General features: G+C 42.5%; 2 protein-coding genes across 4 annotated transcripts; one reads left to right on the top strand and one right to left on the bottom strand.

Moving 5' to 3' along the window:
• Nucleotides 1-33603: 33603 nt before the first annotated feature.
• On the bottom strand, nt 33604-39308 carry ATP23 (ATP23 metallopeptidase and ATP synthase assembly factor homolog). Its single transcript, XM_035128540.2, has 6 exons — nt 39004-39308; nt 37163-37208; nt 36980-37061; nt 35668-35805; nt 34532-34615; nt 33604-34095 (listed from the first exon to the last, which is right to left on the bottom strand). The coding sequence occupies exons 1-6, from the start codon at nt 39218-39220 to the stop codon at nt 33892-33894; spliced, it is 771 nt and encodes a 256-aa protein (XP_034984431.1). The 5' UTR covers nt 39221-39308; the 3' UTR covers nt 33604-33891.
• A 129-nt stretch (nt 39309-39437) lies between these two features.
• Nucleotides 39438-59423, top strand: RPAP3 (RNA polymerase II associated protein 3). 3 transcript variants are annotated; one of them, XM_035128168.2, is made up of 17 exons: nt 39438-39640; nt 40731-40938; nt 41868-42008; nt 42894-43016; nt 43764-43891; nt 44366-44487; nt 45651-45721; nt 45809-45934; nt 46394-46521; nt 47588-47709; nt 48361-48431; nt 48556-48672; nt 49247-49476; nt 51740-51944; nt 53520-53617; nt 55005-55105; nt 56397-59422. In XM_035128168.2, exons 2-17 carry the CDS (start codon nt 40786-40788, stop codon nt 56480-56482), a joined length of 2022 nt encoding a protein of 673 aa, XP_034984059.1. In that variant the 5' UTR covers nt 39438-39640; nt 40731-40785; the 3' UTR covers nt 56483-59422. The 3 variants fall into 3 exon arrangements, with proteins under 3 accessions (XP_034984059.1, XP_060135612.1, XP_034984060.1); XM_035128169.2 differs by lacking the exon at nt 39438-39640 and adding an exon at nt 39753-39858 and having other exon boundaries at nt 56397-59423; XM_060279629.1 differs by lacking the exons at nt 55005-55105; nt 56397-59422 and having other exon boundaries at nt 53520-53621.
• Nucleotides 59424-72089: the final 12666 nt, after the last annotated feature.

Raw genomic sequence — 72089 nt, 5'->3', positions numbered from 1 at the left:
GATTTTGTTTTAAAGAAAACCAGGAGGAAGACCACCGAGGAAGTCACAAGTATAAGGTCAAGGTGATAAGAATTGGGGAGTTAAAACTCTCCCCTATTATGTGTATGTTTGTATTGTGTTAAGGTATCTATGAAAGAGCTGGGGGAAACCAATCCTCAGAACTCCTCCACTCCTGTCCTCTCAGTGGCAGGGGGGGGAAGAGGGGGGAGGGGGAGGGGGGAGGCTAAACCCAACCTACAATGGACCCCTTTGACTCTCAAAGCACACTGGTTTCACTGGTGGCAGAGGTGAATCAGTGGGTGGAGGGAGAACGAAGGGACAGTATTATATTGTATGTTTGTGTAGTCTGTGTAGTTTTGTTTGTAAAAATAATAAAAATCATTATAAAAAAAAGAGAGTTCACTGTTCCCTTATTGTTTTCACTAGAGATGTTACATCGCAACAGCATCCAGATGCACTAACAGGCATTGCTACTGTGCTCCTGCATTAGTGTACATACACCCAGTGCTTTTTGTCTGGGGTGACACAGGGCGACGCATACCCCTAAACATTTTGTGAATCTAAGTTTGGCCTCATTGAGGGGCAGTATTTCAATATGAGTAGGAAAATGAGAGTGCCCCTAAACAGTGCTTTTCCCCTGGGGGTATGCAGGGGCATGCATACCCCTAAACATTTTGTGAATCTTTGTACTTTTTGTCCATTTACTGTATTTCTTTCCCCTGATTTGAACTATAAAATGGTGGTTTTCTTGAGACAAAATGAGAGTACCCCACCCCTAAACATTTTTAAGAAAAAAAAAGCACTGTTCCTAAACATTTTTAAGGGGGGAAAAGCACTCCATACATCCATGCATACTATACCCACTAACTGTACTGTCTGCAAAGTTAGTTGTTTGTTTGTTTGTTTGTTTGTTTGTTTGTTTTGGAAAAATATTGGGCCCAGAGTAGGAAAGGAACCATGGATTCCAGCCTGGCAAATCAGGGATAAAAATTCTTGCCACACGGAAAAATTTAGATGCTAGTCACAAAACTGGGTGAACTAGGCCACATTTATTTAAATATTTAAACTTGAAACCAATCTGCATAGGGGAACCAGGGTGTGGGATCTAACCTGTGCTTTCTTTCAAGAAAAACAAGTGCCAGAACGCACCATGAAGTTGTCACAGTAAGTTTCTGGGTGACTTGGGGGCAGCCCTGAACACATGCTGGTTTGACAACAGCTGTGTTCACCGCCCATGGAGGTGCTGAAAACTATGGCAAACTGTCTCCCTAGCTGGTTATTTTTTTGGGGGTCACCCCTGGTCCTTGTGCAGATCAAATAAAGGCACTTCCACCTCCCCCCTCTCTTAGATTCAGCCAGATAGCTAGGGCAGCTCAGAAGGGCCCTTGTGCAAACGGGTGCATGTGCAACAGTAGAGGCCTAGCTGGAAAGCCGATCACCACTACATGGGAGATGGATTGAAGAAATGTGAATTGGCTCCACCCCATTGCTTGACCAACCGAGTCTAGGAGCTAGGTGGAGTCCAAGATCTTAAAAAAAACAAAGGTTTACTTGCACAAGGTTGTCAACTTCCATTTTGACTTGAAATGTTTGTTTTGGGCTTCTCAGAAGTACATAAAGGCAAGAAGCAGGTATGTAGAGGGAATGCCAATCTACAATGGCGCCCACCTGAGGTGTGCTGGAACTGTGCTCCAGCACACTCAGGATGAAAGAAAGCACTGGATCTAACTAATAACTAAACTGAAGGTAAGTCAGCCCTGGAAAGGGCAATGGGTATTGTTTGTTTGGTTTGTTGGTTTATTATACCCTGGGTTTTTCCCCTGACATGGAGGGGCTTACAGATGAAATTGGGGGAGGGTGATGAAAAACATTGTCTTCCCTTAAGTCCCACCCTTTGGGTGAGTAGGGAGGCCTTTCTAGTCCATCTGCTCCTGGGGTTCCCACAACTCCAGGCAGTTGCTCCCTATCCCACAGCCCTGAAGGCAAGTCTCAGGTGCCTAAAAGTGCTCCCCAAAACTCAACTACCTCGTAACTTCCTATACCTACCTGCCAGTGCTGCCAATCACCCTTTTAATAACCACACCCACCAACACATCAGTACAGAGCAGGCAAAATAACCTGCCAGCAAAGTCAATCTGCTAGCAAGCAAAAAAAGATCCTATTTGCCCCCCGCCCCCAAGACAACCAGCCACGACCTGTGCTGCCAAAAGATGGGTCCAATGAATGGTCAGTCCAGGAGAGGGGCATCACCCCCCCACCTTCTCTTTGGCACCGGTGTTTTTTGATACAGAGGTGTTTTTTAGTCATCCTTCATTAACTGACATACAGCTTTTCTCATTTTCTGAATATAATTTGGCAACTCAGCTGCAAGTGTAGAACAATATGCCTTTGCTCCCCACTCCCCAGTAAATAGCCAGTTGTACACACACAAAAACCTCTAAATTGAATGCTACATAGATTTCTTTTTCGTATCTTTTTACTATGGGTGATCGAGACTGTTAGCTCTGAAATTCCTCTTTAACGGTAATTATTCCCAGAAATGGGAACGCAGGTGGCGCTGTGGGTTAAACCACTGAGCCTAGGGCTTGCTGATCAGAAGGTCGGCGGTCCGAATCCCTGCGACAGGGTGAGCTCCCGTTGCTCGGTCCCAGCTCCTGCCAACCTAGCAGTTCGAAAGCACGTCAAAGTGCAAGTAGATAAATAGGGACCGCTACCTTCCCAATAAACGGCGTTTCCGTGTGCTGCTCTGGTTCACCAGAAGCGGCTTTGTTATGCTGGCCACATGACCTGGAAGCTGTACGCCGGCTCCCTCGGCCAATAATGCGAGATGAGTGCGCAACCCTAGAGTCGGTCACAACTGGACCTAATGGTCAGGGGTCCCTTCACCTTTACCTGTTCCCAGAAATGACTTTGGTCCTATGTACACTTACTTCAGAGTAAATCCATACAACACATAGAAACTTACTGCACAATAACAATGCTTAGTATCAGGCTACATGAGCTTTTTTTGTGTGTTTTTATATGATGATAGGATTTAGGCAGCAGCAAGCTGTTAATGTTTGCATGTTATTCGCTGTATAAAAAAACCTGAAATCAATTTAAATGTTCCTTTAATTTTGTGTATTTGAGCATTTTGACAATGCTGCAGAGAAAGTATTCTGCATTTATGAAAACATTTGGGAACAGTTGTTCTTTAGATTGCTTTCTTTGTGACATTGTACAGGAAGATTGAACAGGGAGTTTCTGAAATATGTATTTGTTTGTTGTAATTGCAGCTTAAATTAAACGAGGAGGGAGCCTGTGGCTCGAGAATGTTGGGGATTGCACAATACAAATAGTGCTTAGTCTTGTTCATATATGAAAATTCAGAGTTACTTCCTAATCCGAGAGCATAAATTTCCCGATTTACCCTATGCTAAAGATTTGAGTGTGGGCTTTTTACTTTCTTGTGGTTTTTGTCAGCTGTTATTTGGTGGAGGTGATAAGAATTTTGTTGTGTTGGTTATTTTCTTCTGGAACAGGCTATAATCAATATGTCATGGGACATATAATTGATGTAACTATATTACTATTTTTGTTTTAATTGCTCATTTAGGGTAAATTACATTTGGGGATATTTTTTAAGGTTATTCTAATGGAGTGTAGTAAATTTCTCTTATAAATTTGACTCATTGCAACCCCAATATAAATGTTGGTGTGTGACGTGGGCAGAGAGGGAGGGATAAAGATATTTGATAATAATAATAATAATAATAATAATAATAATAATAATAATAAACCATTGGTATAAAAAGTATTGGGATGTAGCCTTGGTTGAAAGTTGGCACATACATTAAATTTGGCTAGGGATCTAGCTTTGGATCGGAATGGTTTGATTTTGCAATGTACGTGGATAAGAAAACAAAGGATGTAAGGCAACTGTCTCAGTATGCTACTTTGTGGAAGTCATGGTTAATTTTTAGTAACATTAAGAATAATACTGACATTTGTTACCTTTCTGCTGTATTTTTTGTAGAGAACAATTCTTGTGTGATTCTCGCTCTGCATATTCGACTCTGTAACTGAGTTGTTTTATGTTTTAAGATATGTGCAGAATGTTATTTATGTTTTAAGTTATGTTTCTATGGAATGAACACACAAATCAGTCAACCCTGCACCCATAGCAGTAACCAGAGGAGGAATGACTGCTTGGAGGAGCTCAAAGAGAAGAAACACCATGGTGCGCCTATTGAGATTATTGATTTTATGCATATGGAAGCCACTGGATGCACAAAACTGACTCCTTTATTGAAATAGAAATTCTCCAGTCCAAAAACCTGGTTCAAAGGCTTTACTCACAGAACTTAACTTCAAACAACTTAGAAACAAATAAAAGTTACATTCACTTAGTTGCATTAATCTTAACACTGCTCCCAGCATGAGGCATAAAAATTTAGGTGATCACTGACACCAAACAACAACATCAATTCCCTGTTCATTCGTCATGTAGAATATTACGCCAACCATTTTCCTCAAGGCATCAGTAGATTTTGCCCCTGCCCCCACCAACACCACTAAAGGCCAAGTCTATAAAGGCCACTAAAGGCCAGACTTGGCCACTAAAGGCCAAGTCTGGGTTTGTAGAATATAAACCTGGTTTCGATTAAAATAAGGCAAACGCTAAACAGTAGGACAATTGCAGGTTGCAAGGTGCAGAACAGTTTTTCCAAAGCAGAAACGCTTCCAACAAATTCTTCTACTTTGAGGACTGTTCTTGTGTTTGCTTTATTTTCATTTTACAACCCTTGTCTCATTCAAGCTCAACACATCCAGAAAGTCACTCTTATGCCAGTAGATCCTGGCAAATTGGGAAAACCAAGAGAAAATTAGCTCCTGATCACACCATTGACACAGTTTCACTGAACCACAAAAAAATAATCTATGCAAATATATGGACATTTGAATATTATATGTGATAGATGCAATTCACAGAATTCAGCTATTTTTAGCACAGAATTTTGAATGCACAGCCCTATGATGTTTCCTCTAAAAATAATTATGTACTCTTTTTTCCAACCAGAACTGAACTGGCTGTCGAACAATGCTACCTACAGTGCTGATGCTGCCAATTTTGTACAATCATATATCAAATTTCATATCTGAAGACTGTGGGGAAAGAGGTCAAAAGTTGGCAGAGGTCTGTGGTAGAAGGTGTCAAATGCTACATCCAGAATGGGTGTTTGTTTAATATGGATAGAGAGATACTCTGTTTCAAATTAGATTTGACAATTTCTGAACCTGAAGGTCATTTCTTCTGCTGTTGACAGCTTTGTGGCAGAAAAATGTCAAGCAGATGCATTTTTTTTTCTTGTCAGTGCATCACTGCAAGGGATGCAGGTACTGTCCATAACATCAAACGGCCATGCAGCTATTGAAGTCACAAGTGTGAGTCAGGAATGGGCAATAGTGGTTTCAATATCCAACTGCAATGGATTCCTATGTACATTTTGAATATGGTACAGACTTTGCATCGGCATCTATGTCAGGAATGAGCCAGCACTCAGCAAAGGTTTACAGCAGGCTTCTGAAAGCTGCCAGGAGCAGAGAAGCTTAGAGGTCACCCCTAGGAATGCAGGTTGACAAGAGATTGGCCGGGAGTGAACTGGCACACTGCCACAGTTCGCCTGAAGAGCGATCAAGTGGGAAAGTGCAGAGTGACAGCTTGTCAGGGCAAGAGGAAGCTGGGGCTGAACCAATCAGCCCATGGTCTCATAGAGAGGGAGGGTTATTAGACAGGAAGCAGAGCAAGTGATGTAAACTACGTAAGTTCAATATCTTCTGTAGACACAGGAAGCAATCTTCAGAAGGGTCGTTTTGATTGCTGGTGTCTGAAGCTCCGTTACAGCTTCCCAGAGTTATCTGTTGTTTTTGCAATAAATCCTCCTGTTTAATTACCTACACTTACTGTGTTACCAAGCTGAGAACCTGGACTCCTGACATGGAAACACTTTCTATATTCCTGGTAGTTTTCTTACCAGATAAGGAATTACCCTTTTTGTGCTGTATTTATTTCACAAAAGAAGAGCTCTGCTGGATTAGACCAAAGGTCCCTCCATCTAGCATCCTGTTCCCTAAAGTGGTCAGTAGATACTCTAGGAAGTTCCCAAGAAGGGCAAGAAGGCAACAGCCTGTACCCGTCATTACTAATCTGCAGTTGGTATTCAGAAGCAATGCTGCCTTTGGTCTTGGAGGCAGTATATAGCCAATGACCATTGATATCTTCCATGAATTTGTCAAAGCTCCCATGAACTCATCTACATTTGTGGCCAGCTCCACATATTGAAGAAGCAAATTTCATAGTGTATATATGCTGTATAAAGAAATAATTATTTTGGCTGTCTTTAAGTGTCCCATGATTCAGCTTCATGGGACAACCTCAGGTTCTAGTCTTCTGAGAGAGGACATCCAACTAGATATCTTGAGAAGAGTCCACAAGCAGAACATGAAGGCAATAACCCTTCCCCGTCCTTTCTCTCCTGCAACTGGGATTCAGTGGCATACTGTCTCCAGTATGTTCAACCTGTGCTTGGGCTTTACTACTTCCCAGATAGATTTATTTTTATGCACGAAATAATGAACCATCATTACTATGTACAAGTATATTCATGATCATTTAATTATAATAATATTTAAATTGCAATCTCAATTATTTAATAAGAAAATAGTAAATTTGTTTAATTAATTAAATGATCCATTATTTAATTATCTAATAAGTGTAGCATTGAATTTCAAATGCTTATGTATTTTTGTTTGCCATCTTACATTTCATTCATTTTACATTAATCAGCAATAGCAATAAAACTATAATGAATTGTGTGCATACAGAAATACTTTGTTCTTTTATTAAAATAATTTCAGTGGTAGGTCATTATTATGATTACGTTTTTAGTATGGATCTAAATGGAGAAAGTGCCCCAGTTCTGCACTACCAGAAAGGATGTATATTGCACGGTCAGGCGGAAACCCCCCAAACCCCAGCCAGCCCCCAAGCAGAATAACGACACCAGACAACGTTCTATGGGATTAAAATTGGACACAACTTTATTAAGATTCAGATGTAGGGAGAGCTTGGCAGAGGCATTGGACGTTTATCCTCCCAGTCCCCCAGCCAGAGGGCTGGGTAATTTCCGGGTTATCCAGCATATATGGGGGTTGGGCTAGCTCTGGAGAACATATGTTCAAGTAGATAGCCCGTCCCCCTTTTCACCGCCGCTGGAGGGGGAGGGCAATGGCGGCCCCAGGGCGAAAGGTCAATGCCTCCTCCTAGACCCCTTTAAAGGGAATCCTGGTATTGCCACCTCAATGGGGGCGGGGGTAACCTCCCCCATGCCCCCCCTTTTGGTAAATGTCTAAAGGATTCCACCCAAGGCCTGCAACCGCCAAAGTTGTGATGAATTGCTACGGGAAAGGCGAAACCTGCCAATGCAGGGAAATTCCTTTCCGGCCCTTCAACAGTGCCCTTGTCATAGCAGTGCCTGTGTGCGTGTTCGCCTGCAGAAGAAAAGAGGTTAACCTGCAATGTAAGCATTAATTTTTGGGAGTGGAGGGTGGAAAGCTCTGGAGCCGTCGACTGCTTCCCAGTTATGTCTCTCCTTCTGCTGTGAGCACTGGATAGTTACCTCCTCCTACCTGGCCAATCCCACCCTGGCAACACCTCCCCTGGCCGGATTGGATGGCTGGCTGTGTGGGCGGAGACCACAGGTATCCAGCCCGGGAAGGTGGTGCCAGGCTCCGAACTGCTGGGGGCTGCCTGAGGCTCCCAGGGTGCTACGCGTGACCGCGCAAAATGCGCACCCCTTTTATATGGGGAACAGTCATTAAGAAACAATAACCAAGAGAGAATCACATAGGCACATTGTATTGCTACACCAGGGATAACCAATGTGGGACTACAAGTTCCATTGCCAATGCTAAGGGATGCCAAGTCCAGCACCCTCTAGAGAGCATCACATTGCCTAGCCATGCTCTTCATGGTGGAATTTATCAGAGTCCCCTGAAAGAGTAGGAACTTATCAACTAGAGAAAAGCACTCCTCATTCTTTGCTAGACAGACCATGTGACATGGCACAATACATGCAAATGCCCACATTGTCGGGGCTAAAGTCACACACAGGTCAGCAATAAAGGAAGCAGATATTTGCGTGTGTAGACCCTTTAACCTTCCCCAAATAAATATGTTTTCTGCATATTTGACAATGCAGTTGGACAACTTGTATTGCATATATGAATAATACAGTAAATAATGCAATAGGGTGTGATTCTTTGAGTATGATGCAACATGCTTCAAACAGCACACGTACAGAATCAATAAAATTTAATTTATCAGTTTAGTCAGTATTTATAAGCTGTCTTTCAGGAACGAAGCTCTCTCGAGGCAGCATACAAAAGGTTACTAGTGTCATATGCATTGAATGAATATTATGCTTAAAAATAATTGGTGTCCTCATTGATTTTCCCCATCCTCCTTTGATCCATATTGTCATTGATACCCACCCTCCCTGACTCCACCGCCTGCCTCAATCTGTGACACTTTTTTTTTGATGATGGCAATATTTTTTTAAATCTGAATGGTACAAGGTTAGGCTGTCTTGACCTTCTGCTCTCCAAAGCCCTTCACATGTTTTGCAATCTAAAACCAAAGGAACAGTTCACAATACATAACATTCCACTATCACAAGGTTAAGACAAATTTTATTGTGGTTGCATCAGTGGAATTACAGGTACTTCTCTAGATCAACAATATATTATTTACAGAGAAATCCACTGTCATGCTCTCTTGGGTCACTTTTGGGAAAGCTCATTAGTTAGTGGCTTCCTCTTTATTTTCCTCTTGTTTTTCATTACTTTTGCCCCTATGAGTAATGTTGTATGTTTATCAACAATAAATTTTATTTCCCTCATGTCAGCCTGTTTACAAAGCCGATACAAACCTCATAAAGCTTTCTTACCACTCAATGTACATTCATTACTCTTCCAATTTTTGTGTCACCAGCTCTCTGTTTAGCTAGTTTACAGTCAGTTCATGAAATTCATGTAAAATAGAAATAAATAAAAAAACCAGACCAAAAACATGCAGGTATCCCAGCAGATTGATATGGCCCTTTTCTCACTGAACAATGTTGCCTTTTAACATACCTGCTTGGAAATCCTGATGTAGGGTAGATAAATCATCAGAATGAACCATTTGTAAGGGCCTTCGTCACTTAGTGGCGTCCTTTGGATGCTGATGGACAAACGAGCCTAGCAAACTCTGTGTTGGTCACAACAGTGAAAAAGAAAGAAACCTAACTTGCATGGAGTAGAGCATGGGTAGGCAACCTAAGGCCTAGGGGCCGGATCCGACCCAATCGCCTTCTAAATCCGGCCCATGGACAGTCCAGGAATCAGCGTGGTTTTACATGAGTAGAATGTGTCCTTTTATTTAAAATGCATCTCTGGGTTATTTGTGGGGCCTGCCGGGTGTTTTTGCATAGGTAGAATGTGTACTGTTATTTGAAATGCATCTCTGGGTTATTTGTGGGGAATAGGAATTCATTCATTTATTTATTTTCAAAATATAGTCCCCCCCCCCCACAAGGTCTGAGGGACAGTGGACCCCTGGAGTAGAGTGATCCATAGAGAGAGGTAAGTTGAAGCATGGTCAAAGTCTGGGCAAATAATGGATAAAGCAAAGAATCAACATTTCTGTTTTGAGAGAAGGTTTGAGCTGTACATTAGGAGGTTTGAGCTGTACATTAGGGAAGAAGTACCTGTGGTCCTCTAGCTACTATTGAGCTACAGTTCCCATCATCCTTGAAAACTGGCCAAGCTGGCTGGGGCTGATGGGAGTGGAGTCCCACAAGATCTGGAAGGACACACCTACCCTATTCCAGCAGCACCTTCAGATATCAGAGCCTGTGACATTGCCCATTCTGGCCTATGAGATGTTGAGGCATCTCTTGTTGATGGGCCTTAAGTTAAAGAATTTTAACTTTTGCTTTAGACATCAGGCATTTGACTGCACCGTGTTCCCAATGATTCCAAATTGCACAGAAGTTTACACTTGGCAGAAAGAAGCAGAAAACTCAACTTGGTATTTAAAAATAAATAAATTTCAGAGAGATTATATTTACCGGTAATGATCACTTATAAACAGTATAATTCAAAATAAACAAGAAAGCATTAAATCCAGGGGGAGAACTGTTTCTTAAGAGGTGATATGACATGCTGAAAGGCATTGGGAGACGACAGCCCTATAACCATTGTTTAATAGGCTCATTTCTAATCCTATCAGCCTTTCAGCCTTTATTTTTGTTGATTCAGTGCATTGATAGTTCTTGTTTTCAGTAGATAATTACCTCTGGTTTATTTCTATCTCACCCTCCCTCCTCTCTCTTATTGATATTTTTCACTCACAACTATTTCTGAAATGCAAAGCTAGCTTTAATACTCCAAAGAAAGTACTAGAGGAGTCATAACTCACCCTTCATTAATAAACACATTATGGGCCTCTAACTCAGTTTTCTCTCCTCGTTATTAGTAATAGCTCAAGGGCAATGCAGTCAGAATGTAAGCAATCTATCTTCAGGTTCCCCCCTCCCGCACCCACCGCCCTGCTTTGATGGTGATGATGAGGCATACAAAGTCCCTCGTCTCGTTTGCATGTGAAAGGACGCTGCTGGCAGGTGGCTGGGTGAAGATCAGAAACCCGCCTCTTCTCATGTCAGCAAGGGCAAACGCTTCTCACCGACATGAATTGGCAATAAGAATCCTATTAAATGCAATTAAAGAACCCTTTAGTCTCTTTTTTTTCAATAACTTCCAGGACCCTCCTTTGTGAGCTACAACGTGGGTCAGTTATTTCTCATTGTCTCCGTTTGTCAATGTGGGGTAGAAATCTTCAAAGAATCTCGGAGCGATACACAGGCAAACACACATACCTTTGGATTTGGGCTTGTATTGATAGCGCTCCGCCTTCTTCTGTTTTGCAGAACGGAAAAACGCATTTCAATTATGCATGGAAGCTCAAGAAAATGCCATTTGCTACAAAAGTGCTTTATATTATTAAAGCCTTGTAGAATTATTACCGTACATCGTTTTATTATGTAGCTCATTTTAAATGGGGCAGAATATTTTAATGGCCCAAGAAAAGTAATAGTTTCTAGCTTAAAACTGGAGATACATCTGTAATTTTTCCCCATTAAATATGCATGCATGATTTTCAGGCCCATTTAACTAATGTGTGTTGGAAAGTCTTTATAATAGTAAACGCAACAAACCTCAGTCAAGATAGAAATATATAAAGTGTGATTAATGGCAGCTCCAGGTTTTTTTCTTTTCCTTTTCCTATTCTGCCGAAAATTTGAATTTTGAAGTATGAATCACTTGATGTAGGTAGGCTCAATATTACCATGCAGTTTTAACAAAGCTGCATCCATTAGAGACTAGGTACAGAATTGAAAATTATGCTGGAGAATTAAACTGTCAAAACATCATAAACTACTCACAATGTATTTACCAAAAGCGGAAAAAAGAAGAACGTAACAGCTCTTTGAATTGCCTGGAAAAGCAATCAGAAATTGGTTATCAGGCTGCTATGAAGCTGCATTTTAATGTATGCCATTCTCAGGTTGAAGGGATGGATTTGAGAAGCCATGTTCCCCAAAGGAAAGGAAAGTTTTCGTCCTTTAAGAACCAGCAACACAAAATTCCTTAGGGTGCAGTCAAGCCACATCTGCACTGTACATTCAAAGCAGTATCATACCACTTTAAACAGCCATGGCTTCCCCCAGTGAATCATGGGAACTGCAGTTTGTTCTTAGGAGACTCCTATTCCCCTCCCAGAGCCACAATCCTCAGTGTGGTTTAACAATCAATCCATTTTCCCAGGGAACTCTGAGAGCTACAGTTTTCCATACCAAAACAGGTGTTCTGCTGTCAATACATAATCACTCCAAATGGTCCAGATGGGTTGCAAATTTAGAAGCTGGGTTGCTTGAGACTCTTTGAATTCTGCATACGATGTATCTGTATGTATATGCCACTCATTTTAGGCCATATGAAGTGGTCCCTGATTCTTTTCTTTCTTTCTTTCTTTCTTTCTTTCTTGAAAAAAGGTTGACATAAATCTGTTCACATTAGAAGAGCACAGTTCACAGTAGAACAGGGATCCCTTTTGTTTTTTTGAATGGCTTGACAGCTTGCTATCACATTTAAACAGCTGATATTTAAATTTTATTTCAGGAGTTCTGACATGTTGCCATTTTTTTCTCAGGGCCGTCTCAAGCCGGTCAGGCGCCCTGGCACCGTGGCGTGGAGATCGCTCCGGCGGCCCCATCCTGGTGGGCGGGCACAGCGCGCAGCATGGCTTCTGCGCAGGTTCGCAGCGCAGCTCCCTCCTGCTGCCCTGGCGCCCTGCGCCACTGAGACTACCCCTAGAGCCAGGCCTGTTTTTTGTGCTGTTAGTAATCTGATCTTTATTTGTTGTTTATTTATTTGTTGTTTATTTGTTGTTTATTTGTTGGTTGTTTTTTCTGCCACACCACAAGAACTATGATAACTTTAGACTGGAAATAAATAATGAACCTAAAGGGATAAACTCAGGACAAACCTTTTTTTACGCTGTGGGAAATCATTTGTTTTATTTATGTTTTTCAAATTGGTAGTTTTTTGAAAATATTTGTTGGCTGAAATTTGTTAGGGCAATCGTGAAAATAAAAAGGGCCATCACTTTGGCTGCAATCCTTAGAGGCACTTGCTTTAAACCAGGAGTAGCCAACATGGCACCATCCAAATGTTTCAGACTATAACTCCTATCAGATCCAGCCAGCATGGCCAATGGTCTGAGATGGTGGGAATTGTGGTGTACAAGTCCATCATCTTGACTACCCCTTCCTTAAACAGTCATTGTTATTTTCTTACTAATGCCTCCAAGTTATGGTACTTAGGGCACAAACATTTGTTTTATTATTTATTTAGGAGTATTTTGTACCCCACCTATTAACCAAAGTGCTTGAGGTGGATTACAATGTGTTAAAAATACAGCAAAACAAGCAACAGTATTACCACAGGGCAAAGGCTATATAGGTTTATCCCCAATTGTCCAGTGTCCAGGGGCGTCTTAGCCATAGAGGCTACTGAAGCAAGGCTGCCGCGCTGCACCTTCTCGGGCTGCGAGTGCAGTTGTGGGGAAGCCGGCCATGAGCCTCCCATCGGCGTGGCAGCCAGGGCTCCCTGAACTGCAGCGCCGCACAGCCGCTTCTGCCGAGCAGGCGGAGGCAGAGCACAGTTGGCAGCGTCCCCGCCCATCGGGCCGCCCCCTCCAGCTGCCTGCCGTGCCTGGCCCTGCCCGGCGGAGCGCGAGTCTGGCGTCGCCGGCGTTGGTCCTGGAGAGGTGCTGCCCACCTGGAGGGAAACATGGGGGTGGGGGCGCCTGAGGGATCCCTGCACCATGGCGCCAGATAACCTTAAGACGCCCCTGCCAGTGTCTTAGCAACAACTTTGCAGCTGAATCTTCCCACCTAGAGCTGAAGTTGAAGAGGTATTAGTTCTGGGGTGGGGAGCTGGATCCAGACATTTTATCTTGTCCTCCTCCACCACCATAGGCCATGTTTGACAGGTGGGCAATAACTTGACATCACACCTATGTCACGTGATCAATTTCCAATGACCAGCTACATCTTGCATACCCTAGTTCACACCAGGTATGTCTTTATCTGCCCCACACCTGACATTATATATGACATCATAAGTATGACATCTCCATCACTATGTTAGTCCCTCACAGCCCAGGAATTCCTTACTTTCCTTAACATGATGGCAGCAAGTCCTGTTTTTCTGTGTAACTATAAGCTAGATGTTATCATATTACTATAAAAATATTCTGTCTGACACAACATGGAGCCAAGTCACATAGCTTCTGAGCTTCAGGTAGCTACTTTTTCCTCCAAGAGAGATGACTGGAGAATCGATGGTGTCAAGAGGTACTACGTTGTTGAGGAAGGATTTTATGCCTGAAATACATTGGGCTTTAGCAGCTTCTTGCAACAAACTGTCTCTTAGCGCCTAATAAGGCAATCTCTTCTATTGTTTCCTCAACTCAGTAGCTCCGTGCCACATTTTTCTTCTCACACCATTCAACAGCCTGCAGTAGCTTCCTGTTTGTGGTCTTCACCAATAGAGCAGTCATTATCAATCCAGCACTCATCATCAATCCCAAAAGAAAGGATGGGGGTTGTTTTTGGCAGGGACACAGCAAATAACTACAATGGATCCCATTTTTTTCAGCCAGGCAAGAATGGGTTAAAAAGAAGCAACTTTTCTAACGGCGGTTTCCAAATAATATTTGGGAGAATTGGGTGGTTGTTGTTTTTTTTAAAAAAAAAGTAGTTCAGTTAAATTGTCATGGGAAAGTCGAGCCTCTGAAAAAGTACATTGATCAAATAATGCAACATTTCTTCCAGACAAACTTTATGACTTATTGCAAGAGCAATAAATGTGTAGCAGAGTCTGTAGGATGGGTGGCTGAATGACATTGCAAGTTGGCGTAGCTGGTTCTGGTGGAGCAGCAAGTGTGCTGAAGAGGCCAGTTCGATGACTGGCAGCAGTGTTATTACCGTCCGAAATGGCACTGTGACAATGCACAGAACTGTTAACCTTGCATAGAAATAGGAGGACAGATGAAATGTCAGGAAAGTGACAAGGCTAAAAACAGGAAACAGCTCACTTACACATGCCATCATAAATGCTTTTTGGTTGCTAGACACATAGAGACAAGCCCTACATCAGGCTTCCTCAAACTCGGCCCTCCAGATGTTTTGAGACTACAATTCCCATCATCCCTGACCACTGGACCTGCTAGCTAGGGATCATGGGAGTTGTAGGCCAAAAACATCTGGAGGGCCGCAGTTTGAGGAAGCCTGCCCTACATGTCCAATTCACCGTGTATGAAGATCCTAAAAGGAACAGGCAGAAAAGAAAGACAGCATTGCTGGAGATACATCAACACTCCAAACTCCTGGGCAGCCAAATGGACAGATTACTGGCCCAGCTAGTCCCTGGATTACAGTCAAAGCATGTCAGGGGGGGCAGGCCCCTCTTCCTTTTTATTATCTGGCTCAAGGCTTCTCTTCCCTGGTAGGTACTTTCTGCATTGAGCCACCTCGAGCTTCAGAAACAGATTTCCCGGCACTGCCTGCATCAAAATTTGCAGCTGACATGCACAGGTATCAAGAAATGCCTGAAAATGGTCACCCTTTACAGTGCACCAGGTTGAGTTTGCTGTAAAGAAAAGCATTTCCAAAAGTTAGACTCCTCTCAACTTCACTTACCAATGACTATCTTGAAAGCAGCCAAGGGACATATCCAATGGAGTCATCCCCTTTCCAAAAATGACTTCTACTTCACAGCAGAACTTCCCCTCCATCTCCATTCCCCTTGCTCCCCACTCCCTCACCAAATCTGTTCTGGAGGGTTGCAGGGAAATCCAGAATGGAATTGGAAGCAGAGATCCTTGCACAGATATGTTTCTTGAAAATGAAGAACATGAGTTGCATTGAGACAGTGGTAAAGTTAGGTCATGTTAGATTTTGGATCTAATGGACTTATGTGTGTGTCTCATAACTATAATAATTGCCCTTTGAAGGCATCTATTGGCCAGTTCAAATTCAAATTCTTGGTGGGCTATCCCCGCAGCTGACTAGGTCCAGAACAACAAAAAGCTGCAAAGTGTATGGGGGTCTGATCTTGCGCCGGACCACAACCGTCATCCACCCAAAAAAGGTAAGCAATCTTTATGGTGATATACTGACAAAAAGAGAGCCCCAAAAGAATATGCTGCTGGTGTTTTTTAGTCTACCGAGCACAATTTTCCTCTTTTTCTCTCTTCCTTAGATGCCTGGAACTAAAATAAATAGAGCATTTAAAATTCAAAAATAATATTTAAGTATCTGTTTTTATTGATAAATATTCAAATTAGGTTGGTGCTGGTAATTCAAATTAGCTTCACAAAACTTGGCTCAATAGAGCTCAGAATAATTCATAACTCATGACTTAATAATTCACAATTATGTCTTCATGGGGAAATCCCAGTGGCTTGAGCACAAAGCACAAAGGTTGGAGCGACACACCACAAATCTGAGCTTTGAATATTCAGTTACTTTGACAATTCATGGTCCACTGTGGCTTTTCATATAATCTGGCACAATAATTTGCACAATGTTCCACTTCCCCCAACAATTTGTAATGAATGTCAACATTTGGTACTCACCATTATGTAATAATAACTGGGGGAGGGTGGGGGAGAATCCGATCCTCTTTGTATGGGCAAGTCCTGCTGCGGTGAGATAGATGAAGTGGTGTAATGTTGAAGTAAGCCTACTTGAAGTTCTTCTAATGTCGATTACATTATGAAGCCATTTGAGGTGAGAGGCAAATGGGAAAGAGTCCTCATCAGCTAACCCTGATAAAAGAAGAAGAAGCTGACACAGTTATTGAGCAGTATCGGTTCTGGAATATGTGTCTACGAGTCTGTGTGGGACTCTGGTATATATTTTGGCTAGTTCTTGCAAGACTCCAGTGTTTTGGAACAGCAGGATAGAGTTTTCTCCATTAATGCATCTCAATGCTCAGTAAGGTTGTTTGAAAGGCACCAGAATACTGGGAGCCAGATGACAGCCATGATGATGATGATGATGATGATGATGATGATGATGATGATGATACTGTAATAATAATAATAATACTAATAATTAATAATAATAATAATAATAATAATAATAATAATACCCCATCCATCTGGCTGTGTTTCCGCAGCCACTTTGGGCAGCTTCCAGCACATATAAAAACACAATAAAACATCAAACATTTTTTAAAGAAAACTTCCCAATACAGGGCAGCCTTCAAATGTCTTCTAAAAGTTGGGTAGTTCTTTATGTCCTTGACATCGGATGGGAGGGCGCCCCACAGGGAGGGCTTACATAGGAACAGCAACAGAAAAAAATCTAGCAATGCACACATGGTTCTGCCCCATGGAAACATAAATCATTGGATTGTGGCTTTTATCTGTTTGTACTCACAATAATTCCATGAACCCACGAATTCCCATTTTACAGCTGGGGAACGGAGACTGAAAAACAGTGTTGTAGGCCGTGCTTTTTTCCAGCAGGAACTCCCTGGAATTCAGGTCCGGCACCTCTCAGGTGGACGCCATTGCCATTATAAGAGAACAAGGGAGGTGTTCCTGGTGAGTTCCATCACCTCTTTTTCTAGCACTGGTTGTAGGCAGTATGCTTCTGAATATCAGCTGCCCGAAACCACGGGAGAGAGGAGTGCTGTTCTGCTCAAATTCTGCTTGTAGGCTTCCTATTGGCATCTGGTTGGCCACTATGAAAAAAGGGTGCAGAACTAGGACGGACCTAAGGTCAGTTCTAGCAGTCTCTTCCTATGTTCTTACAGCCATCATATGAGGTGACACAACATTTCCTTTTGCTTTCCAACAGATGATTCAGGCATTATTTTAGTCGTTTGTTCATGGCCACTGCTCTAGTAACATATGGAAATGAAGTCATGTGTGTATGTCTGCATTTAGCATGTTTTGTTTTTGTTTTAAAAATAATAGCCATAGGATGGAGGAGGAGCCATAGGATGGAGGAGGGTAATCAGTACCAGGACTGCGGTGCCCTAGGAAAGGTGGGTTGATTCTTTATGCCTCCTTTGGAGGGATTATTTTCACTGGAACCACAGCTTCGGAGGAAAGTGTACCTATGTGCCATGGATGGTCCTAAACCTAATCATCCTCACTTCACAAATGTACATTTAACATACAGTGGTACCACGGTTTATGAACACAATTGATTCCAGAAGTCTATTCATAAACTGAAGCGTTCATAAACTGAAGCGAATTTTCCCAGTGAAAGTAATGGAAAGTGGATTAATCTGTTCCAGACGGGTCCGCGGAATACTCAACCTGAAGCGGACTTAACCCGAAGCATGGGTGTAATTGGTTCCGGAAGTCTGTTCATAAACTGAAGCAAACTTTCCCATTGAAAGTAATGGAAAGTGAATTAATCTGTTCCAGATGGGTCCGCGGCGTTCATAAACCGAAAATTCGTAAACCGAGGTGTTCATAAACCAAGGTTCCTCTGTACCAACAGTATGAAGGAACATCTCCACCCCCATCATTCATCCCGAACGCTGAGGTCCAGCTCCGAGGGCCTTCTGGCTGTTCCCTCACTGCAAGAAGTGAGGTTACAGGGAACCAGGCAGAGGACCTTCTCAGTAGTGGCGCCCGCCCTGTGGAATGCCCTCCCCTCAGATGTCAAGAAAATAAACAACTACCTGACTTTTAGAAGACATCTGAAGGCAACCCTGTTTAGGGGGGAAAGTAATGTTTTATGTTTTATCGTGTTTTTAATATTCTGTTGGGAGCCACCCAGTGTGGCTTGGAAAACCCAGCCAGATGGGTGGGGTATAAATAAATGAGCCTGAGGAGTCTGGAGGTGGGGGACTGGCTGAAACTATCTATCACAGGCATCCCCAAACTCAGCCCTCCATCTGTTTTGGGACTACAACTCCCATAATCTCTGACCACTGCTCCTGTTAGCTAGGGATGATGGGAGTTGTAGTCCCAAAACAGCTGGAGGACCGAGTTTGGGGGTGCCTGCATTAAGGGTACTGAACATAACTGCAGAGCCATGGAATGAACTCACAGAAAAGTATCTCCCATGGTGCTACTGCAATTGAGGTGGTAATCCTATACACAATTATCTGGGGATAATGGTCCTTGTACTCAATCAAGGAAGCTTACTTCTGAGTAGACATCTATAGGATTGTACTGCACATCGCTACATTTTTTGAGAGATAAACCTGGGAAGGAACCTGAAAATATGAAGCCATCTCACATTTGCAATGCGTGACAGGGCAAAATGCACCGTAATGGAAGTCAGGTGTTTAAACTAATTTCTAATTTAGCCGCAAAGGAAGCAAAGATAAATGTTAGTCTCCTGAGCAAGTTTTTGCATGTGACACTACAGGATCCGTCAGTATGAAAGGGTTTGCCATACTTTGCAGAAAAGGTTAACTCTTCAAACAGTGTTGTACCAACATAAATGTTAATGAGTTTGTGTGTGGCAGCAGGTAAGCAAGAGATGGCAAAAGGAAGCTATTGTGATAGGCAGATAATTACAATGGAAGTCATGTCTTGGGTAATGAGTAGGATTCACATCACATATCTTTCCAGTCACAGTCCAATTTCTCCAGCTCTGTTTATGGTAATCTATGGGATTATTTGACAGCAAGGTGACATTTTGACTTTGGAACAAATTTCTTTCATAGACAGTGCAATTACTCATTGGTATTGTGGCATTCAATTAGGCACAGAACTGCTATGCAATTTAGATATTATTATATATTTTTTAAAAAGGGGGGGGAGAATATATAAATATTGGGTCTATTTTTCATTAACACACAGGGTCATTCGCTTCTTAATATTCTGGCCTTCTTATGCAAAGATCCATGATCTACCTAATGCAATCGTGCCAATATGCAAGATAAATTAAAATCCTTGCCATTTATTTTTTTTACCAACTGGACTATGGTAGGTAGTGCCCCCCAAAAGGTAAGAAAATAGTAGAGTGTGCTTCAAAGTCTTAGCCATGCTGAGAGTTAATTTCATAGTTCAGAAGAAGGATTTCTCTGTGCTTTTAAAGTATGCTAAGAATTAATAAATTATGTACGGCATTTCACGGACCGCACAAAAGGAACTCGCACGACCTGAAAATTGGCAGCCATGGCTGATGGCTCTGACCACAGTGGTATATTTTAGCTGGGGAGCTGACATATACATGCCTGAAAGGATTCGACCTGACAGGCACAAATCTTTTAAGTGGCCCAGCAGGTCGGTGTCACTTGTTCTTCCTCTTTGCAAAAGTGAAAGAGGGGACTGCCAGGGCCATCTCTCTCGTGAGTGAATGAATGAGAGAGGCATTCCATTACAGGAGACCCTTAACAAGGCCAGTTCCTCTAGAGCAATGGTAAGTGCAATTTAGAGCAGCCTTTAGAGATGCAGCTCCATACATCACACAGCTTACACTTTGCATAGGCTCTCTGCAGACAGTCAATTTTTGTCCCAAGATTTAGCAGACAAAATGAGTTGATGCCATATTCCGAATGGAAATTGCTACCAGTTGCCACAGATGGCAGTGAAGAAAGATGCTACCTTTATGCCATTCCAGCATCAGCACGCTGCATCTCAAGTCACTGAGTAATACATCCACAACAGTGGTGGCTGTTGGCATGACACGAACGGTGGTGTCTGTCAGGAGCGAGCTGGCACTAAATCACACCGTTCAAGTTGGAGTCAACTCTTTATTAGCAAGAGCACGATCTCCACAGGCTTGGTGGAGTGTCAGCCCTAATGAGGACAACAGCTCACCCCCAGGAGATCTTGCTCCGTGGATCAGTTGCTGAGACTCAAAGTCCCCGCTTCCCTCCTCTCCAGAACTTCCCTCCTCTCCAGAACTTCCCTCCTCTCCAGAACTTTTTTCTAAGCAGTTGGAGACTGTGCCTGTGTGAAGCCAACCTCTCCTCTGCCCTTTTCAGGTCTCTTCTGGTTCTGGGAGACAATGTGAGAGATGGGAGGAGAGACCCGTGCCTCTGCACCAGCCTGACTCATCTCTGCCTCCCCACTCTCCTGCCTCACCACTCTCTTGCTTCAGCTTCTGCCTCTGATTCTGAACCACTCTGTCATAGACTCTCCCAGCTCACTAAGCCCTGTCACCTCTTCAGCTTCCGACACCTCCTCTGCTACTATGCTGTCTTTTGCTTGTGGCAATGAAGCCTCTGACGTCAATTGGATGAGGGGTTACCATGACATGGAACACTCCTACCTAACTGGAACAAAGTTGTGAGAAGTTTTGTTTGCATTTTCTGCAAGAGAAGCAAAAAGTGGCTGCTTAGAACGGTATCCAGTGACCCAAAAGACAATAGCAGCTGAATTGTAAACCATGTGAGTAAAGGATCCTCCAATCTCTACAGGGTTTAGGAAACTCCTGGCACTGGAAAGAATGGAGAAGCTTATGCTCATGTTTAGGTCTCTAGATGGAGCTGCCGGCTCAAAGATATTCAGTGCAATACTACGGTAAGCACAAGGCTGGCCAGCCCATGAAACCTGGGGTGGCAGTCACTTCGGTTGATAAATTGGGAACAGCTGGCAGGGGCAGCAGTTCCATGCACCCAAGGAGTGTGCCTCCTGAGCTTGTTGCATGCCTCTACCTCCTCTACCTCCTCTACCACCACTTCCACCTCCTCCTCCTCCTCCACTGCCTGACAGCGTGATGTAGTGGTTATGAGCGGTGGACTCGTAATCTGGGGAACCGGGTTCACATCTCCGCTCCTCCACATGCAGCTGCTGGGTGACCTTGGGCTTGTCACACTTCTCTCAGCCCCACTCACCTCACAGAGTGTTTGTTGTGGGGGAGGAAGGGAAAGGAGATTGTTAGCGGCTTTGAGACTCCTTAAGGGGAGTGAAAGGCCAATATCATGTCCTTTCTCCTCCCCCTCCCCCTCCTCCTCCTCTTCTTCTTCCACGGTTTATTTCCCCCAACACCTTCAGCATACTGGGGCTTCCGCAGGCCATGACTAGTCATCTCAAGTAGTGTTGGTGGGTGGGTGGGTATATTTATTCATATGTGAGCCCCACTTTACTGCTTAATAAGTTTGCTGAGGATTCCAGCCTTTGCCTTTTTCTCCCAGAGTGCAAAATGTGTGAGTAACTTCTTAAACTGCCTATCACTCATTGTAACAAATCCGATATTGGAATAAGTAAACAATTCTGTGGGATACAAATTACAGTGAAAATAAAATTACAGGGATAGAAATAAAAGCCACACACTTATAAAAATAAATCCAGACTTATTGCCTAATCATTGTATTTTATTTTATTTTAAATCCACCTGCAAAGATTTGTCCACAGAAATATGTCCAAAGTTCCAGATAAATACTTCTCCCTTAATAATATTTATGTATGTGGTATATAATAAATAATCTGTATAAAAAAGATGGCAAAGCTTATTAATCATTTCCATATTATTCCTTCCATTGGCTCTTAATATAAATGACTAGACTGAAATCAGCTTCTGGAAAGTTGGCGTAGGTAACTTATTTATAGTCATGGTGTGGAAAAAGACAATTTTCTATCAGTATCCCATTATTTCCACTTCTGTTCAGTAATTTGTGACCTGAATGAATAAAGCCTAAGGCTTTAATAGGATGAGGATGCTGAAAAGATTTATGAAGGCTGGTTGAGAATATCTCACGATTTTTCCTCCTGAGTACCAAGCTACAGTGATAATTATCTTACATTTATTTAGTAGCTTTCGCACCTAGGGATCCCAAAATGCTTTACAAATATAGCAAATCATATACAGAAATCTTTCCATCCATTGCTAGAGGTCTACTACAACCTCTGTTGTGAAACAATATTTAACAATCCCATGCAAAACTGTGCACCTCTTCACAGCTGGGAGTGAAAAACCATGACATTTTCCAAGGAGAAGGAAGCGGGAGCTCAGCTACAAAAATCCCGTACATTATTTCCTATATAACATGCCTCACTCAAAGCTTTCTTTTGCGGGGGGCGGCACTCTTATTTTTCATGAAATGAAGAAAATTGCTTGTGGAATAATTTTCTCTCAAATCATGTGGTAAATGGGTGGCTACTCCTTTAATGGCTGAGGGCTACATTCATTGTTGGCCAACTCTGTGGGGGCTGCATGGTGTTTATAGGGGGTGAATCCTATACAGTGTGGCATAGGCTTCTTGCCCTCTCTGCCTGTCTCAATGATTAGCTTATCCCTTATAGGATAGAACAAAGCACCCAGGTTCCAACCTCCCTAGATGGTCCCAAAAGATCCCATGGTGGACAGGGGTGCCAACTTGAATAAAATATTGTGAGGGCCCAGGAAAGCCCCGCCCCTGCATAATCGACCACATGATGCAGTGCGCACATACCATTTGAATGAGAATGCCCATCAACTGGGGGGAGGGCTCGAATATTTTATTGTGGGGGCCCCCGCGGCCCCTAGGAGTTGGCTCCTATGGTGGTGGATGGCATCAGAAGCTGCTGGGAGATCAGCAGAACCAGGATACTGCTTTCACCTTTGTTTCTAGCCCGCCAGAGATCATCAGGCAGTGTGACCAAAGCAGTTTTGTGTCCTATGATGGGACCCAGAAGAAACGTGTGTGGAATTTGTCGCTGTTATCTCTGCCAACCTCATGGGTTATCGCTTGTTTGTGTTGTGTAATCTCCTTGTAGTTGCAGGACAGTTTTTTCCAGCTGGAACTCACCGGAACTCAGTTCTGCCACCTCTCAGGTGGGTGCCATTGCCATTATAGGAGAACAAGGGAGGCTTTCATGGTGAGTTCCGGCACCATTTTTTCTAGGAGAAAAAATAGGAATGATTGGATAGTGTGAGTTCATTTGCCACAGCCTCAAAAACACGAAATGGATTGCAGGCATCACCAAAGTGTGAGAAAAGACCATCATACAATTCATGACAGTGGATAATTTAGTGCCAGCCTCCTATAGAGCTTTATTTACAGCATCAAGTCTCTTGGAGTATTTTATTCACATCAGCACTTGTCTTAGATCGAGCAAGCTTTTAAATCTCTCTCTCTCAAAGTGGCTGGCAGTTCCCTCCACAAAGTATATTCTTATCTCCTCGCCTGCCCACAGCATATGCTGACAATTTCAGCTTGGCAGACTTGAGCAGCAGAAGCAGTCTCGTGTATATATGTTAAATTATGGGAGTTATACAATTCACATACTTATTTATAAATGTATCTTTAAAAGGTAAAGATAAAGGACCCCTGACAGTTAAGTCCAGTCACAGACGACTCTGGGGTTGCAGCGTTCATCTTGCTTTGCAGGCTGAGGAAGCCGGCGTTTGTCCGCAGACAGCTTCCGGGTCATGTGGCCAGCATGACTAAGCCGCTTCTGGCACAACAGAACACCAAAACCAGAGCAGCACACAGAAACGCCGTTTACCTTCCCGCCGGAGCGGTACCTATTTATCTACTTGCACTTTTGGCGTGCTTTCGAACTGCTAGGTTGGCAGGAACTGGTACTGAGCAACGGGAGCTCACCCTGTCACGGAGGTTCGAACTGCCAACCTTCTGATCGGCAAGCCCAAGAGGCTCAGTGGTTTAGACGCACAGCGCCACCCGCATCCAAATGTATCTTAGGCCTTACAATTTTCTGAGTGCATGGAGCCTGCAAGGTGGCACAAGGCTTCCTGATTTGTGTTCCAGTGGCCAAAAAAGAAAGGAAGATGTTGTAAAGGTACCATACAAAGCACATGCTTTTCTCAACATACAGCTGGAAACATGTAATGCACCACTACTTGGGTTGGAAAAAAGTTGGCTGTGAAGTGACCACAATATATTCAGTATCTCCCATACCAATACTATAAACTAATGCCAAGATGCAAACCAGAAGAGATTAAGAGCTGAGCACACTTTATATGGACTAAGTCCCACTGAATTCAGTAAATGTTTTTTGGATCATGTAGCATGCCTCACTGATTTAATTTCAAAACTTTCAACAGATTCTTACATTGTATTCAAGAGTATTCAGTTTGAAGGGTATTATCTTTATTCTTTTCAGTCCGGTGGTCATCACAGCAACCCCAGAATGCAGCCACTATAAATCCCCCATTTACAAATGGGGAACTGGGCTGGAGGATCACATCCAATATCAGGAGACCTATATGATGCCAAAGTTTTCAGCCTGCATGACTTTCTCCAGCACAGCAGGCTCCTAATCAAAACATCCTCACTGCAACGGCAACATCAGCCAGCCAAATGTATTCCGCTTGCATTCTCCAGATCATTATTATGAGGAAGTAAATATTTCATTTTTGAACTCTCTGGGAGCTGAACAATGCAGTGGAAGTGTGTTTAATTTCTAATCTATTTTAACATTAGAGTTATGTAAATTTGATTAAAATGCAGATTTAAATAAAAATGGAAATGCATGCTGAAGTCGCTTCAGGCTTGCTTTGTTTTCGACGCAGAGCTCTTTCCAATAGTGCTGCAGCTCCCTCTGCTGTACTGATGGCAGGAATTCAGATTGTTCCTGGGCTTTTCACCTGCTAGCAATGGTGGGGGAGAGAAGCCGCTTAATATTATGTGTTAAAATAATGCAACGACTCTATGAGCTGATAAGCACTACAAGAAGTCGCTGGTTGCTGTCCTCTTGTCTTTTCAAGTTAAAGCAAAAAGACCATCGGCACAATCAGCCTTATTCTCGGTGACTGAAATACCAACAAGTCACTTGAAATGCCAACACATCATCATTTTAGGGGGATCTGGGTTCCTATGTTTTTTCAGGACTCCTGCCTCTCCCTAGAGCTGACAGGTCTGCATGGCTAAGTTTCCCACTTTCAGCAAAGATTGAGGAATTAAGAGCTCGTTACCTTTTCCTTTTATCCAAAGAACCTCTAGTGCAAGAATTGGGGACCAAGGATTGCTGGACTACAACTCCCATCGTCTCTGACCATTGGGCATTCTGATGGGATTCGTAGTCCATCAACAACTGGAGAGTCACGGGTTTTGTATCCCTGATCACTTTGCAGCTAACACGAAAGGATCTCTGTCTCCCCCCAAGTTCCTCCCTACCTGGCATGCTGAATCATGCCCTCTACCTCCCAAGTCACATTTCCTTTGACCATCAGAAATGGCCTTTCAGGTAGGTGCAAGGATTGCAGCAGGAAGGAGGCAGAAATGTACCTTTCTATAACTGGAGTTTGTCTCATAAATCCACTTTCTGCACTCACAGCCAAGTTCTACATCACCAACCCAACAGTACAGCACGATTCTATATAAAGATAGGCTGAATTGTTTTCGTCCTAACCTTTTCTGTAAATTTTCTGTAATTTCCATTCATCCTCACAGTAAGTTTCTATATATACCTGTCAAATCATTTTTGCTTTTCAACTTTTTTCATAATTCTTCTTCTGAGTGAGTCTGTAATTCATTCAGCCTAGCATGTCTGCTGATCTGGAATGATTTTGATAGCACCTTCTTTTGCATTTTGGGTCTTAAAAGAATATTTCCTTCCTTCCTTCCGTCCTTCCTTCCATAATACTTCCAAGAGCCAGATATTTTCAATCACTAATTCTGATAAAGCCTCTAGAATGGATTAATTACGGCAATATTCTTTGACTTGCTTCCTTGATCCTTTACTTCAACCTTTAGGCTAAAATCACATAGCCACTTACCAAAGTGCAACCCCTCTGGAACTCAGTGGGACTTGATTCTCGGCAAACCAAGATTGCACAGTCAACATTTTTAAAAAATCTTGTGGGCATCTCCTTTTTCATTCTGCATTTCTGGCTTTCTGTTTTATATATTTCCTTGCAGCATTGGGTTCCTCATCTTCACTGGATTGAGTTTAAATTTTTTAAAAATTCACTTTTGACCCTTCATTGCCTTGGTCTCTGCTATCTTTTGTCCTTGCTTTCTTTTGATGCTGCAGTCGACTTTGTAGAATAAGAATGTGACCCTATGCCTGCTTATTCAGAAGCGAGTCCCACTGTGTCGAGTGGGGCTTTCCCTTATGTGTGTTTAAGGCTGCATCTTTCTTGGAAGTAAGCCTCATGGAGCACAGCAGGATTGATTTCTAAATAAACATGCATAGGACTGGGCTGCTGACAGTGCCCTTCTTAAACCTCATTTTTCATGCACTGCTTCTCAGCTTCATTTTGATGACATAGGAAACTGCCTTACATCACAGACCACTGTGAGAACAGGATGCTGGACTAGATGGGCCATTGGTCTGATCCAGCAGTACTTGTCTTATGGTCTCCTTATTGGTCCATTTAGCTCAGGGCTGTCTCAACTGACTGGCATTAGGTGTCCAGGGTTTCAGACATGGGTTGTGTCAGGCTTTGGGAAAGCAGCTTCCTCCCTCCCTCCCTTTGGCTGTGGATAAGCAGAACAAAGCAAAAATAGTCTCTTACCGTTTAAAGAGATTTTAATGGTCACAGCTAAAGAACAAGGAGTCCGTCTCAGATTAAAGGTGCTCCCAATTAAGGTTTCCACTCATTTCCCCTCTAGTCACTTCTGCGTCTTGCAACCTTATCTCGCAACCACCGTGCTTTTTGTGTAGCCATCTTATCTGCTCTACGTGACCTTGGACTGATAGGCTGGACATTTTCCAGCAAGAGAGAGCATCTATTAGCTCTCTCTCTCTTCCAGTTCTTCTTCACCTTGCTGTTCATCCCCCAGTTCTTCCCAACTTTTACTTCAGAACTATGCCCCTCTGCAAACCACTGTTCCAAATCTATACTGCTCCACTACTCCTGGGCAGCTTCAGGATCCTGGTCAGGAGCAGGGGCAGGGAGCAGGCTCCCACCATTCCTCATCAGAGCAGTACTCCTCAGCCTGGTCTCTTTCCTCACTCTACCGGGAGATGCTGGAGACTGTGGAGCTCACTCAGTGAACTGTGGACCTGTTTCTTATGCTTCGAATGCTCTTCTTCCATCAAACTAGCTGGTTTTCTTCCTGTCTTTAGGGCATCTCCCTTTCATAATATTAGGGCTCAAGACCATCCAATGAAGCTGATGAGAGGGAAGCCTGTTTGCATATTAAAATCAGTGTGCAATTCCGCAAACATAGTATCATCATTATTAGCAACAAAGGTGTAACACAATTGAGGGGTAGATGAAGGGCAAGATATTAGACGTGTGACTTTTTTGTGTCTTCTGAAAATGCAGTGTCATGCAAAACATAATCTAAACTGGGGCCCTGGAAAAGAAGCAAAGAGCAAAGGAATATTAACAAGCAAGATTATGCTATTGCAAGGCTAAGCTGAGCCCCAGGGAATTTAGACAATGCAGAAGGTCGGCTAGATTACATCAAAGGAGGGGACTTTTAGAATTTAGTGTGCAATTTTCTCCATAGGTGTATAAAGTATTTTTCTAACTGCTTTTGTTCCGATATTCAGTCATTTTGCAGCCAGCAGCTATGCAACAGTAGGTTGCTGATAAAATTACCTCTTGAAAACAAGATTAGAAATTCTCCACATGAAATATAGGAGGGAAAGATGTGAAGCAGCGCTTGGCTAGATAACTAAGGCTGCCGCAACCTTATGCACACTTTCTCGAGAGTAATATCCATTGAACGTAGTGGGACTTACTTTGGGGCAAAAATGCAGAGGCTTCACACCAAAAGATACATGATTCCTAAAAGGTACTATCAGCCCCCAAAATCTAAAGTGCTGATTCACATCACATTTTTAAAAGTCAAAGCCAACTTCAATTGACTCTTTAAATCCATTCTATTGCAGACTGTATCAACGAGTTTGGGACTTGATCCGTGTTATGACACCCATCCCAACTGCGATTCTATCAAATTGCTATTTTTAGAAGACTTTCCTACATCAGTCATGACATGTCATCCCCCCCCCCCGGTGTGCCCTCCTCAAAGTACACCCCCCCACACACACACACTCCAAAACAATAGCAATGCAGTTATCATAGATCTGTTCATTAGCTGGAATTCTTTTTCTCTAAATCAATAATAGCATTACGGTGAAGAAATTGAAGAAGTGTAGCAACGCCAAGCAATTACATTCCACCTACCTAAATTACCCCTGCAATGATAATTGACACAGTTTCTTACACTCCGCTTCAGCACTAGACTTTTGTGAGCACAGATCAACATTAACCTTCCTTCTGCACACAGAGTAGTTATTCGGTGTTGTGAACCAGTAAATCATGATGATCGGGGTAAATTTATGTGGCTGTTCAAGGGCCCTCAAAATCCTGATTTAAGCATAGTAAAATGCAAGCTTTTAAAAAAAAAACAAAGTGTTTTTTTTAGAAACTAAGTCTTTTATTTTTAAAGAAACTTGGGGGTTTCTTGGGGGGGGGTGTTGCATTCAAGATCTACATACCCTCCAACATTTCTCCCATGAAAATAGGGACATCCTAGTCTGCATCAGGAAGCTTCTCCCGTGTTTGATCTCGCCACACACATACAAGTCATATACACATATGCCTCAGTCCCCTTGAGACAGTGACAACCTCTCAGCCTAACCTACCTCATAGGCAGGGCCGTCTTAAGCATATCTGGCGCCCTGGCGTGAAGATCCCTCCGGTGCCCCCCGCGCCCCCCCTGGGTCGAGAAGAGAGAAGCCGCCCATTCCCCCGCTCCTCCCCACCCCTCCGATTCTTGTCTCCTGCTGCTGCCGCCTGCGACAACGGACACCATCCAGGGGAGCGCTCGACTTGACAGCCACAGGCGTGTGTGTGCGTGCGTGTTTCTTTTGGGTGGTATAATTCCTCCTCCGCCACCTCTCGACTTTCTCACGCGCAGCCGGCTTGGCTCAAAGGAGAGAAGGTGGCGCGATTGGCTGCTGATTACCCAGCGCTGGGACTTCTGCACACCCGCCGGAGACAAAACTCAGCCCAGGGCTTTGCCTGCCCCACTCGAGGCAGCAGGGAAGGACCTTGCGGGAGCTGCCGAAGCGCGTGCAACAGACAGACTTGCCTACTTGCCTGCCTAACCACCCTCGGCCCTTGCGCCAGAATCCCCTCAGGCAGGGGGGCACCCCCTGGCGGCCCAGCGGCCTGGCGCCCTGCGCCACCCAGCCTTACCGTAGGGCCGGCCCTGCTCATATGATTGTTGTAAAGAAAAATGTGTGAGAGAAGGCACCATGTACAATGCCTTCCACAGATAAATGGAATGAAATAAAATTTTAGCTGTAAGCTGCCTTAAGTCCCTGTCAGGGAAAAGGGCAGGATACAACAACAACAACAACAACAACAACAACAACAACAACAACAACAGAAACTCTGAGAATGATCAGGAACATACCAGAAAGTAAATTCTACGGTATTAAAATCAGTGGGACTTAGTTCTGGCTAAAGGATTGTTTAGCAATGCCGTGTAATGCTGCACAGTCTTTACCCAGTTATCAGAGAGTAAGCTCCATTGAATGCACTGGGACTTCCTTCTCAGTAGACAGTGTAAGGCTCCATTTACAATAAAGGAATAAACACTCCACACATTTCCTTAAAACTGGCTGGCTGCTGAAGCATTGCAATTAAAGAACTTAAATTAGATTGGTGATATTTTCTTTCAAAATTATAGGAAGGGCTTCGTATGCTGACTTCACCATTTCCTTAATTTGGTGCAGGAATTTTATTTTTTGCACCTACACACACACAAAACTTTTAATTGTTCTCTGAGACGTGGAGGGGAGGAAAAAGGAACATGGGGACATTCTGGGATCAAATCAGAAACTGGGATGGCTTCTGTAATTCTGGGACTGTCCCTGGAAAATAGGGACATTTGGGGGGTATGGATCTAACTACAATTTCCCAGGTGGTGCTGTGGGTTAAACCACTGAGCCTAGGGCTTGCTGATCAGAAGGTCGGCGGTTCGAATCCCTGTGACGGGGTGAGCTCCCGTTGCTTGGTCCCAGCTCCTGCCAACCTAGCAGTTCGAAAGCACGTCAAAATGCAAGTAGATAAATAGGAACTGCTACAGCGGGAAGGTAAACGGCGTTTCCATGTGCTGCTCTGCTTTGCCAGAAGCAGCTTTGTCATGCTGGCCACATTACCTGGAAGCTATACGCCGGCTCCCTCGGCCAATAATGCGAGATGAGTGCGCAACCCCAGAGTCGGACACGACTGGACCTAATGGTCAGGGGTCCCTTTACCTTTACCTTTATGTTTGAGCACAGGTGGTCTATAGCCAGGAAGACCTTACTGCAAGGCACTGCCAACCTTATTATGGTGTGTGTTCACCATAAAGCCTGCAAGGCAAAATACAGTTCTGGGTCCTTCGCTATTGTGGAACATAGAATGTCCTCCACCCGAATAAAAAAATGGGCATCTCTGGCCAAAGGGACTTTGTGGAGTAGTAAAAGTGAAAGGATTTAGTTGAGTGATAAGAATCAAGCAAGGACTAGCAAGGTACACAAATGTTTAACTATCACTGGCAAAGCTGCTCTGATCCTAAGGTCTCGGGCTGGGAAAGTGAGGAAGAGGTTGACATCCTAATTTGAAATGGTCTCAGGCCTCTTGTAATATTTTAATATTGCATGCCCTGCAATGCTTCCATTTATTATACCCTGGGAATCCCTAGAAGCCAAACTCCTCTAATAATTATGTTTGAGGTCTTCTCCTGCAAATATAAATAGCCATGAGTAATGGTAGTGTATGATTTTCTCAGGAGGATTCCATAAATTCTACAATCATTTCACACTGTATGCTCAGTGCAGGCTTCTTAGGGGTGCTTGACAATCTGTAATTTAGACTGCAATTTCTTCTCTGCTTAAACTTCTTAGTATGCCCAGTGATGACAATGTATAATCCTTCCATTTTAGTCGACTCTGCATTTAATATGGAATGACTATGGAGGGTTGCAGTTGAAAGGGGAAACTTCAGTTTCTCTGCAAAACCTCTGGCACCATCTCAGGATATCTGTGCAAAGATTGCTCGGTATATCACATGGACTTTCACAAGCATTCACCACCAAGCTGCAATATTAACTGTGGGCTACAGCGCAGGGTTTCTATAAGGCAGTGTTTCTCAACCTTTTTTGGGCCACGGCACACTTGTTCCATGGAAAAAATCACGAGGCACACCAACTCTGTGCTGCCCTCCCCTTTTCGGGGAGAAAACTGGGCCTGGGGTTCAATAGTACTGTAATCAATAATGATTGTGGTGGTGGCGATGCAATCGGATCGTCCCTGTGACGGATAGGGGGCTGAAGGCTCTTACGCCCCCTCCTTTTGAAGCGAATAATATTGGGGAGGGGGTCAACACCTCCAGCACCTCACACCGCCTGCCCCCCCGTCGATTACTATTATTCCTATTACCATGAATTTATTCGTCACCCGCCCCTCACCCTAAGGACCCAGGGCAGGGGTGGGAGGGGACACTTACCGCCCGCAGGAGGAGGCGGTTGAGGAGGAGGAGGAGGCCTGCCGGGCTCCTCCGGGGGTCTCGAATAGAAGCGCGCCGCCGTCGCTGCGCCTCACAGGCGCTCCCCCCGCGGCAGCACCGGGCCTTGCCGCTTGCTGCTGCTGCTGCCACTGCCTCCCCTTCCTCCTCAGAGGGGGCTTCTCAGCCAGAGGGCCGCTCTCCATGCCGGGCGAGACCAGACTCGCCTCCGCTTAAGCCCGGGACGAGAATGGTTAAAGGCGGCGGCTGAGGGAGGAGGGCCGCCCGGCCGCCTCGACAAAAAAAAAAAAAAAAAGCCGTTTGAAAATGGCGGTGGGAGCCGCGCCGGCCAATCAGCGCCGCCGACGGCCAGTTGCTAGGAGACGGCGCGGGGTGCGAGTGGGGAAGAGGCCTAGCTGCCAGGCCTGAGGTCTTCTTAGCTTTGGGGATTGCCCTTCTCCCCAAATCGCCCTTCTCCTCGCCACACGTCGCGGCACATCAGCCAGCGTCTTGCGGCACACTAGAGAAACGCTGCTATAAGGTACTCTCGCAGCACAGCCCTCCAATCCGCAAGAAGGATATTACCATAAACTACACTACACCTTAATGTATCCTACTCTCTCAGCCTAACCTGCAATGTGGGTAACATCGCAGGCTTGCTTTCCTCTAATCAATGAACCTGCAGGAGGATTTGATTTTATTGAACAACACTGCAGGGTGGAGCCTTACACTGTGTGTGTACTCAGTGTGAACACTCATAAATCATTATTTCCTGGCCTTTTCCAACAGGGCCGGCCCTAAGAGAAGGCTGGGTGGCGCAGGGTGCCAGGCCGCCGCGCGCTTGGAAAGGGGTGTGTGTGCGCCGGAGGGATAGTTCGCACCATGGCGCCAGATATGCTTAAGACAGCCCTGTTTTCCAACCTAAATAAGAACAAAGTTAGAAAAAGCAAGGCCTCTTTCCTTTGCTGCTACCTTTCAGGTTTTTAGGTGGGGAGGACACACTTAGTGCCCATTCGCAGCTGTATTAAAATTTTGACTTTCTCCATTAGTTTCTATGGGCAGCTCTCACTTCCGTCCCTGGGAACATTTTAGGTATGAAACAAGAAATGACCACCCTGGCCAATTGGGCAATTCCATATGTTTCTCTCCTTCCCTTTCCAGCCATGCCATTCCATTCCCCTTCCCACCTGCTTGCCAGTGTTGTAGCTCTTCATCTCTCAATATTCCATGCCACTTAATTTCTTTAAGGGTTATTTGATGCCCTGCTCCATGCTGCTTCTGAAAACCTAGGGTTCCCCCCCCCCACAAGACTGTTGGTACCTCCCCATATTTTGGCTATGTAATCGGGGGCACTCTCATCCGAACTTCCATAATAAAATGTAAGAATACCATATGTGTGTGTGTGTTTATATATGAAGATATAATTTCATGTCAACTGAACATTCTCCATCCTCATAGACCTGACTTTGGAGATTCCCCCACCATCTCAATACACTATTATGGTGTATTGCCCCCCCCCCAAAAAACTTTCTACACTTCATTGTTTCCCAAAGCTTGCTGATACCTGACTTTTTGTGCATGGGTCCTGCTGCTTTGGCTACATAAGCAATAGCTGTCACCTATGAGCAATAGAAATAGATGGACTGCCAAACCATTAACGAAACAGCATTTATTAAACCGAGGATGAGAACCAAGGCGTTTTCAATTTCCAATAGAATACTCACATAAACGTTTATGTGTACATTTTGGGGGAGGGGGGGACGACACACACTGCTAGACCAATTCGTACGCCAAACAAAACACAGAACAGGAATTCGACAACATGAATATTCTTTTTTGTTCGTAGACTTCCGGTTATCTTCACAATTAATCTTTTGAAAATTGTCCCCAAATGTTGTAGCTAGAAATGAACAGGTTTTGGCTATAAATTTGCATAGTACCGGTCACGGTTTTGGAAATCTCTATGTGCATATTTTGCATCTGATCTGCTGTGAGGCACTCTGTCAAACGGCTCGTGATCATTGAAACACGATTCAAAGACTTCATCCACAGCTTTCTCGGCCATCTCTTTGCTGATCTTCCGAACAGCCAAGATGGAGCGAACAGCTCTGTCTTTTACGCAGGTCTGAGGAAGGTAAGAAAACCGAGGTCAGGACACAGACTGTGAAGTCTAGACAAGTGATACACTTACAGTAGTAAAATTGATTACTACCAATGACAAGCCACAGAAAGTGTTTCGAAAGATATTGCTAACTAAAACAAAACGAACAACTGTCAATCTCCCATATTCTTCACAAACTTGGGAAGACACCAAGATGCTCAACTCAAAATCCAGTGTCACATTGTTTATTGTGGATGTCTATTAGCAATGTCACTCCTTGAAAAATAGTCGTATAAGGTTGCACCAAATCTGACCAGCCACAGATTCTAATACTTTGTTATACCTAACGGAACAGAATCTCGGATATCTGAATTTCCAAATTAAACAGGACCTCCTCTGCAAATGGAGACACTGTGGAAGCCTGGCCCTCCTCTTCATTTACAGGTCACCATCAACTTACCTGATGATGCTGCTTCAATCCAAATTTAAACCGGGTCATTTCATTTAGGAGGGAGCAATCACCACTCAGATTAGAAGCTCGAATCTATGTAGAGAAACATACCAAAAACACCAAAACTAAATAAAGTACTCGGAGAACTGCAACAATTCCTAACATAATTACATGGCTCCCAACAGTTCTCTGGCTAAGATGGCACTAACTATATGCCAGTCAAGACAACAGGCCATAAGAACATTGACTTTGAAAAAGTACCGTTTGTTTACTTATAAGATTTCTGACGTTGTGACAAGGCTGGTTTCCTTTCTCTCCTGTTCCCTGCTACTTCACACTGAGTAAAATTTTAAAGGCAGGCTGGTTGTTTGAATTTTCTCATTCATAGTTTTTAAAGCTGCAACAACTAAACTAGGAATACTGACAAAGGCTTTTCAATCATGTCAGATACTGATCGTTGATTATAATTTTACATTTATATTGTTTTATTATGTTTTAGCATTGTACACTAGTTATTCTAATTTTAAATGGCACATGAATCCTCCTTTTTAGAGTGTTAGTTGGAGTAAATTCTTACTAGCACATACACAAAAACCCACTGGGTCAATCAATTTCTGAACTAGTGAAATCACAGAACTGCTATACAGATGTACCTCGGAAGTCGAATGGAATCCGTTCCGGAAGTCCGTTCAACTTCCAAAACCTTTGGAAACCAAGGTGCGGCTTCCGAATGGCTGCAGGAAGCTTCTGTAGCCAATCGGAACCCGCAAAATCCATGTCAGATGTTTGGGTTCCAAAGAAAGTTCACAAACCAGAACACTCACTTCCAGGTTTGGGGCATTCGGGAGCCAAAACATTAGACTCGCAAGGCGTTTGACTTCTGCGATACGACTTTAATGACCCTGTGATCCACTACTTACGTCTATGGAATTTCTAGATGTGACCAGCATGAAGAATCCCCATCTTGTCGCTTTTGACAAAAACAAACTTGGAATGAAGGGGAGGCGGGAAGCCAAAGAAAAAACTAAGAAGAATTGAACTGATAAGTGTATGTTTTGCTTAGATGTTAAATATGTTCTTAGCAGCACTATTAATTTACAACATCTGGAGGGCCGAAGTTTGGGGATGCCTGATTTACAACTTACCTCTGAGCAAGCTAAATGCCTGATATTATTGAACCAGTCCACATGTGCACGGCAGTGATCAAAAGCATGGATAAGCTCATGTGCAACCACTCTGTTCATATGAGACTGGTGTTGAATGTTGTTTTGGCACAGAACAATCTACAAAGGAAATAAGGGGGACATTCAGAAGATAATTTAATCTACAAGTCACAGGCTTTATCCTATTTTAAAGCAAGCCTCAAAAAATATACTGAAATTGACAAATGCGGAACTTTGTGGACAGCCATCCTCTGGTATTTCTCTGGTGGTTGATGGAAAGAGAGTGAAATCTCCTTTCTCACTTCCCTCCCCAAATATCTTTACTATTATATAATGCAAATGGGGAAGGGATGGTGCAGATTCATCCACACTTATCACACTGCTGTATCAAGGCATGTCAAGAAAGGGAGGAGTACAACATAGCTTCTTTCCCCCCACCTTTGCTTATAGCAGGAATTCAGCCCAACACATGTCTCAAATTGGCATCTGAAGCTTTTCCTCAAGCCACTTGCCCTACAACTGATTTCATATATGACATCAAGTAAGAACACAGCTACAAAGGAACAATTGGGAACTGAAAATGAGCTTTCATTTGCTACTTTGCAGGTGGGAAATCATTGACAGCACTGATTAGATGACCGGCACTAACAGCAAGCACCAGATGGGCACCAGAGTTCCCCATCAAGAACTTTCCCATGCAGCCAAGAGGGCTCACCATCAGTGCTTATCAGCAAGCCCTTCTGAAGGTGTGTTTTCACTGACAGTGCAGCTTCCCAGGGGCTCACTGCTCACTCCTACTTTGTGCATTTGAAGACTCATTATGAGCCCACACAAATGCATTTTGAGCCTATTCAAGCCACTTATCAGCTGTCAAGATTAAGTCCCAACTGCAGGACAACAGTCTTCCCTTGTTGTAGAAGGCCTGTAGTTTACCAGGTGAGTCTGCTGCCTAGAACAAAAGAAGCCCTTCCACTCCAACAGGAATAACTTCTCTGGGAGCAGTGAGTGGGCCTGTGGATTTGTATTTCCAATAAAGAAGAGGTCTGGCTGCTCAAATACTATTTAATTAAATACTCCACTTGAACTGAATCCTTCTGGCTTGTGCAATCATTTTATTAAATTACTATAATACTATGGGGGAGAGGGGAGTAAGCATTGAGTCAGAGAACTATGAACTCAAAATGTTCAACAGTAAACATCTCATAATTTTCTGCAACTATTTTGTTTTGCTAACATGTCAAAGCATCAAGTTATCTGAGGTTTCCAATGCTGCAACAGATTGCTCTGTACCTACCTGTGATATTGAAGAATCGAATCCTCCACTGACACACCCATCACACTCTTCACATGAGAAGTGTCGCTCTTTGAAAACAGTGCTAAAAGGCCCAAGTACAGGTCAGTTTTTTAGTATTAAAGTCACCTTCAAGCAGGAACACAGTAAACATGCAACAAGCTTGGGTCAAAAAAACATTCTTACCAGCCGGTATTCTTCATAGCATCAAGTAGCAGTTTAGCATATGGACCTAGACCAAGCAAGGCAGTCATTTATTCTTAAGCACAAAAATTGGGCAGACAAAATGAGCTACTGGTCACATGCTTGAGACCACAAATGGGCAACCTGTAGCCCACATGTGGCCCTTGCAGGCCTTCAGTGTGGCCCATGTGGGTGCCCAGCTTTGTAAGATCAGACCTACAGCTGGGTGCATGTCAAAAACTTTAGAATAAGGGCAATGGGAAATGGACAATATGAATGGACTCTCTGCACCCTTACTACAGCAAAAAGACTGTTATTAATGAACTGGGGGGGGGGAGACAATGTGGCTCCCTTTAATGACTGGATTGAAGATATGAACTAACTCGCTACACATGAACAAGCTGCATACAAACGTAAACTTGCCATTGGCAAATTTGACGGTATTTGGAATATATATTTTTTAAATACCGTATTAGATTAAGGTCTGGTTAACTGCAATAACAAGCCCCCCACCTACTTTTTTTGTAATGTACACAGTATTTTTTTCTGTTTTGTTTTCTACATGGGTTCTATTTTTTTGTTTCTTCTTTTTGTCTTACTCTGTGCACTTGTACTTTTGCATTTTCCAGTAAAGAATGATATATAGATAGATATAGATGCACACACACACACACACACACACACTTGTACCTTGGTTGTCAAATGCCTTGGTACTCGTACATTTTGGTTCCCAAACACTGCAAACCTGGAAGTGAGTGTTCCAGTTTGCGAACATTCTTTGGAACCCGAATGTCTGACGCTGCTTCCACTGCTTCCGATGGAGTGCAGGAAGCTCCTGCAGCCAATTGGAAGCCGTACCTTGGTTTTTGAACATTTTCGGAAGTCAAATAGACTTCCTGAATGGATTTTGTTCGAGAACCAAGGTACGACTGTATGTGTGTAATACATACACACACACTCTCTGCTGATATACAGTAATAAACAGCCTATTACCCATATGGGTAATAGGTTGTTTATTACTGCAGACCAGTTTCTGGACTTCTTGAAAAGAACAAGCTGGAAGGCTGCCAGTGGTTGATCCACAGGCAATGGTCTTCTTACTATCTTGCTACTACTTAAGACATGGAAGGTGTCTGCCCTAGCAACAAAATAGGGTCTAATGCTGCACTTAGGCTGCCAACCTAACCCCGCTTACCTGGGAGTAAGCCCCCTTGCATTCCCTAGGGCGGAATAGGCATGGATAGGCTTGCCCAGACCTCTCTTGGGAAAGAGACGGTGGAAATGTGGGGAATTGTGGTTGCTCTATCAGCCAGTTCTCAGGTCTGCGGCTGCTGTTGCTGAGTGCCAGGTCAGTAAGACCTCTCTCATCCATGATCTGATTGTGGATTGCCAATCTCCCCTTCTTGGGCAAGATCCATGAGTGTGTGGTCACGGGCCAGATCCAGACACCCTTGCATAAACTGATTTTCTAGATCCATTTCAGCTGGGGTTTAGGCCCAGTTTGGGCATGGAAACTGCTTTGGCTGCCCTGTATAAGCCCCAAAGTTTCGGTAAGAACCTCGCTTGCGGTCCTACCCAGCATAGCGGCTAACATTCTCCTTTCCCTTCCTCTCCCACAACAAACACTCTGTGAGGTGAGTGAGGTTGAGAGACTTCAGAGAAGTGTGACTTGCCCAAGGTCACCCAGCAGCTGCATGTGGAGGAGCGGAGACGCGAACCCGGTTCACCAGATTACGAGTCTACCGCTCTCGGGAAGGAGCCGCGGGTCCCTTGGGAGCGGAGGGCAAGTCACTGCGCGGCCAGAGACCCTCCTTAAAGAGGAGACGCGGCCTCCAGGCACTTACTGCTTTCCAGGGCGATCTGCAGCATCAGCTGGCACTTGTGGTTCCTGGTGAAGAGGGCCTTATAGACAATGGACTGCTGCTTTTTCCCGGCTCCGCGGCTCCTCTCGGGAAACAGGCCGTACCCAAAGTCGTCGTCCTGCTCTCCGCCGGAGCCGCGGCTCCCCGGATCCTGCGGCTGCTCCGGAGGAGGCATCTCAGAGGAGCCTCCTTCAGCCATTCAAGCGCGTCGGAAACAGCATGGCTCGGGAGGCCTCGCCGGCCACCGTAAGTCATAGGAAAAAGCCTCTCTAAGTCGCTCCGCCCCGCCTCCTTGGTACCAACGAGATGTACAGAAGGAAAGAGAGCTGCCTCCGGCTGCTTCTTTTGAACCAATCACCAAACGGAGCGAGGAGGGAAAGCGGAAATGGAGGGGAAGCCGACGGTATCCATGGCACTAGAGGCAGCAGGCAAACCAAACTGCGCAGGCGTTAGATAAGGCCGAGGGTCCTTTCTATGGTTACCACAGAAATACCTTTTTTCGCAAGGGGCGTTTTACGTCACTGCTGTTTCGCGCGCGGGGTTCTGGGAAAGGAGAGCGGCGCTCGGCTCGTGGAGTGACGGCTGGGGGGCGCGAGAAGGCGGGACCAAACCCGCGCAGGTGAGGAGGCTGCGGGCGCCGTCCATTGACAGGCTGCCTGAGGGAGGGAGTCTCGGGGCCGGCCGGCGGCGAGGGTGGCGGGGACTCTGACCCGGGGAAGGCTCCCGTGCGGCAGTCTGAGGGCCGGGGCCTTCGAGAGCCCCTTGAAACCGGGGGGTGGGAGGCATACCAAACAAGATCGAGCCATTCTCACGTTCACTGTTCGGTTTGACTGGGAGGTAATTTCCCAGGGTGCTTTCTGTCAGACTCCTATCGTCTTACGCGTAGCTGTAGTGTCTTATAACGAACTTCGTCGTGAATTTAGTGAGGGGAACTGTTAACGTGGTGCTGAACACGTGCCTATGAACACGTATCTGTTCTATTCCTGTATACAGCAGGAGGGGTGGGGGTTGGGAGGCCTGACCCAAAAAGAAAAACATGCATACATTAAAGCCAGGGGCAGTATACATTAAAACTTCCTGCCCACTCCAAAAGGCCATATAGGTCGTTAAAAGCCAAAGCTGCCTGCTTTAAAAACTGTGTTTTGGCTGGCACCTGAAGATAGCAACGGCACCATGCAATGATTCATTTTGTTATTTATTTATTTGAAACATTTCTGCCCTACCCTTCATTGAAGTGATACATCACTATAAACTCTGGCCAAAACAACTATGAACAAAAAAAGTAAATAAACGGGACCTGTGGGTATAGGGTATACTATAGGGCAGTATACAAATGATGATGGTGACAGCAAGAGCAGCAATAATGATGGATCAAAATCTGGCCAGATGGTTGACTTCCCCCACCCTGAAATAAAGGGCTTGCAAAAAGGGGTGGGTTTAGTACATCTCTGCCACATGATGGTTTTCTTGTGATAGTAAGACACCCCCCAAATTTGCATGTTAGTGGACTGGGCATATGATTAAAGATCTAATTTGCTGTGGCTCTGTATAATTCAGTCTAGTTCCATTATTTTTTTAAATAAGGGGCTTTTAGAATGATAGTAGCCTGCTTTCCCCTACTAAATTTATCGTATCATCAGATGACTTTGCTTATTTCAGTACTCAAGCACATCAATACTTTTCTCTATTTTTTTCTTTCCTTAATCTAGTATCTGCAAATGCTTGTTAGTAGTCTGACATTTACCAAAACCTTTGGAATACCAGATGACTTCACCAAATAAAGCAATAGAATTACAGCTGCAAATAAGACAAAATGCAGAAGAGTTGCAAGATTTTGTGAAAGACTTAGAAAGCTGGGAAAGGGATATTAAAGAAAAGGATTGCAATTTACGGCAACAGAGCGGAGTTCCAGTCAAGGTAAATTCAGTTATCTGATACTAGGATTGACAGGGATGTTTTGAGATGGCTTTCTTAGATATATTTCTTAAATATATTTCTTAGAGTAGAAATATGTCCTTTTTAAATTTTAAGTGAAACTACAAATAAATCACTTGTATTACTGATGTAGTTTTTGCCATTTTGTGCATAGCATGTTTGTTGGCGGGAAGTCATATGCTCAGGTTTCCTCTTTTACAAAGCAAAAGGAGACTCTTTGTAAACTCTGAAACATTTAGGTCGTAACTTTCAACAAACAATGATGCATAGTTCTGGTTACAGGTAGGTAGCCGTGTTGGTCTGGGTCGAAGTAAAATAAAAAAATTCCTTCAGAAGCACCTTAAAGACCAACTAAGTTTTTATTTTGGTATGAGCTTTCGTGTGCATGTACACTTCTTCAGATACAGTGAAATAGAAGTCCCCAGGCACTTATGTAGAGAAGGGGTGGGGAGGGGGTGGGGATGGGGAGGGGAGGGGGAATCACTCAGAAGGGTGGTGGAAGTGGGTGATTGACTGACTGATAGCTGTTGATGACCGAAAACGACTGCAAATGGTTTTGCATGAAAAACAAGGGTTGAGATGGCTGAAGATCGCTTATAATGCATAATGAGATAAGAATCCGATATCTCTGTTCAAACCAGGTCCCTCCATGGTTTTGAGCTTGGTGATAAGTTGTAATTCAGCAACTTCTCTTTCCAGAAATAGAGAAGCATAACTTCTCTTTCCAGCATAGAGATTGGTTATGTGGGTTGCATTAAAATACCTGGATGTGTCTTCCTTTAGTGTTTGGCAATATACATCCTCATCAATGGCCAATAAATCTACTTGTGTACTATGGGAACTAGAAAAGGGCAAATCAATTTATTTATTAATTTTTCTGATAGTGAATAGCAACCTTTTCTGATATTTAGGATTTACCACCAATTCGAAATGAAGCTTATAAGAAAAAGAAGAAAAACAAAGTTAAAGCCATCTCTAAGAAAACTACTGAAGAAAATAAAAAGAACAAGATAAAATCTTACGATTATGAGGCATGGGGGAAGCTTGATGTGGTAAGATGAATCTAGTTATGAAAATACTAGGAAAAATACAGAGTTTTGTTTTGTGGGATTTAAGTATGTATAAAGCATTCTATGAAATTTTAAAAATACAATTACAAATTCAAACATCATTTTTTAAAAAATTTACACCTTTATCTTAGGAAGAGCCCAGGACAATGTACAGCAACCATGTGAACAAAATATGATAAAAGAACCATAAAACATATATACATTTTTTTAAAAAAAAAACTTGTAGCAAATCAGTTAAAACGGAAATACATGTGTTGCTCAAGAGAACACCTCTTATTTGTAAAACTGGAAAGGCCTATGCAAATGTAGCTTTTCATTTGGTATCTGAAGCCCAACAATGGGAAACATTGGAAAAATCATTCCAGATTCAGGGACCTACCATAGCAAATGCCCTTCTGCACATCTCTTCATCCTAAATATTGTTGGGGACCTCAAGCAGAGCCCCAAGATCTGTAATTCATCACTCCCTTGAATCAAGTCTGGTATTATACAAGTGGCCAATGCAGAGCTTTTAGGATAGGTGATCCCTGGCAGTCATATCCTTCACTAGCTGTAGCTTCTGGACCCTTTTCAAGGGTAGCCTCACAACGAGTGCATTGTAGTAATCCAAATGGGAGGTCACTAAAGCATGGGTTACCGTGACTAGACAGCATTGAAACAAAACTCAAATACCTCCAAAGGTTCAACTTTAGAATATTACAGTTTATTGGTGAAACATATTGTCTGTATGAGTTGGGTGAAATACATGGGTGAATGTTAGTGATATAACTGATATTTAATAAGACATTCACTGTTTTTTACTGCTTTATTTATTCACCCTTTAATTTTTTTTAATTTGTAATTTTCTTCAAATGTGTGTCATTTCAGGATAAGATACTTGAAGAACTTGATAAGGAAGATAGCACCCATGATTCAGTGTCTCTAGAGTCAGATTCTGAAGAAGATGGAATACACATAGACACAGAAAAAGCTCTTGCTGAGAAAGAAAAGGTTATTTTGGTCTTTCAGAATGAGAGACACTTTTGTTTTCTCCTAACACCCTTTGGGGTGCACCTTCAGATTAAACCTTGAAACCGAGAGATTAACTCCAGACATTTTTGAATATTTTACCATGACACATTCCTTATCTAATTATTTTAAGACATGTTATGGGCAGCATGGTGATTTGATCTCCTTTTGTTTGTTATATTGATGATCTTCTTGAGATAGGCAGTTCAGAATTGTGGTATTTACTTACTTGAAAACCATGTTTCATTTTCTGTAAAAACAACAACAAGGAAACCCAACCTGGTAAAAGCTATAGATGTTTAGGAAAATCGGTGACAGTCACACTTCCTTCCTGCTCAACTCCATCTCCCAGTGCAGGTTGTGTGATCGAAAGGGAGGTCTGAAAACTGCTAGAATTTGTGGTTATGGAAGTCATTTATAAACAGAAGTGTGAATTGGGGCTAGAGAGATTATGAATATGTGCCATCTTCCCAAAATTGTATTATATTATTTGCATTTGTATTCCTTTCCTCATTTTATCTTCAAAATAACCCATGGTCTAGGTTAGGATGCAAGTGAGTCTTGTTGAGCTCTTTTTCAAGGCTTCCATCTGAAAAGGGTTGAATATGGGCCACAAAATCCTGAAAGCTGGCAAACACAATTCCCAAGATACAAGAAAAGTAACATCCCCCCCAAAAAAATCAATTTGAAGTATATTCACATCATTGATCACTATATTTTGTTCAACAGGGTAATAATTATTTTAAACAAGGAAATTACGATGCTGCAATTGAATGTTACACAAAAGGAATGAATGCAGATCCTTACAATCCTGTTTTGCCCACAAACAGATCATCTGCTTTTTTTCGACTGAAAAAGTAAGGCTTGTTTTGGATACTTTAGTATTTCCTTAAACATTCAACTCGCCCTCTCTTCTTTTTCAGTAGCCTTGTTTCGGTTTTAAACCTGTCAATGCTCAACCATATCAGTTTGCCATTTGATAGATTAATTAACAAAGAAAATGGAAAAGTAGTGCCTTATCAGAAGCTGGTTGATGCTCAGCATCCTGAAAGTGCAGAGGAAAACACTTCTGAAGTAGTCCCATTTTATGAGCATTGACTCCTTGAAGTGGGTGGTAGGAAACATCGGAGTCGCATGCTGTGGCTGCCTTGTCAGACAATGGGGGGCAGAATATTCTGAAGGGTATAATATAGCTGACAGTCTTCCCCAATTCAGCACCAGCGCAACTTTAGAAGCTTCCTTACCCCCATTTCTGTGAATTGCATGGGTTTCTGTTTGCATGCTTTTAAGGAACATGCATTTGGGATTACAAACCTACAATATTGTTACAGGTATTCTGTGGCTGAATCTGATTGTAACTTAGCACTTGCCCTAAACAAAAACTATACAAAGGCTTATGCCAGAAGAGGAGCAGCTCGCTTTGCTTTGCAAAATTTTGATGGTGCTAAAGAAGGTATGTTGGATTTTTTTGTTTCTCTAGGTTATAGTAGTCATTCCTTTTGTCTCTCAAAGACATTGCTCAGTCACAACTTGTTTCATCCCAGGCCATTAACCATGCTTGCTGGGGCTGATGGGAGTTGTAGTTCAGCAACTTATGCAGGACCAAAGGTTCCCCACATGCCTGCTCTAGATAAATAGCTTTCTGAGTTCAGCCAATTAATTAATGTATACAGCATCCTGAGAAACTTCTCAGTTGAACAAGATTCTGGGAAACACCCATATATTATTAATTTTAAGTAAAATATGCTGTATCTTAAATTTCACTGGACATTATTGGTTTGTACAATCTTAGAATAGACTTTTCTTCTTATGTTTGTTCCCCTTCTTTAGTAAGTGTCTGTAAAAAAATTACACTGGAGACATTACTTTTTTTTAAAAAAGGGTCATTTTGCAGATTTTCATTGACTTTTACTCCACCTGCAGTTAATTTTGGCTAAATATTTTCATATTTCCATGCCCCTAATTTTGGAAACGTAACAATATTATCTTAGATTCATGTTTGCTGAAGTTGAAAATCGCCCAGGGTGGAACATAATTACAAACTGTTGGGAAATAACAGTGTTCTGAAATGTGATGAGATCTGTTTTCCATCTTCCCTCAAAATGAAGTCTAGAGACTGTGATACCTATTGATGAAGTATAAATGTGTTTGGTATTATCTTCTAGTTTATGTAGTTGGGTAATAATGCTACCGTAGTAAACCTTTGGGAGGTTACTTTGAGAACAATTTACTTACTTGTTTTGTTTTTTAAGTGAGGTATGTCATTTCCTATACAGTGGTACCTCGGGTTACAGACACTTCGGGTTACAGATGCTTCAGGTTACAGACTCTGCTAACCCAGAAATAGTACCTCGGGTTAAGAACTTTGCTTCGGGATGAGAACAGAAATCGCGTGGCGGTGCCACAGCAGCGGGAGGCCCTATTAGCTAAAGTGGTACCTCAGGTTAAGAACAGTTTCAGTTTAAGAACAGACCTCCAGAACGAATTAAGTTCATAATCTGAGGTACCACTGTACAAGAAGCACTGCTGATATGATTAGCAAGTCCTAGCTTACATTTTCCCTAAAGTTTCATGCTTTTCTCCCTATTAATGTATATTTTCCTATCCTCCTGTCAGATTATGAAAAGGTTTTGGAGTTGGATTCAGACAACTTTGAAGCAAAAACTGAACTTAGGAAAATCGAACAGGTAAATAATTTAAATTTGCCCAATGAACATGATTTTATTTTTTGCTATGTAGTATAAATGTTTTGCATATCTTATGTCTTATATTAGGCTCTCCTGTCGAAAGAACGCTTCCAAACTGAAGAACCAGATGTCTTTACCAACACTGAAATAACAGAACAGAAACAAACTGAGGAGGAGCAGCTAAAGCAAAAGGCTATGGCAGAAAAAGATTTGGTAAACAGAACATGTAATGTTTAAAATAGTTGTGGGAGTTGTGGTGGAATTTTATAGTGGTTCAGAATTCATTGCTTTGTGGAAGTCTTTTTGCACAGTTCTGCACTATGCAGAACTGGAACACATGTTTATGACAAATGGAGTAAGTGTCTAGTGTTTAGTTAGTTGTGAGGTTTCTTTAAAGCGACCAAATGTTAAAACACTAGCTTAACATTATTCTGAGGTAGTTCCAGCCCTGCCCCAGCTGCTATATGATTGTATTGTGTTGCCATATGTCATACATTCTGAAATCTGCATTGCTGTCTGAAAAAGCATACCCTATCACCACTTCTATTCCCTTCTTTCACATGCAGGAGTGTGTGTGATGTTGAATGAAGTCTTTATTTTTGAAGTGTTGCTCACTTGTATGAAGATGTTATTGTTGATGTATACACTGTTTCTCTTCCCCAAATACCACAGGGAAATGGCTATTTCAAAGAAGGGAAATATGAAATAGCAATAGAATGCTACACACGTGGAATAGCAGCAGATGGCACCAATGCGCTTCTTCCAGCCAACAGAGCTATGGCCTACCTGAAAATTCAAAAGTATGTGCTCTTGAACTTGCAATTCCACATGATCTGCGTATTTTCTTAGCATTTAAATCAATTCTGTCTTTTGAAATCTTTTTTAAAATACATATTCAGAAGCAAAGCTTTTTACTAATTGCACTCTCATCGCTATCTATTAAAAAACAATCTTAATTAATTTTCAAATAACATACACCAATAATAACATAAACAGTACAACACAACATTTTACAACACAACATTTTGTTCCCACAGTGGAGATTATGTCATAGCTTGGGTTGGTCTAATGCTGTTTTGCACTTCACCGAACTGATTTGAAAATGTTTTCTTGTGTGAAATTAAAACTTGTGTACATAAGCAAGAAGCTAATGTAAGCACTACTTTCATATATTACAAAAATGACTTAATGGAAGAATTTGGAGCTATGATCTCCTCACCCATTCTCATTGCATTTTATTTATCAAGTTTTAATATTCAACCAGTGAAGTAGAATGAAGTATTCCTTTAGCAGAGCTTTCCAAACTCTGTCACAAAACATTAGTGTGTCTGCTGCAGTGTGTAGGTGTGCGATCGTGAACGCTCCCCTCACTCCTCCTGGGGCTGGAAAGGGGTTTAACCTCTGGTTTGCTAGTAAAATTGAATTACTGTGTTGTGAAATGATGCATGTCTAAAAAGTATGTCATCAACATGAAAAGTTTGGAAAGCTCTGCTTTAGATAAATAATTCCGGTTCAGATTGGGACTGTAGCTGTTACGTTGTCTTTGCAACATATTCAACTAAATGTTTTTGAATTTTCCAAATAACGGATGACAACGGTAATCTAAAGTTTAAATTTAGGCAACATATTGGTTTTTAATCCAAGCACTTCTTTAATGTAATCACATTGAGAAAGGTCTGTTCAGCTCTAGAGATAGAATTACACAGCTTCTAGTAGCATATAATTCTCCGATTTGCTCATATGTGACATAGATATGCAAACTTTGGTCAGAATTTGTTGGAGTGACTGTGTAGACTGTAAGAAACAATATCTGACGGGATCTGCACTTCTAAGTAATCATTTTAAATGTTTTCTCTTGATGATGAGATATGAAGAGGCAGAGGAAGATTGTACTCAAGCTGTATTACTAGATTCCTCCTACTCAAAAGCTTATGCCAGAAGAGGGACTGCGAGAGCTGCACTGGGAAAGCTAAAAGAAGCTATGCAAGGTGGGATTTTTAATGGATGTGTGCTTGATGTTATCATTTGATGAAGTTTTTGCTCGATCATAATTTCTCAGTGCAACAGCCCCAGTCCACAAACAGCAATCCAGTATGATAGCAGCAAAGCTTGGATAGAAAGCAACTGGTTTTTATAACACCTAGATTTTCTGAGCTACCTTGTTTGCCTAATATAGTTGGGCCACTGTAAGGGGGCACATGGATGTGCTCCTACCCACTTAACCTTTGCCCAGGGAATAGCACTGAAACTTAATTTTATTTCCATAAGGAGACTCTCGCATTGAAGGAGATGTGGCAGAATCTGGACCGTGTCTAAATTGCTAATTGAGTGCTTAGTTCCCATTTCCTTGCTATTGCTGTGAGTGCAAAATTTCATTCACAGTAGCTTACTGTTATTGCATTTCAAAAGTTCATTAATAATTAGATACTTGAGCATGCCATAGTAATGGAAATCACATTTACTATAGTGGGGAAAGTCTTCTTTGGGAGACCAGTTGGATTCAGTGGGACTTCCAAATGGTTAACGTTTGATAATGGATCATGTCTTAACAGTTGCAGATAAATACATGTAAATTAAGTGTTAAAACTAATTATCGTTACATTACATTAAATTTGTGTTTCTTGATGTAAATTCATCAGATTTTGAAACTGTTTTGAAGCTGGAACCTGGAAATAAGCAAGCAGTAAATGAAATAATGAAACTTAAGAATGTAAGTGTGTTTGTACTTCAGTATCTCGCTAGTTACTTCCTTAAATTACTTTTTTTAAAGAGTATTTTTCTGAGTTATAAATGATTCCGATTTTCATGGATGGTTGTTTGCTAATCTTTTAAAGGAATCAATTGCAAAAGGGCTGTGGATAGACACGGAAAGCCCTGGACTATCACAAAAGGAAACAGAAGCACAAAATCTAGTGAAACCCATTGATAAACCCTTGCACCATAGATCAAAAGTAAGTACAAATGATGAGGGTATCAGGTGTTTTTACCCTCTGAGGATAACGTTAGTGTGAGCAGGGCAAACTTGTTTGGGCTTGAAGTGTTGTAAAGAAGAGGATCAAATTGTTCAGGAAGGGAAGTTACAGGCAGGATGTTTGCTGGCATGAAATCAAGAGAAATTTCCACAAAGGTTAGAGGTATGGGAGGAGAGAAAAGTAGTTTGCATGAATCTGAATGGAGAGCCATATCTCAGTCTAGTGGCGCATAAGAGAGGAAGATACAAAGAGGATTTAAAAACTAAATTTAGAAGGTGTGGTCTTGTAAATACTGCCATACACATTTGGGGTGAGATCAATTGATAGGAGGCAAATTCAGTTGCTGTGTGTGTGTACTAAAAGGGTGAGTGTGTCTTCCTGTGATTGCCTACAAAAGTTTTATGCCAAAGGCAACTTCTTAATATTTAATTTGCCATCGGGATTTTCATATTTGCTATGACAGGCACAAGTACTCTTTGAGAATGCACCCAGTTGTTCACCAGTATGTCAGAACCACTGTAACTAACTTACTGCATGGTTCTGTTCTGTTTAGAAACCCTTGAGAAGAGTAATCATTGAAGAAGTGGATGATGAGATTCTGACCACAAATTTGGTGGCTACCCCCAATCTGCTACCTAATCAGTCGGTTTCTGCAAGTGTAGAAGCAACACATACCTCAGCATCTGCACAGAATCCAAGCAAAGATGATTTTTCTTCTTCCGCTGATACTCCCAAAGCAAAGCTTTTGAAAATAGAAGAAATCGGAGATTCTGTAACCATAGAGTAAGTACTGATTTTAGTATTAAATATGAACTAGTGGTTTGTTTTGCTCCAAACAAATGTGTTCACAATAAACTATTAACTATTAGCTTACTATGAGTTGTGAATTGACCCATATTGTAATGAGGGGGTGGTAGGAGGCCTTATGAACAGAATAAACAAATGGGAACTTTGGTAATGATTTTAATCAGCTCTTTTATTTACATATAGGTTAGGATAATTTTAGCTCAAGACAGTTGATGCTAAAAATCATGGTGGCTTAACAGCATGTATGTTCTTTTGAATGAATCTTAAAAGTAAAACTACAAGGCTATTTTGTCAGGTCTAATACATGTTATGTAAGTACACAAATGGAAGAGTTTATAACTTTCCTCTCAAATATTTTAGGAAACACTATACTGTATTCAGTGGTGTCCAAACGTTTTTCACAAGAGCCAGATTTGATGAAGTGAAGGGTTGTGGGGACCGACCAAAAGGGCTGACCAAAGTTGTTGACCTTTTTTTAGGATTTTACCCTAAAGTTTTTTAGGATTGCAGAGTTGTTGATTTTTTTTAGTAGGATTGCAGATGCTGAGCTTCTATTAGGATTGAAGTTGTTGAGGAAATAAACTGCGTGGGCTGAATTAGGCTCCCAAAACGGACTTTGGACATGCCTGCTGTATATGGTATACAGTAAACATTTTATTCTTGTAGCAAAGTTCCAGCCCTTGAATATAAGCCAAATGGAATGACAGCTAAATTACAGGAGAGTAAATGGCTACACTGTAATTTATGGCTTGTACATTTGACTTTTTTTTCACCTTATGAAATTATAGGGAAAGGCTTTATTTTTCTAGAGTATTCCCTTTTGATGTTTATAATATTCAGAGCACTATGGGCATAAAAAAATGTTGTTTCTTACGACTTTTTTCCCTTACCAAATTAAATGTACCGTTAAATATTTTTGAAATATTTGGTGCATTAGCATTTGGTATTAAGTAAATCTCTAGTTCTGAACTTTTATATTCATAACCAACTTTGTTGCACAATTGTCGAAGCATTTTTACCCTTTTAACATTGCAAGTAAATCTAAAATGTATGTCAGATCAAGTGTAAGTAGTACTGTTGATGTACATAGTCTTAATCATGTATTCCAGTACTGTTGCTATTGTTTGCAAGATTAGGCTTTGAAAATGTACGTTGCACTAGATTGTGCAGTTTTCTACACAATCTACTTAGTGGAGATTAGTGTTAGAACAGAATTCATTTTGACAACATCCAATGAAGTGTCACCAATCATGCACATATATTGATTATATGCAAGCTTTTTGAATGATTTACATAGACTGAATCTTACATTATGTCTTATCCTGACCCTTGTCCTGCCTCTTTTCCTTTATTAGAACAGATTCTGATCTGTTAAGGGGAATCTCTACCACCATTCTGGATTTCTTGTTTTCTTTTAACCTGGTGATGAACGGCCAGGTGCAGCTTCAAAGTGACATTATGTTCTCCAGCTTGCACAATGGAACTGCACTTGCAGAGTGGAACTTGAAATTTATAATCTCCTATCTGCAATCTTCCAGAGGGTCTCCCAATCTTCCAGATGCACTTTTCTTTGGGGGGGGGGGCGGCAGAGGGCTGCTGTGAGAGGAGACAAAGTCCCATTGTGTAAGTGTACACCTGTTGGACAATGTAAACATTACATAGGTTGGATCAGGAATTGCTATAATGTTTCCGTTTCATTTCAGTCAGACTTTCTTGCGACTCCTGCGCAAACTCAAAGAGATCAGTCTCTACTTTCACAGAGTCCTGTACTCTAAATCAGGGACTCATAAATGGGTTGGGACCAAATATCAGAATCAGTGCTTGGACTCTCAGATCAACAGCTGAGGGAGGCCCTTCTTTCTCTTCCCTCTTTGTCGAAGTTGAAAAAAGTGACAACCAGAGAGAGGGCCTTCTCAGTTTTGACACACCATTTATGACACCTTCTGTAAGGAGGCTCACTTGGTGCTGATGTTCTCTTTTAGGTGTCAGGTGCAAGAAAAACTTTCTATTCACTTTGGCATTTAAGTTTTAGGAATTTTAAATGTTTTGCTGATGGTTCTGTTTTTTTCTGCCAATTGTGGTTAACATGTGTCTTATTGTTGGGACCCTTTAATTGTGTGAATCACTCTGGAACCAATTTTGAAAATTGGTTTGAATAAATATAACCGTGTTTCATAAAACCTGTCTCCAAATAGAGGCAAGGTAATCATCTACATCATGCCTGCCTTAAATGTTTTAGACCTGTCAGCAAAAGCACCGTGAAAGAGAAACCATCATCTACCTCTCAGTCTTGTGCTAGGAAAAAACAAACTGAGACAGAAAAACAAACACTTCTCCCCGTGTTTACATTCCCTGTGCCTCCAGTTCCTGTGAATTCTTTTCAGCTGGAATCAGATTTCAGAAAATTAAAAGGTTACCCAGATCAATTATACGCATACTTGAAGGTAAGCTTCTTCATGGCTAAGTATGGCTTCTACCAAGTTGTGTAACTTTACAGTGCAGTCTCTCTTAACACCTTCCTTTAGGGTAAAGCAATTTCCAACTTGTGATTTATTTAGTTTATTTCATTACATATTTTTTTGTTGTTGTCCATGAATTGTACCTTTAGGGAAAGTTTTTCCTATTGGAGCTTCAGGGACGTATTGAGCAGCCTCATTGTCTCAGTCAGTTCATGCAAAGAAGTTGCATCTGTCTCCAAAGCCAATTCCATCGCGTCCAGTCTGGGGAATCCCATACAGAGTTTTTTGGGTAATAGCAAGAGGAGAGGGGAGCTCCAGTGCTGGCTGTGCAGCCTCACATTTATTTAGGGATGTGGAGTGGCTTGCTCTCCTTCACCAGCAGTCCTAAAACCATCATAGGTGCTTCATTTGAGTGCTGACACTCCACTTGGCTTCAGGACTCAACCTTCCACTGTAGTATTAGAACCAAGTGTGTTCCCTTTCCCTGCGAGTCTCTGTAGCCCTTGTGCTAAGCTAAAGAGAAGGTAGAATTGAAGCTCCTGCAGTTCCTTAAAATGGATCTGGGTGGAATTGGGTTGGACACCCATCTTCCACTTAGCGATCTTGGACTGAAAGGAAGCAGGAAGTCAGCTGCCTCCTTTCCTTCAACCAAACTCAGCCCCTGCTGCTCTCTTCTGCCGATATTTGCTGGCAATCTGCATGCCTTTATAATCTCTCTCTCTCTCTCTCTCTCTCTGTGTGTGTGTGTGTGTGTGTGTGTGTTTATGTGTATGTGCATGTGTCTGTATAATCAGAGGTACTTTTAGAGGGGACAGACAGGATTTCTTATGTAACTTGGGGAAATTCTCCCCATCTGTAGGATTGCATGCATCACCTGTATTAAGAGTGCTTATTAAACTGCATATATTTGTAGAGAACTTCAGATAACTCTTTCCACATTAGCAAGACTTAGTAAAAGATCCTCTGACCATATGTTGATTACCTTGAATCCTGCTTTTCCTCCAAGGACCTTAGGTTCTTCCCCACCCCCCACCCCGATTTTCATTATACCCCTTTGAAGTAGGTAAAGCTGAAAGAGAGCATCTGGCCCAAGGTGCTTGCTGCTGAGCTAATCAGCAGACTGTGAATCCTAGGTCTTTCCTGTCATAGTCTCTGTACACTGTCACAGGATCTTACAGCATGTTCTAGGCCACACATTCCATTCATATTGGCCCTGGGAGCCTCACTGTCACTTTATATGAACTGAGAGACCTTGAGAACAAATCCAGCATTCCCTGATGCTGCCCAGTATGGGGAGAGCGCCAGTCAGTATTAAAAGGAGCAAGCTGTGCATCAAGGAGGCGTGTTCCACCATTACTATCACTCACATTGGAGAAGCACGATAAACTCACTAGGAAATCCATTGTTCCCTAGAACAGTTTGAAAACTGCAAGTATAATAAAACGTTTTAATAGATTTGATTTCTTTCCAGTCAAGCTTTTGTTTCTATAGGCACTGTGCAAGAAGTTGAATTCTGATAGTGTGTAATGCCTGCTTTGTTTTTGTTTTGTTTTCTCAAAGCAAATTGATCCTTCATTTTATCCTAACCTGTTCCAAAAATCCTTGGATCCAGATGTATTTAGCCAAATTTTGAAAATTCTACAGGATTTTTATACTGGGTAAGTTTTTCAGTTCGTGGATTTTTAGATGGTAAATTGAACAGCTGGACTCATTTCCTGGCTGAAAAGTAATTTTCCTGTTTTCCAGAGCATCTTTCTGCCTGCTTGTTGTTCTGCCTGATACTAGCAATATGCCAGTACTTGGAATTAGTGTCGCTTGAATAATCTGTAAGAGAAATGATATTTTACAAAGCAATTGGGGGGGATAGTAAAAAAAAATCAGCAGCAAAGTGTTGCTTAGAGCTGGAACACTTCAATGCTTACTTTTCAGAATATTTGGATGAAAATCTAGAGTTGACTCACAATACAATGGGCAATAGATATATGGGCACCTTAACAATTGTTCCTTCACTTATTTCTGACATCATACCGTGCCTCTGAAGAGTGGTGCAAAGTCTAACATGAGACTGTCCCGTCTATCCATGTAACTTGAGTGCAGAGGAAGCATTTCATTGTTGACTTTGGAGGCACAGCACAATGTCAGAAAGTCTGAATCTTCTGCCCAGGTTCCAGGTTATTGGGAAATGCAGTGTCTGGCTTTGCAATATAATATGCTCTTAAGACACGCAGAATGTCTCTGAAGCATAGTGTGAAGATCAAAACAAGATTATACAAATCCTCTGTATGTGCCAGAGATAATGACTGTACCAAGGCTAATTAAAATTTGTGGAACTTTGTCACCATGCTTGCTCAGTTTTTCTTAGGCAGCTTCTTATGCATAAGACGGGTGGTTCGTTTCAAGTGAAATCAATACTCTAGAATATCTTGAACTGCCTCAAAAGATCCTTTTAACGGTGATGCCAAGAACTGAGCTTTGAGTCATATATAACCAAAGCATGTCCCCCTACCACTGAGCAGTACGAACTTTATGTCGTTTTGATGTGCTTGCGAGAAAGCACAGCATGTGTATTACTATTAGCATTATTAGTAAGACCCTGTATTAATGCTGCACACACAGAAAGGGGGAGTTGAAGGAGTGCTGGCAAGATAAGATCAAGTTCCTCAGGAACGAGGAAATGAGGACTAGATGACTATCAATTTAATGTAATGTTGGTAGGAGGCAAGTACACAAAATACATCCATTATCATGAAAACAGTCTGGAATGATGTTCAGCATGGGAAACTTTTCTTATGCAAAAATGATTGCTGCTATGCTACTTTGAACAAAATGAAATACCACAGTTGCACCTTAAACGAGAGCAGTTTCAGGATATTTTATACAAAATATTCTTATTTTGGATGCCCACAGAATGGTTTTAATACTTGACAAATTTTATCCATGCATTCTGCTTTTCACTTTTCACTTGAATTTGATAATGCCATATACATGTCATGAAATTAAAAGAAGTTATTTATAGGTGTGTGTTAATGCTTCCCTCTCACACAGGAAAGAAGAACCTTCACTCATCTTAGAAATTCTGCAGAAGCTGTCCGAATCAAAAAGATTTGATATGGCAGTAATGTTTATGTCTGATTCAGAGAGAAAAGGTAAATAAAATGCAACCATGGGCCACTAATCGAATCTAGTATTTGGTAGGTTTAGAGATAAGCATGATAAATGCACAGTTTGGGTGCTGTATAAAATCCTGAAAGTGTTGTTTCATTTTTTTCTTTTAAGAGATTCTATCCTGCATCATTGTTTGAGAAAATAAGAATAATTTTCATCACCTGTTCTCTCTCTCTCTCTCTCCCTCCCCCCCCCCCGCAAACAAAACTTAAAACCAAAATTAGGTAGCTTGGGCTTCTGGTGCTACTGTTGGGTTAGTATAAAATGGAAATGGAAAGTGTCTGGATTTCTCTCTGTGGAATCTTAAAAATCCTGCTTTTAACAACCCAATATAAATAAAATATTGCAAATTGGGTCCCAAAGTACAATGTTGCAGTTCTTTCTTCTGGGGCTTAAAAAACAATTGTTGCATCAGAGGCAGGAGTTCCTGCTCCAACCTGTGTCTTACTTTGTGTGCGAAATTTATTTTCTCTTAAGTTTAGAACATTTTAGAAGTGCAACCAGTCTTTATGCAAGTCTGTGGAATACAAGTGCCGAGTTGGTCTCATAGGTGGTCAGAGTGAGACAATTGGAAGTAGTTTTAGCTTTGCTGCAATCTAAGAGATATTGGGGGGGGGGAAGTATTAGGTATTAGAAATACAAACCAGTCACCTCTGACCTGCAGTATTAACAGTGAATTCTGCTGTAGGGCCCCCATAGCAGTGAACTACATGATTGTTATAGTCTCTCAGCCCACTTGCCTACATGGCGAATAAAAGCAGTGGTTTACAGTCGTACCTTCAAAAACTAAATTGCGGCTTCTGATTGTCTGGAAGCTCCTGCAGCCAATCAGAATCCGCTGAAGCCCTGTCAGACATTCAGGTTCCAAAAGAACGTTCACAAACCACTTCCGGGTTTGCGGCATTCGGAAGCCAAAACGTCCGAGTTCCAGGGCGTTCGGGATCCAAGGTACAACTGTATACTGTAGCATTGTTTGTTTGCTACTCTTAGCTTTCGCCCAGCTCGCAGTAATACCTGTGGACAACATTGCAAACTACTCAGAGAAATGGATTAAAAAGTAACAAAGCAGCACACAACCTGCTTTTCTCCTCTCTGCATCTCTGCCTTTGTTAGGCTGCCCTGCAGCTGATAAAGAACATTTTGAAGCCTCCCAGACTGTGACAGCTCTGTGCTTCTCTTCACCAGCCACTTGCCAGGCAGTCTAATGCAGAGAATATATATATGAGCTGATTAAAAGGCTTAAGAAATGTACTAATCTCTCTTTTCTTATAGCTGCACATTCGTTATTTGGTCATTTGGAGCAGTCGGGATTGAAAGATTCTTCCATTAAACTGCTCAAGACAAGATACGGTATTTAAGGCAAATACCTTTTTGTGTCTGCATAGAGGTACAGCTGATTCTGCACCATTTTGGAAAGACACTTGCCTTCAGATGATCAGTGTGACTCCATCTAGGAGGATTCAAAGTACCTTCCACTTGCGCATGAGGATTGTTTGGTCCCCCCACGCCACATCACATGTTTCTTTGGAGAGTCCCCACACTTTCAATAGTAGTTTCCTGGGTAAGGAAGAGAGAGGAAAGGGTTGTTTTACATTTACTGCTCCATGCACTGCGCTTTGGAGCCAAGCCTGTGAAAGAAAAGCATTTATATGGAAAAGATAAAGGTGTGTGATCTTCCAGTCTAGCAGGGTACCTCATAAGATTTAGCACGACGGAATCTATTTTAAACTGGGGGTTTTTCCGCTTTGATCATATTGTAGAATTAAGGCTGACAATGAGTTGTTAAAATATTTTATAAATTTTGCGTTGTATGTATTAATTTGCTGTTTTAAAATAATTCTGTATTTCTGTTCTTATCAATAAACAGATGTTTAATACCGGGATTCTGAAACTGTTGTGTATGATTACTAATTTCAGTGTTGATACCTCTTGTCAGATTTTTCAGGTACAGATGAGTGAAAATCTGATTATTATTTTTCAACCAATTGCCACCTTGCCTCACTTTCTCTCCATTTCATTTCAACTAATTGCCACCTTGCCTCACTTTCTCCCTATTTCACTTATTAACAAATAACATTTTTCTCTGAAGGATTCACCAATCATCGTTTTGGCTTTGTCGGTCTCTTCTTTCTGAGACTATATGTATATTGCATGGGTTAATCACCCTTTTACCACTTCAAACTCCCACCCTTACTTATTAAGAGTTTAAAACTGGTTATTTTGCATTTCACTGGTGTTAATTACTGCAGTAAAATGAAGGATGGATATTTCTGTATATTCTTCAATAAGGTTAGGCATATTCATGATGCTAGATAGTTGTCAATTAAACCTTTTAGTGACAAAAGCATTATATAAACACACTATGTTTTTTTCTTGACACATTTGTTTTATGATTTCCGCTCATTTAAAAAATAATTACCAAGGTCTTGCTATATTGATTTCTAACCTATCCACTTGATTCAGGTTCAAATCTAAAAATAAAGCACATAATATATTGTAGCCTGAATGAATTGTAACAAAGTTCAAAGCCTTTTAAAAACACATTTGCCATCTAAAGTCTGCCAAAAGGAGCAGGTTCTGGAAGAAAGCCCTGCTACTCAGGCTGAGAGTCAATTTACTTCAGCATCCTCATCACTTCCCCCACATCTCCAGGTGTGCAATAAGGTGCATCTAGGAGACCAACATTTGGGGCATTAAAACAATAGACCTTTCCTGATGTTTAATTGCACAATGGGCAGTTTCTGTGCCCGTTAATGGCTTGCATTACCCCTAACATAACATATGCATTATTCTTCAGACAACAACTAGATGGAAATTGGTCCCTATGAAAATAAATGTTTAGCTTCCTGGTTATTCAAAATTCTAAACCGACAGCAGTTAACCAAGTAAATAGTGTCAGCCCATTAAAAATAAATAAAACATTCATCACAGAGAATACAGGTTTTATAGGTAGAACAAATGAATTTGTTGCCATTTTGTAGACATTGCACGCTGTACCTTATCTTTTAGAACACAAATTTTCAGACTATTCAGCATGTATATCAAATGCTACAATGAGCATCAGTTAAACTAATGCTGAAAAATGAGCACTTAAGACCAAATTATTGGGAATTTTTCCATAAAACTATCTCTTCAATTGAGCAAGAGAGGCTTGATATTCAAAATCACAGCTGTTCGTTTCATTTAAATGTGGGCTGACTTTAAATTTGAGTTCATATTTGAAAATGCCAGCCCTATAATTTAGTAAATGCTTAAGTAGACAACCTATCCCTGGAATAGAGAAGAGGACATTACTCATCCCTTGGTTCATATGGACACTTGTTGTATTTGAACTGTTCCAAGAGATGTCATGAGAGACCCAAATTCCAATTTGCTTAGACTGTATTTTTGTCTTTGCTGACAAACAATAATGAGTGTTTGGTTTGACTGTCTTCCAAAACCATTGTGAGTTATCCAGGTCCAATAAAATCAGCAAGAATGTTTGTTATTAATCTCAATTGCCTTGGCATATTACAATCTTGAGGTCTGGTTTTTAAAGACAATTTATGCTTGTTATCTTCTGCAGAACCCCATCATTGAATTGATCCTGAATGTAAACAAAAACAAAAACAAACACTAATTCTGTTATTTCTTGATGAAACCAAAGACGCATACTACCTCTGACCACGGAAGCAGAGTGGAGCCATCATGACTAGTTTGGGAACTACTGGTTAAAAGTCCTGAGTCTAAAAATACCATAGTTCATAGATTTATTAAGGGCCAATTCTCTTCAATGTGTGCTTGCGAAATGAAATCAACTGAATCTTTACACCATGTTATGTTTATCTGCCCTATGTACAGTTCAACTCGTGCTAGTATATTAAACTCCATAATCCAGCCTATGGCTGACAATCCAGTTGACCTCCAGCTAGCCTGGGTTCTTCAAGATGTGGACCCTTATATTACCCTACAGGTTGCTAAATTCCTAACAGCCGTCCTCTCGTACAAGAGACGGAATGGAATGTTAGCTGACTATTGATAGTTATAAGATTTTTTTTTAAATGACATCAGATATTGATTTTAGTTAGGCGCCTAAATTTTTAATCTTAATCTTAAACCTTCAAGATATGTTTTTTGAATTGTTAATATTTGTCCTTGTGAGCTGTGAATTGTGTTATATTATCTGTGGTTTGTACGAGTCTGCGGTTTTATTTGATTTGTTTTGTTGTGTTGTGTTTTATGATGGGTGTACAGCCGAGTAAACATCTTTGCTTTGCATAGTTCACTACCGACACTTCTCTCCAACCTCCGGTTTATTCATTAAATATGTACCCTGCCTTACCCCACAAAATGCCAAATTTTGTGATCTTCACAAGCAGACTTATGCATGCACACGGAACAGGCATGGGCAATATCAGCACAGAGAAGCAGCTTCTACCTGAATTGATGTTGTGTGTGAATGCTGTTGTTGTGTAATTCAAAATGTTATGAACTTCACACATGTTTCCACGGCATCCTTTATGATGTGTGATGAACAGAACAATTCATACATCAAGCAAAATAGAAACATTGTCACCCCACCCCACCCCACCCTCTCCCATCTACTTTCCTTCCCCTCTCCTCACCAATGTCTCAACAAATGAAACTGACTTGTAAAAATGCTAAGAGAGACATTGCACATATCTTTGTAAACCAAGAAAGCCCTTGATTTTTTTAAAAAAATGTAGGTTGCACCATAGATTAATGAACTATACCTGCTGTCTTATTTTTAGTCTCTTTCCGAAAAATCTATGATGAGCTTTGCTCTCTTATAGCATACTGCTAACTGAAGTACCAGTTAATGGGGAGCATCGTCAATACAACTTTTTAAAAATGAAACATGGGTTTTTTCCCCCCTCGGTGGTTGAAGCAAATTTATCCACACTCACCTCTGCCAAAAAAACCACCCCAAAAACCTGTCCAATTCAAAATCACAGTCTCTTCTTTAACTGCTACTGGTCTTCTAAAAAGCCCAATTCAAAGGTGCAATGAAGTTTCAGAATTTTGAAAGTTGCTATAAGCTCCTTTCACCTGCTTTGCCTCTTAGATCTCAGCAGTGCCGCTCTCTCTGTGGCTGGTGTCCTAGATTGATAAACTGAGGATAGTTTGGCGCTTTTTAGCCCCAGCCAGCTTCAACTCTAAGTTGAAAAGAGGGTTGTGTGGAAAGAGTGCTGGACAGAGAAGTGAAGAGCGGGGTAGGGGGGAGTGAGCATTTAGAGGCTTTTTAAATAAGATGCCCCCCCTTGCCTGATCTTCACTTATGCACGCAGGGGCCTAGAACATAACCCCCATGTTAGTGGGGGACACACACCTGTATTGCGCACCTGCTTAGAGATACACAAGCTTATGTGATCATTCCATTGCTACCCTACGGCCTTCCTTTCAGTCTCCTTCCCAGTCCTCTCTGCAGCCCACTGCCATGTGAGTTTTCAATCCCAGCCAAACTGACAGCTTCTCTTTGCCTGTCTAAGCATGTAATTACTCAACTTCAGCAAGAAGCTGGATGACAAACTGCTTCAGTTCCCAAGGGAATATTCTGAGCTATGGATTCATAGCTCAATATGTCGTTCTGCTTGTGCAAATCTCTCAACCCCCCCCTGATGATGTGTGTCTTCTTTGGGGGCAATGAATGCCTGGCCACCCTAACATTTTGACCTGGGCTCCAATCTTCAGTCCAATTTGAAATATATCTGCAATTGGTCCTTGGACATCACAGAGACTGCCTCTGATCCATGACAGTGACCAAGACCTAGAGGCTGACAGAGATGCTCTTGTACTGTTTAGTACCAAGAACAAAAGCGGTAATAGGCATAGCTCCCAACGTGGGTTTATATCCAGTGCTCTCATTCCACTTGCACAATGTCAGTTTGCATTTCTTAGTGCAGAAAGTATTGATCTGATGTGTGGAGATATTTCCTATTTCCAATTAATACAAGAGGATTCTAGAAGCTACTAGAAGCTTCTCTGTGTGAGAGAAGCAGGCAGAAGGGTCATGATTGTTTGGGTTATACCTTCTGGGAAGCTGATTTGAACTAGTTCTCTTATATCTTTCAATTAAGGTCGTGCTGACTACAGTGGTACCTCAGGTTACAAACGCTTCAGGTTACAAACTTCTGCTAACCGAGAAATAGTACCTCAGGTTAAGAACTTTGCTTCAGGATGAGAACAGAAATTGTGCGGCGGCAGCAGGAGGCCTGATTAGCTAATGTGGTGCTTCAGGTTAAGAACAGACCTCCGGAACGAATTAAGTTCTTAACCCGAGGTACCACTGTATAATAATAGGCCAGAAGGACCCTGGGTTTTACTTTCTATCTCTCTTTCTTCTGGTGTGGTGTTCTGTACATAGCATGCTTAGTGTTAAGTTTTAGTCTTATTCAGTGCTTTTTTTTCTGGGGGGACGCAGGGGGACGCATATCCCTAAATATTTTGTGAATCTACATTTGGCCTCATTGAGGGGCGGTATTTCAATATGAGTAGGAAAATGAGAGTACCTCTAAACATTTTTTAAATAGAAATAAAGCATTATGAGTTATTATGAGTTAAGATTATAAGTTTTTTTAAGTGCTGCCGCTGGATTTTTTATGGACTGTGGCAATCCTGAATGTATTTGGATTTGTGACCATTACGCTCATTTGCCTTCAACACAAGTAAAGCTCTGCTGGATGAAGTACTATTGCCTCTGGTCTGTTTTGGGGAACTCTGGCACATGTTTAAGGTTTTCCTCCTTACAACACACTTCCACTTTGGCAATTTCCTCCCTGATTCAGCACCCTACGCACCCTCAAGATCTGCTTCAGAGAGATTGGGGGATCCCCTGAAACAGATCTGGGAGGTTCACAGGGAGAGGAGAGCAATGGATGCAACTCTGTCATACCAGCTCAGTCAACTCATGTCAAAAGCCACAAGCATGATACAATATAGATGCTAAAACTACTCCACCCCAGACTTACTCACAGGTAGTCAGTAATTTGCATGGGGAATCCAATAATAATGATATTCTTCATGGGAATGAGAATTAAGTGGCTTCACAAATTTGGGGAAAATTGCTTTCAATTTGGGAGCATTCTAATTTCTTCAGGGTGGTTGGAAGTTTCTTTTTCCGGCTTCTAAGCAGCTTCTAAGTAAAAAAAAAATCATTGCACAACTAACAATTCTTAAAGCCTTCTTTTATTCTGAGTAACTAAAATTGGTGGGCTGTATTTCTCCACATGTTCTGACACTTCTTGTAGCAATTTTTTTTGTAATTTTGCTGCTGTTGAAAGAAAAAGGGGGGAAACTTAGTGAAATGGATATTCTGCGTAGAACTGAAGTAATTATTACATGCTTGCGCAAGCACAAGTTACAATTCTTCTGAAGCAATTGGGAAGTGTGGCAACACAGTTTCAATGGTACTGTCACTTTGGGACTTTTAGCTACAATGTATATTACAAAAGTACTTTTTGGAAGATGAAATGGCCAATTTAGATTCAGCACTGGAAAAATATCACAGGCAAAAAAGAAAAAAGGGGAGCCGGGGAGACAAGATCTATAATATACCTGCCTTTGGGAAGATCAATCTTTCCTGATGAGAACTTGGGGAGGTTTGCAGGCTAAGGTTTGAGGTCATGGACCATTTCAAAAACCATAAAAAACAGACAGACAAAAGAATCCCTGAATGCATGTGTGGGTTCTCACAGACTCTTGAATTCATAATCATTACGCTTTAATATGAGCCAAACCCTGGGATGTAGGGACCAGAGGAGAGAATGGTGAGAGTCCCAGCCACAAGGCCTCAAAATACTAGATAAATAATAAAATTATTATTTTTTTAGGACACTTTTAATGTTTGATGCTTTACTATGCTTTTATATGTGCTCAAAGCCACCCAAATGGGCAAGGTATAAATAATAAAAATTATTATTATTATTATTATTATTATTATTATTATTATTATTATTATTGCCCCCTCCCCCAAGAAACCTTAAACTTCCTGGGAAAGTGACATCATTTTTACTTTCTCTTTTGCAAGGAGTGTGAGAGTTGGGGGAGGGATTTGAGGGGCTGGCATATGTGCTTCCATTTGCCTTATTATTCGAAAGGGGTGTCTGAGGACCTTTTCCTCTTCAAAACAGGTTTAAAACACCCTATTTGTGCTCAGTGCAGCATCTGGTTCTTTGAAGAAAGGACTTCAGGCCAGTTACATGTCTTTGTCTTTCTACAGTTTGAAATTCTACACCCCCTGATTTTCTTATCTGTGTTTCACCCCTTCTGCCTCTCAAATGATTGAAATAAAGACAATGGGAATTAATTCCCATGATTAATTTCAACCCCTTCATTACAATGGGTCTCCTCTGAGTAAAGGTTAGTTGACTGCAGCGCTAGGTCTTTAAATGAATAATTGCCTACTTGTCACCCTGTAAAAAGTGAGAGGTCACTGACCTAACGGAAGATTTGTTGTTTAGTCGTTTAGTCGTGTCTGACTCTTCGTGACCCCATGGACCATAGCACGCCAGGCACTCCTGTCTTACACTGCATCCCACAGTTTTGTCAGACTCATGTTCGTAGCTTCGAGAACACTGTCCAACCATCTCGTCCTCTGTTGTCCCCTTCTCCTAGTGCCCTCCATCTTTCCCAACATCAGGGTCTTTTCCAGGGAGTCTTCTCTTCTCATGAGGTGGCCAAAGTATTGGAGCCTCAGCTTCAGGATCTGTCCTTCCAATGAGCACTCAGGGCTGATTTCCTTCAGAATGGATAGGTTTGATCTTCTTGCAGTCCATGGGACTCTCAAGAGTCTCCTCCAGCACCATAATTCAAAAGCATCAATTCTTCTGCGATCAGCCTTCTTTATGGTCCAGCTCTCACGGAAGATATTTGCTGAAGTGTGGAACAATGAGTGAACAATGCTAAAACATTTCCATCTGGAAGTACTTTAGACCTCTTACTCTTTAATGTCCCACAAGATTTGTCCAATTTTTTTTCGTGGACAATAAGGCTACTGGAATGGAAAAGGGGCTCCATCTTCAAATATCCCTCTAAATAACTCAGAGGTTTAAGGTAATTATCAAAACTCTGAATGAGTCACACACATTGTGAACATTATGAAATCCAATTATGATGAAAGCCCCCTTTTCTGTCCAGTTAAAGATACAGCAATTTGAATTGTGGGGTAAAAAAAAATTAAGACAAAGTAAATCTTTTTTCTAAAATGGCTTCTCATCATTATTACATCTCATCATTATTACCTTGTGCACTCAGCAGTCCTTATCCCGTTTATCCTCATTAAAAAAGGTCTTTGAGATAAGTCAATGTTATTCCTGTTCTAAGAAAGAGCTGAAACTGAGAATTCCTTGTCCACGGTAGAAATAAAGTCTAGCCTTATCTGACATTTTGTCCTCAGGACCCTGTTTATTCTACCTTCCTTATTTATTCCATAGTTTGACTCAGTCAACGACCGCTGAATGGATTTAAAAACAGATGAAGGTGACTTGAAAATTGGCATTGTAGCATCTTATCAGATACCCCACCGCTTCAAAAATGTCAGGCTGCTAGAATGACAACTGTGACATGTCAGTAAGCCACTGTTCTAAATCTGACAAGCAGGCATTGTTATAAGTTGCCTGTGGTTACCGAGAGGGAGCATAGCCATTTGTCAATGATTATATTTTATCTGGGTATTTTTGTTTTCTCTTGCATTTGTAAGCAGTCCTAGAATCTCTGCTGAAAGGCGGAATATATTATAGATATTAGAAGGACCCAGGTGACCCTGTGGGTTAAACCACAGAGTCTAGGGCTTGCTGATCAGAAGGTCGGCGGTTCGAATCCCTGCAACGGGTTAAGCTCCTGTTGCTCGGTCCCAGCTCCTGCCCACCTAGCAGTTCGAAAGCACATCAAAGTGCAAGAAGATAAATAGGGACCGGCGGGAAGGTAAACGGCGTTTCCGTGCGTTGCTCTGGTTCACCAGAAGCAGCTTTGTCATGCTGGCCACATGACCCGGAAGCTGTCTGCGGACAAACGCCAGCTCCCTCGGCCTATAGAGCGAGATGAGCGCCGCAACCCCAGAGTCAGACACGACTGGACCTGATGGTCAGGGGCCCCTTTACCTTTACCTTTTTTATTATAGATATTAAATAAATAAATAACAACAACCATAAGACCTTCTGATCTTATGCCTGCTGCAAGGAAAGCAAACATCTGAGATGTGAAGCAAAACCAGGTTGCTGCAAATTATATACTGAATCAATTATTTTTATCGTGCTTGTGACATTCCTTGAATTAAGTGATCTTTTTTTTAAATTCCCACCTATAGAGCTGGTCTGATCTTTCCTAGTTTAATGACTCAACAAATAAACAAAGAATGGGTACAGCAGTCTGGAAGTGTTATTATTCTTTAATTCCCTTATTTCCACACCACTTGATGGGGGCACGGAGAAATGGTGGTGTGGTGCGGTAATTTAATGAAAACCCTTTTGTTTTCATTAAATGATATATTGTAAGATGGCAGACCTTTCGCTATTCATTTACTCCAGTCTTTTGCTCCAGTGTTGGGTTTTCTTCTCCTTTGCCCCCTATCATATATAATTTCAATTTCTGTGAGCTATATTGTTTGGATTTTCTTCCAGTTTAATTCTAAAATAAAGATGCTTCATTTCTCTCTCTTTGCTTGGCTTTAGCAACAACCACAAGACAGTGAATGATGGAAAGTGATAAAACCACTTTCCTGAAATTTGGTTTATAACTGAAGTAAGCAAAGAATCATCATCAGGATTAGTTTTGTGTACCTGGTATTCCACATGAGTAGGAATAGAGGCAACGGGGGCTTAGTGCCACCAGAGTTTTCCTTCTCCCAGGTTGACGAGCCCCATCTGCTCCCCACTTCCCTCTGCAGCACATGCAGGAACTGCCTTCTTAACTTTTGGAACCACTATCAGATAAGGCTTTATCCCAGCAACAACATATAGCCATTATGCCTACTTGGTAAATGAAATAAATCTCCAAAGCAAAGTACTTCTTTGAGGGAAGGTTATCCTTTCCATGCAACAAATGAGCATCAGCTAATTTATGTATTTCTTATGCTATAAGCCCATTATCTAGAATGGCCCCAGAAGTTATAGGAGCTGTCTGAAAGGCGCAGAGTCTACTCTCCAACTGGAGTTAATTTTAACACATTTTAAGGCAGTGTTTTGTTGTTCTGGGCCTTTGCTCCTCTTGCTAATTCTTTGTACGTGCTGCTCCTTTAATTTCACTTCTAGCACATACACCAATACTTTCAGATGTATTCATTATGCCAATTAATTAGACTTGGAAGCAGTAATAGGTTTTTAAATGAGTACACACATTTAAAAGTGGATTTTCCTAGGCTCAGCTCCATAAAAAAATGCAAAGAGCTGCTCTCTGTTTCATTCAACCAGTCATATGTGTGTGTTTTGTAAAATGCCTTTTCTTTTTGTGCAGAACTCGGCAGTTCCTGTGAAACCATAAGGAGTGATTGCAGCAACGTGGTTCCATGTTGTCAATGAAATCTTCCCAGGAGGTGAACGAAATATACTAGTTGATTCCTTTTTCTTGCGTTATGCCAACTGGGCTGGAATAAGCTCACTTGCCAAGTCCTTCATGTCCTTTGATGAAAATGAAGCTCTGTAGCTCTCTGATAAAGCATCTGTCTCACATGCAGATTCCTAGGTTCAATCCTCAGGATCTCCAGGTAGGGCTGGTTGTGGGGAATCCTTTCTAAAACCTGGAGAAGCACTGTCAGTCACTGAAGACAAGTCTGAGCCAGGTGGACCATGGGTGTGACTCGGTTCCTGGTGTTCCTAAGCTCCTAATGCTATGGCAGCACTGCATGGTTCTTACCTCGGTGTTACATCATTGCAGGGTAGCCATGGGGTTGCAGCAGGAAACCCCAGTATTGCAACCACAAGGCCAGATCATTGTTCTTATTGCTGGTGGAGCAGTTACTTGAAATAATATGCAAAGGTTGTCCAACTGATGGCCTCTTGCACTTTGATCAGAGGGCCTTCTCGGTAGTGGCACCTGCCCTATGGAATGCCCTCCCATCAGATGTCAAAGAAATAAACAACTCTCTGACATTTAGAAGACATCTGAAGCCAGCCCTGTTTAGGGAAGATTTTAATAATTGATGTTTTACTATATTTTTAATGTTTTGTTGGAAGCCGCCCAGAGTGGCTGGGGAAACCCAGCCAGATGGGCAGGGTATATTATTATTATTATTATTATTATTATTATTATTATTATTTTATTTGATTTTTCACAAAAAACTTGTACAATTTTAACATAGACCACAATTTACTTCATCCTTTGACTTCCTGCCCTCCCCTTCCATGGTTTCCATATTTTTATCCTTGAATGCTGAATATTTCACCTATGCTTTTTTTTAATGAAGTTTTTCTTGATTTACAAAATTACACGCCTTGTCTCTTTTTTCAGGTTGTACAGTCTTTCTTACAGATCAGTTACATTTGTTGTGAGACTTTAGTGTTGAGTACGGTATAAGGTTGGGGAGGGGGAGAGGAGGAGGAGGCTGGTGAGGCTTATATTCTTTTATATAGTGTACGTGTGGGGTTTTTTCTTGGTAGTGAGAGGTATTGGGGGGGGCAGGGTGTGGTTGGTTGTCTGTGGTTGTCTGCTGTAGGGTTTGTTTGTATTTGTGGGGGGAGGGCTTGTTGGGTCAGGTAAGCCAGATTGATTTGTATGCTGTTGGTGGATTCTTGTTGTTGTCTTGTTGGGCTGTGTATGTGATAAAGGGGAGCCATACTGGGGTGAAGGCATCCTCTTCTATTTGTCCCTGTGTCAGTTTCAGTTTACTGGTTAGCTTTTTCTAGTAGGGCTGTTTCCCATACAATTTGATACCATTGGTCTATGTCAGGGGTCTGCAACCTTTAAGACAAAAAGAGCCACTTGGACCCGTTTCCGAAGAAAAAAAATAAACTGGGAGCCGCAAAACAGGGACGTAATTAGAAACCAGAGGGCCCCATAGCAAAATTTGCTATGCCCAATAATCAATGCCCCAAAATGCCATAGAAAATCAATCAGGGGCCCAGTGTACCATAAATCATAATCAGTGCCTGATGTAAATAATAATTAATAATGAGGGCCCAATGTCATCCTCATCATTATAAAAATAACTTTGAGTTTGGGCTGCCTTGATTACTGGGAATGGGCACCAGCAACCACTGCCTTATGAGTTTGGGCTGCCTTGATTACTGGGAACATAGCTGCCAAGTTCTCCCTTTTTTTAAGGGACATTCCCTTATGCTGAATAGGCTTCCTCGTGAGAAAAGGGAAAACTTGGCAGCTATGACTGGGAATGGGCACCAGCAACCACTGCCTTATGAGTTTGGGCTGCCTTGATTACTGGGAATGGGCAAAACTCTGACTCCCTTATTAGGACACCTGTATGGTTTCATGTGTGTTGCTCCCATCAAGTGAACTTATAAAATTTCCTCATATTGAATCAACCCATTGATTAATACATCTACCTCAATCTCCTGACCAGGCCGGCAGGAGGCCACAGGCAGGCCGCAGGCAGGAGCAGCAGCAGCAGCAAACACGCGCTCCGAGCCCGCAAGCCTTTTCTGCTGCCGGGCGGGAAGAAGCGCGCCCGTTTTAAAAAAAAATAACTACGCCCCCGCCCCCGTGAGCCTATTGGCTGCAGAAATGCGGCGGGGAGGGGCTGATGCAGGGAGGGGGCCGACCATGCTCCCCAGGCTGCTAACGTCACCTTGCGTCCTTTTTGCACAGCGCACGCGCACAGCGGAGTTGTGGACTCCGGCGGGCGCCGTGCGGGGCGCAGGCGCACAGCGCGCCACCGCAGCTGTGTGCTCCGGCGGCGGTGGGCAACGCGCGAGTGTCTGGCGGGTGTGGCGGGCGCCGCCGCATGGCTCAGGCGGCGCATGGCTCGAACGCCTCCTCCCCTCGTATCCGCTCCGGAGCAGCAGCAAAGGTGTAAAAGAGCCACATGCGGCTCCGGAGCCGCAGGTTGCAGACCCCTGGTCTGGCGGGTGTGGCGGGCGCCGCCGCATGGCTCAGGCGGCGCATGGCTCGAACGCCTCCTCCCCTCGTATCCGCTCCGGAGCAGCAGCAAAGGTGTAAAAGAGCCACATGCGGCTCCGGAGCCGCAGGTTGCAGACCCCTGGTCTATGTTTACTCCTGACGGGTCCTCCAGTGTCTGGCTATGAGGCTTCTGGCTGCTCAGAGTAGGCAGGTTATAAGTTCTGTATAATGTGAAAAGTCATTATGATCTTGGGAGATATTTAGTAGGGCCAGTTCTGGGGTGAATTTTAATACCTGTTTGGTTATTTTGCATATCTCTTGTAGGAGTGCTGTCCAGAAGGGTTGGATTTGGGGGCATTCCCACCACATGTGGAGGTATGTGTCTGTGGAGGTGCAGCCTCTCCAACATCTTCGTGAGGTTCCTGGGCATATCAGCGCCAGTTTCCATGGTGTTACGTACCACCTGTAGGTGGGTTTTGGAGTGAGTTCCCTTCTTTTGGCTGATATGGATTTAAAGGGAGGTTTAGACCAAATTCTAGTCCATTGGGTGGAGTTAATTTTATAGCTTATGTTGTGTTCCCAATTGTTCTTTCATTGTGTCAAGGAGTTTTGTGGGATTCTGGAGCAATGTTTTGTATATTGTGGATACCATCCCTTTGCCGTGTTCCTCTGCTGTCAGGAGAAGGTTTTCAAAGGTGGTCAAGGGCCTGGTGGCCACTGATTTTACTGCTGGATTGTTTAAGAAGGCATGTAGTTGATGGTGTGTTAGCCAATGTATTTGGGTGTCCCCTAGTTTGTCTCATATTTCTTGTGTTAGTATGGATTTGTTGTTTTTGTAGCAGTCTTTTAGACAGTGTAGGCCTTTAGCTTGCCAGGTTTTTATCTGGAGGTTTTGTGCTGCATGTTGGAATAGTGGGTTGGGCCAGGGGGGTTAGTGGGGATGGGGATAGTTTGCCTACTTTTTCCTTCCATACTTTAAGCATGGACTGGGTGAACCTGTTCAGTGTTGTGGGGAGAAATGGGTATGCTGTTGTGGGGATTTTTACCTATACTATTCAATGCACACGGCTACGATTATAATTAGCTGAATGTCCGAAGGAAGCATCACAGAAAAGTCAAAAAATGATAATCCCAAAACTTTCCCACCCCTCTGATTCCGTGTTAGTAAAATAGCATTTTATTACTTGGGGGGCAGGGTGTGGTTGTCTGCAGTAGGGTTTGTTTGTATTGGGGGGGGGCTTGTTGGGTCAGGTAAACCAGATTGATTTGTATGCTGTTGGTGGGGAAGGGAGTCTGCAGCCCTCCAGATGTTCCAGTAAACCTTCTATGTACAGAACACACCAGCAAATACAAGCTTTAGACAGCTCTAAACAATTCAGCATGTGCTGATTCACTAGCTGCATGCTTTTGAGGTGGAACGTACAACCTTTGCAGCTCTTTAGCCAGCTGCTCGTATTTATCTAGACCAGGGGTTCCCAACAAAATTTTCCCGAGGACCCCTCATCGAGCCGCTATTGTGACAAGGACCCCCATTAATTCCTAATCCTAAAATTAAAAAGACAGGGTACCTGCGCAGTAGCGCACAAATGAAGCCGACACGCGCAAAGCATCTTGGGGAGGTGAGCGTTGTCAGGGATAATGGGACCAGTTGTCAGGGATAATGACCAGTTGTCGGGGATAATGGGAACTGTAGTCCAAAAACAGCTGGAGACCCAAGTTTTGGAAACCCTGGTAGAAGACAAGCTGTCACCAGGATATTCCTGGTTCAAGCCCCAATGGCATCTGCCTGAAACCCTGGGGAGCCTCTGCCAGTCCTTGTAGGTAGGCAATACTGAACTGGATGGCGCAATGGTCCCGATTCAGTGCAAGGCACCTTCCCATATTCCTATTTAATTTGAAACTGCGCCAGATCAACAATAAGGTAAAAGGTAAGCACCAGGAAAACACAGAAAAACCAACAGCAAAAACGTCATGAACACCAGTAGTAGTTTTGTTTTGTTTTTACATGGTGCCCAAACAGCTACCCATAGCTGCCAAGTTATCCCTTTTTTTTAAGGGAAATTCCCGTATGCTGAATAGGCTTCCTCGCTAGAAAAGGGAAAACTTGGCATCTATGCAGCTACCCAAACCGGGTATTCCAGAGAAATCCCTTTATTTATTTATTTTAAAAGATGTAATATTCTATCAGCAATATGCCTCTCCGGTCTCCCTTTTTTATATGATGCTCTTTTGTGGAAAGCTCTGAGGGCGCAGGCCCGCCGCTGACTGAGGGCTGCCCTCTATGTAGCAGGCCCCACATTCCCCCTCAGCTGCGCGTCGCCAACGGGCGCCGTCAGCCATCGCTCCGGCCGCCGTAACCGAAGAGCAGAGCTCTTGCAAGCGAGCCGGGTCGGCAGTTGCGCTTGCGCACTCGCTCGCTTACCCTCCTGAGGCGGCGGCAGCAGTGGCGGTTGCTGTTTTGCCGAGGCGGCGGCGGCCACGGAGCTCTGCAGGGACGCGGGTGGGAGACGGGGCTCCCCGAGGAGTTTGCAGACAGTCAGTGCGGAGGCCGCGGCTCCCAGCGCCGCCCCGCACACGAAGCCGCCGAAGAAGCGGCGCTGGGCGAGGCGGGCGCCCAGCGACCCGACCATGATAGCGGGCCTGAGGGAGGGAAAGGAGCCTTTCCACCTCCGCCTCAGTCAGCTTCTCTTTGCTCCGCCTTGTGAGGGGAGGAAAAAGTGCGCGAAAGCCAAGCTCGCCAACGGGCGCTGCCGCCCTGAAGCAGGGCAAAAACCTGCTATCCTCACTTGTACAAAGCCGCGGGGAGCACTGGGCGGCAGGTGGCGGGCAGGCTGGCCAGCGCCCCTCCATTCTGGCTCCGCCAAGTTGCGGACCCCTCTGGCATAGCTCGCGGACCCCTGGGGGTCCGCGGACCACCTGTTGGGAAACACTGATCTAGACAAAGCAAATAACCTCTGT

Source organism: Zootoca vivipara, chromosome 10, assembly GCF_963506605.1.
Source record: "Zootoca vivipara chromosome 10, rZooViv1.1, whole genome shotgun sequence".
Lineage (NCBI taxonomy): Eukaryota > Metazoa > Chordata > Lepidosauria > Squamata > Lacertidae > Zootoca > Zootoca vivipara.
The sequence above is the reverse complement of the archived record's forward strand: the minus strand, read 5'-3'. Positions and strand labels throughout refer to the sequence as shown.

Coding starts and splice junctions, on each gene's coding strand:
- RPAP3 (XM_035128169.2), top strand. CDS start 40,786: ATGACTTCACCAAATAAAGCAATAGAATTACAGCTGCAAATAAGACAA. Junction 42,009..42,893: donor CATGGGGGAAGCTTGATGTG/GTAAGATGAATC, acceptor GTGTCATTTCAG/GATAAGATACTTGAAGAACT. Junction 45,935..46,393: donor CTATGGCAGAAAAAGATTTG/GTAAACAGAACA, acceptor CAAATACCACAG/GGAAATGGCTATTTCAAAGA.
- ATP23 (XM_035128540.2), bottom strand. CDS start 39,220: ATGGCTGAAGGAGGCTCCTCTGAGATGCCTCCTCCGGAGCAGCCGCAG. Junction 34,616..35,667: donor GGCATTTAGCTTGCTCAGAG/GTAAGTTGTAAA, acceptor TTCTCTACATAG/ATTCGAGCTTCTAATCTGAG. Junction 34,096..34,531: donor GATTGAAGCAGCATCATCAG/GTAAGTTGATGG, acceptor TACCTTCCTCAG/ACCTGCGTAAAAGACAGAGC.